The 72,089-nt window shown below is 43.6% G+C and overlaps 2 protein-coding genes across 2 annotated transcripts; both read right to left on the bottom strand.

The window, feature by feature from the left end:
* Positions 1-34,620: 34,620 nt before the first annotated feature.
* LOC311149185 (tripartite motif-containing protein 16-like) lies at positions 34,621-45,899 on the bottom strand. The gene is made up of 6 exons (XM_084186268.1): positions 45,262-45,899; positions 44,742-44,837; positions 36,849-37,082; positions 36,609-36,768; positions 36,424-36,483; positions 34,621-36,187 (listed from the first exon to the last, which is right to left on the bottom strand). Exons 1-6 carry the CDS (start codon positions 45,856-45,858, stop codon positions 35,676-35,678), a joined length of 1,659 nt encoding a protein of 552 aa, XP_084042394.1. The 5' UTR covers positions 45,859-45,899; the 3' UTR covers positions 34,621-35,675.
* A 12,967-nt stretch (positions 45,900-58,866) lies between these two features.
* LOC311148714 (E3 ubiquitin/ISG15 ligase TRIM25-like) lies at positions 58,867-60,874 on the bottom strand (the record flags this gene model as incomplete). The annotated part of the gene is made up of 2 exons (XM_084185693.1): positions 60,256-60,874; positions 58,867-58,875 (listed from the first exon to the last, which is right to left on the bottom strand). The coding sequence occupies exons 1-2, from the start codon at positions 60,835-60,837 to the stop codon at positions 58,867-58,869; spliced, it is 591 nt and encodes a 196-aa protein (XP_084041819.1). The 5' UTR covers positions 60,838-60,874.
* Positions 60,875-72,089: the final 11,215 nt, after the last annotated feature.

Here is a 72,089-nt window from a genome sequence, read left to right as displayed (position 1 = left end):
TCTTCTAGATGGTGTTCTATACTGTATGTAATGATATGTCTGTGTCTTCTATATGGTGTTCTATACTGTATGTAATGATATGTCTATGTCTTCTAGATGGTGTTCTATACTGTATGTAATGATATGTCTATGTCTTCTAGATGGTGTTCTATACTGTATGTAATGATATGTCTATGTCTTCTAGATGGTGTTCTATACTGTATGTAATGATATGTCTATGTCTTCTAGATGGTGTTCTATACTGTATGTAATGATATGTCTATGTCTTCTAGATGGTGTTCTATACTGTATGTAATGATATGTCTATGTCTTCTATATGGTGTTCTATACTGTATGTAATGATATGTCTGTCTTCTATATGGTGTTCTATACTGTATGTAATGATATGTCTATGTCTTCTATATGGTGTTCTATACTGTATGTAATGATATGTCTATGTCTTGTAGATGGTGTTCTATACTGTATGTAATGATATGTCTATGTCTTCTATATGGTGTTCTATACTGTATGTAATGATATGTCTGTCTTCTAGATGGTGTTCTATACTGTATGTAATGATATGTCTATGTCTTCTAGATGGTGTTCTATACTGTATGTAATGATATGTCTATGTCTTCTAGATGGTGTTCTATACTGTATGTAATGATATGTCTATGTCTTCTAGATGGTGTTCTATACTGTATGTAATGATATGTCTATGTCTTCTAGATGGTGTTCTATACTGTATGTAATGATATGTCTATGTCTTCTAGATGGTGTTCTATACTGTATGTAATGATATGTCTATGTCTTCTAGATGGTGTTCTATACTGTATGTAATGATATGTCTGTGTCTTCTATATGGTGTTCTATACTGTATGTAATGATATGTCTATGTCTTCTAGATGGTGTTCTATACTGTATGTAATGATATGTCTATGTCTTCTAGATGGTGTTCTATACTGTATGTAATGATATGTCTATGTCTTCTAGATGGTGTTCTATACTGTATGTAATGATATGTCTATGTCTTCTAGATGGTGTTCTATACTGTATGTAATGATATGTCTATGTCTTCTAGATGGTGTTCTATACTGTATGTAATGATATGTCTATGTCTTCTAGATGGTGTTCTATACTGTATGTAATGATATGTCTATGTCTTCTATATGGTGTTCTATACTGTATGTAATGATATGTCTATGACTTCTAGATGGTGTTCTATACTGTATGTAATGATATGTCTATGTCTTCTAGATGGTGTTCTATACTGTATGTAATGATATGTCTGTGTCTTCTATATGGTGTTCTATACTGTATGTAATGATATGTCTATGTCTTCTAGATGGTGTTCTATACTGTATGTAATGATATGTCTATGTCTTCTAGATGGTGTTCTATACTGTGTGTAATGATATGTCTATGTCTTCTAGATGGTGTTCTATACTGTATGTAATGATATGTCTATGTCTTCTAGATGGTGTTCTATACTGTATGTAATGATATGTCTATGTCTTCTAGATGGTGTTCTATACTGTATGTAATGATATGTCTATGTCTTCTATATGGTGTTCTATACTGTATGTAATGATATGTCTGTCTTCTATATGGTGTTCTATACTGTATGTAATGATATGTCTATGTCTTCTATATGGTGTTCTATACTGTATGTAATGATATGTCTATGTCTTGTAGATGGTGTTCTATACTGTATGTAATGATATGTCTATGTCTTCTATATGGTGTTCTATACTGTATGTAATGATATGTCTGTCTTCTAGATGGTGTTCTATACTGTATGTAATGATATGTCTATGTCTTCTAGATGGTGTTCAATACTGTATGTAATGATATGTCTATGTCTTCTAGATGGTGTTCTATACTGTATGTAATGATATGTCTATGTCTTCTAGATGGTGTTCTATACTGTATGTAATGATATGTCTGTGTCTTCTATATGGTGTTCTATACTGTATGTAATGATATGTCTATGTCTTCTATATGGTGTTCTATACTGTATGTAATGATATGTCTATGTCTTCTAGATGGTGTTCTATACTGTATGTAATGATATGTCTATGTCTTCTATATGGTGTTCTATACTGTATGTAATGATATGTCTATGTCTTCTAGATAGTGTTCTATACTGTATGTAATGATATGTCTATGTCTTCTATATGGTGTTCTATACTGTATGTAATGATATGTCTGTCTTCTATATGGTGTTCTATACTGTATGTAATGATATGTCTATGTCTTCTATATGGTGTTCTATACTGTATGTAATGATATGTCTATGTCTTCTAGATAGTGTTCTATACTGTATGTAATGATATGTCTATGTCTTCTAGATGGTGTTCTATACTGTATTTAATGATATGTCTATGTCTTCTAGATGGTGTTCTATACTGTATGTAATGATATGTCTATGTCTTCTAGATGGTGTTCTATACTGTATGTAATGATATGTCTATGTCTTCTATATGGTGTTCTATACTGTATGTAATGATATGTCTATGTCTTCTATATGGTGTTCTATACTGTATGTAATGATATGTCTATGTCTTCTAGATGGTGTTCTATACTGTATGTAATGATATGTCTATGTCATCTAGATGGTGTTCTATATTGTATGAATTCTGAGGATTTAAATATGAATCTATAATCATGCTTCCCTTTTCATGTCAATGTGTGTTTGTAACATTCTAATACAGTGTTATAATAGTACTTTGACGAAGAAGCTTTCTTCGGAATGTGTCAGCAAGTAATATCATTGAAGCGAATTAATCTGCCCTCCTGCACCTTATTTTACAATTTCACTATTTGAAACCATTTCAAAAGCTTGATTAAACTTGGCTGGTCAAATGGAGCCAATAGAAAAGTGAGAAAAGTCCAAAACCCCGCCCACCCGACACTCCAGGCTGGGAAAAGCAAACACTCAATGTATTTAAAAGATTTCAAATAGTATTTGAACCCAGCAGTGCTTAATTTGTCAATCGGGAGGTGCCGGAACAAACAGTGAGCTCGAGAGGTTGGTGACCTGGGGAGTTCTGAGGTACCTGAATGCATGAAGAAATAAATCTCCTTTATAATAAAGCATTGCATTCATATCATCACATTTGCATAGTGGCATAGAGCAGTAGAGTAGAGGCACTTACAGAAGTTGTACACATGGGGTACATTTTTAGTAGCTGTTATGATGAGTTCCTCTGGTATCAAGTAATTCATGATGCAAGAAGATATTTAACACTTAGATGGAGAGTTGATGCAAAGTATTTAATTGATTATGGTACCGGGTTCGTATAACAAACGGCACGTGCTTTGCCTCTTGTCATCCGAACTCTGGACAAAGGAAATGTTATATACTTAATGTTACACGTTTCTTCAACAACATCTGGTAACCATCAGTGGGCACTCCCCACTCTGATGTTATTACATTGTACCCCAAGTCAGTATATTCCATCTATCAATCATTCTAAGATAAACTGTCATGATCGTCATAATGAGTGGACCAAGGCGCAGCGTGATATGCGTACATCTCTCTTTAATAGTGTACTTAGCAACACGATACAAATAACAAAACGAAACGTGAAGTCCTCGGTCATACAATACAAACCAACACGGAACAAGATCCCACAAATAACATGTGCACAAAAGGCTGCCTAAGTATGGTACCCAATCAGAGACAACAAGCAACAGCTGATTCTCGTTGCCTCTGATTGTGAACCACCCCGGCCAACATAGAAACACAAATGAACTAGAACAAGAACATAGAACATACAACATAGACACAACACACCCTGTCTCAACTTTTAAGAGTCCCCAGAGCCAGGGCGTGACAGTACCCCCCCCCCCCCCCCCAAAGGCGCGGACTGCGACCGCGCCAACTAAACCCAACAGGGGAGGGGCCGGGTGGGCATTCCGCCTCGGAGGCGGATCCGGCTCCGGGCGTGACCACCACTCACTAGCTACCCCCCCATAGCGCCCCTGGTCTGGCCCCGCTGGCTGGAGCTGGACTGGACATCGGTGGAGCGGATTGCTTAGGCTCCGGTGTGGAGCAGCTGACCGGTACCTGACCAGGCACCGGTGGAACAGGCACGGGCTGTGCCGGACTGACGACGCGCACCACTGGCTTGGTGCGGGGAGCAGGAAAAGGCCGGGCCGGGCTGGCGACGTGCACCACAGGCTTGGTGCGAGGGGCAGGAACAGGCCGGGCCGGGCTGGCGACGCGCACCACAGGCTTGGTGCGAGGGGCAGGAACAGGCCGGGCCGGGCTGGCGACGCGCACCACAGTCTTGGTGCGAGGGGCAGGAACAGGCCGGGCCGGGCTGGCGACGCGCACCACAGGCTTGGTGCGAGGGGCAGGAACAGGCCGGGCCGGGCTGGCGACGCGCACCACAGGCTTGGTGCGAGGGGCAGGAACAGGCAGGGCCGGGCTGGCGACGCGCACCACTGGCTTGGTGCGAGGGGCAGGAACAGGCCAGGCCGGGCCGGGCTGGCGACGCGCACCACTGGCTTGGTGCGAGGGGCAGGAACAGGCCGGGCCGGGCTGGCGACGCGCACCACAGGCTTAGTGCGAGGGGCAGGAACAGGCCGGGCCAGACTGGGAACAAGCACCACTAATTTAGTGCGAGGGGCAGGAACAGGCCGGGCCGGACTGTGAACACGCACCACTAACTTAGTGCGGTGAGCAGGAACGGGTCGGGCCGTACTGGGAACACGCACCACTAACTTAGTGCGGGGAGCGGGAACGGGTTGGGCCGGACTGGGAACACGCACCACTAACTTAGTGCGGGAACGGGTTGGGCCGTACTGGGAACACGCACCACTAACTTAGTACGGGGAGCAGGAACGGGTCGGGCCGGACCGGGAACACGCACCACTAACTTAGTGCGGGGAGCAGGAACGGGTTGGGCCGTACTGGGAACACGCACCACTAACTTAGTGCGGGGAGCAGGAACGGGTTGGGCCGGACTGGGAACACACACCACTTGCTTGGTGCAAGGAGCGGGACTGGGTTTCCTCATAAACCTCCGCTCCCTCTGCTGCCTACTCAGTTCCTCTCGCCGTGCCTCTACACACTCCTTCTCCCTTATACTGCAGATACGCCCTGTCGCTGCCTCCAGCATCCCCGTCGTCCATGCCGTGTGCCCCCCCAAAAAAATGTATTGGGGTTGCCTCTCGCCTGTCCGACGACGACACTGTTGGCGCCGTACCTCCTCTCTCGCCAGGGCTTTAACTTTAGCCCATGGCCCTTTGCCCGCGAACATGTCCTCCCAGGACCACCATTGGCCCACCTGGGCCATTGCCAACTTCTCCGGCGTTAGCTCCTGAACACGCTGCTTGGTCCTGTTTTGGTGGGATCTTCTGTCACGATCGTCATAATGAGTGGACCAAGGCGCAGCGTGATATGCGTACATCTCTCTTTAATAGTGTACTTAGCAACACGATACAAATAACAAAACAACAAAACGAAACGTGAAGTCCTCGGTCATACAATACAAACCAACACGGAACAAGATCCCACAAATAACAAGTGCACAAAAGGCTGCCTAAGTATGGTTCCCAATCAGAGACAACAAGCAACAGCTGATTCTCGTTGCCTCTGATTGAGAACCACCCCGGCCAACATAGAAACACAAATGAACTAGAACAAGAACATAGAACATACAACATAGACACAACACACCCTGGCTCAACTTTTAAGAGTCCCCAGAGCCAGGGCGTGACATATACCCTAGTAAGCTCCCTAGACATACTGGAATCCTTAGCATTCAGACTCTGTGGCACCAAGAGTTACCTATCTAACAGATTTAAACTTGTTCATACAACACTATGACAAGACGTTATATCAATCCCCCATTTCTTTTTATTTTGTTGTAAGTAAAATTCCCCTTGTATAACATTACTTAAACCCAACAATTCACACAAAACTTCACATTAACTAAAATGTTCCCAAATCAGTAGTATAGATATATGATTAGACCATAAACTATGCTAGATACCGGAGAAGTCATCCCCTTCTACTTTCTATACCTGAATCCAACCAGATTCTCCATATATTTCATTAACCAAGGTATAGATTCTCAGTCACCTGGCTCCTGCACGATCAAACATCTCAAACCTCTATGGAGTCAGTCCGAGTAAAAGATCGATACATGATCAACTACTATATTCACGCTTAATATCTATGTAGGCAAAACCTCACTTATACATAAGGAAAAATCCCACATAGACCATACAAGAAAAACATACATAAAATGAATGTTGAACATCATGACATCATCACACCAGATACATTGATTCATGACCATTTCTAAGTTATATGTAAACTACAATATAGGTATATGAATATATCCCAATAAAAACTGAATTCTTCATTTTCTTGATTCAGAGGAACCCCAAGCTTTTCTCTGGTTACTTGGGGCGCTATCTGATCTACTAAAATAGTCACGTTCCCCGTTACGCATCCTGTAAACCTTATATTCAACGTCATTGTCAGGAGTGCTGTATGTGGAATGTGGTGCAGGAATCAGGCGCAGGACACAGAAGCTAGTCCAACAGACTTTAGTAAATCAAAACAAGAAACGAGCCTCAACGAGCCCGGAGACGAGCGATTACGCAACACGCGTAAAACTAACACAGAGCAAACTAACGCTCACACACGTGCGACAAACTCTCCTAAACAAAGGAGCACAAACACGCACAGTCAACAGTCGACAGATGGAGCAATCACACACAACACATGACTAACAAAACGGGAACTTATAGGACACATAATAAACGCTAAACGATAACAGGTGTACACAATCAGACAAAACCAAACGAACATCGAAAACATACAACAGTGGTAGCTAGTACTCCGGGGACGAGGACCGCCGAAGCCTGCCCGAGCAAGGAGGAGGAGCAGCCTCGGCCGAAACCGTGACAGTCATACAATTCCCACATCACATTCTCAAATCCTCAATCAACAATATCAATGGACTCTACACTTGAATAAGATGATATAGATGAAGAATTTGTACTTTTCCTCCCTGCATTAATATTGAATGATAAATTTATTTTTATTTTATTTTTTATTTATTTAACCTTTATTTAACCAGGTAAGCCAGTTGAGAACAAGTTCTCATTTACAACTGCAACCTGGCCAAGATAAAGCAAAGCAGTGCGATAAAAACAACAACAACACAGAGTTACATATGGGGTAAACAAAACGTACAGTCAATAACACAATATAAAATCTATAAACAGTGTGGGCAAATGTAGTAAGTTATGGAGTTAAGGCAATAAATAGGCCATAGTGCAAAAATAATTACAATTTAGTATTAAACCTGGAGAGATAGATGTGCAAAAGATGATGTGCAAATAGAGATACTGGGGTGCAAATGAGTAAAATAAATAACAAAATGGGGATGAGGTAGTTGGGTGGGCTAATTACAGATGGGCTGTGTACAGGTGCAGTGATCGGTAAGCTGCTCTGACAACTGATGCTTAAAGTTAGTGAGGGAGATAAGAGTCTCCAGCTTCAGAGATTTTTGCAGTTCGTTCCAGTCATTGGCAGCAGAGCACTGGAAGGAATGGCGGCCAAAGGAGGTGTTGGCTTTGGGGATGACCAGTGAGATATACCTGCTGGAGCGCATACTATGGGTGGGTGTTGCTATAGTGACCAATGAGCTAAGATAAGGCGGGGATTTGCCTTATACATGTCTAGCTGTAATCACTGGCATGTTCGTAATCGTTAGTACAGATCTCAAAATCAATCCCGGAAATATGGGAAAACAACACCCTATAACTATGGCTACAATAATTACTATGGCAACACCCCATCACTATGGCTACAATAATGACTATGGCCACTAGGGGATCTAGAATTCTTGCCATCCATGTTCCTATTGAATTACCACTAACAAACTTTGAAAAGACTTCAACAGCGTTAAAATTGCTATATCCCCTTAATAGTTTTGCATATCTATTCGAATTCTTAATTCCATCCTGTATTTCTCTAATATTTCCCTTAGCTTCCCAAGACCTTCCTGATTCTGATGGCAAGTATGCCCAACATGTATCTCCTCCGTCAATCGCACACACGCCCCCTTGAGCTGCTGTAATAGCATCCAATGCTATGCGAGTATCAATTACATATTGTCTAATGAGTGCCCTTTCAGACCCAATTGCTTGAAAACCCAATACTCTTAGTAGGTACTCTAATCCCCGAGCCGACTAGGTGAAAAATCTGTCGATGTGCCCTTGAGCAAGGCACTTAACCCTAATTGCTCCTGTAAGTCGCTCTGGATAAGAGCGTCTGCTAAATGACCAAAAAAAAAAAAAAAAAAAAAAAAAAAAAAAAAATACCATGTTTAGTCTGAAATCTGTTCAACCCCGACTCCGTTCCGGTAATATTCCTTAGATAGAGACAAAGGATAACACTCTGGTTCCAGTCCCTGATAAATCAGGACTGCCTTGGATTAGTTAGGAGCGAGGAATTCAACCCGAGGTCAGATCAGATAAAGATAGAAAACAAACATTCCTCTTTCACACACCAACCCCAGTGATATGAACCCATTAAATTCTAACAACACATATGTACCAATGTTTAAACCTTTCAATGTAAAAATACACCTCAATCCCCCCTCTCTGGGACTTCATAGGTCCCATATCAATACATCCCAATATAATAAGGTATATAGTGACCAAACCCAGTGAATCAACATGTTCCTGATATCAGGCACAATCCTTGCATCAACCTTACATGTTCCAAACAGTAATATTCCAAATTGTCTACTCGCGATATATCATTAGTGTATCCTAACACATTATAACTAATGTAGCGTTGTTTTAACCATAATATCTATTTAAGAAATGTATCTTGCGATTGTACCAGCACTGCCAGGGCATGCTGAGAATAGTTTCAACATCTTTAGCACACATACCTTCTTTACCCATATCACAATTAGTATAACAATCAAAGGAATCAATATCTAATACATGAATTGCAGTGTCAACTTACTTAAATCACTCAGTCATCTTATAAATCATAACCAAAATCAAATTAATTATCCAACACAAATTTAGAATGACAATTCTTGGTGATTCACATTGTTCCTATCACTCAAAGTTAAAACGCTCAACTTAGCACCCATTGACACTGGCAGAATGTACATTTATATTAACATACAAAATAACTATCCAGAATTACCTTCCTCATCATGATAATAACTACAGATCATAATGCATTCTTAGTCCAAATTACTATACATTTACCTTCTACATCAACCTCATACCCAAATTATCAAATTTAGAGAAGTCCAAATTAATTATGGACACAGCTGACCAATCCCTGTCACGGTCGTTGAAGAACGGGTCAGACGAAGGTGCAGCGTGAAATGCATACATGTTTATTAAACTGAATAAACATACAAAAACAACAAAAGGCAATGAAACGTGACGTCGGAAGGCTATACATTAACAAGACAAACTCACATAGCACAAACAAGATCCCACAACCCAGGCAGGAAAACTGACTGACTAAGTATGATCCCCAATCAGAGACAACGAGCAACAGCTGCCTCTGATTGGGAATCACACCCGGCCAAACATAGAAATACACAACATAGAAAGTACACATAGAAAAACACACACATGATATTCACACCCTGACCAAACTAACTAGAGTTCTATAGGTCAGGGCGTGACAACCCCGTCCTTCCCCGGCACTCAATCTTCTGGCGTTTCTTCATTATGTTCTTCAGATAGCTTTATATTTCAACTTGAATTGCCCATAACAATGTCCCAATTTCAATGTCTCATCCGAGCAGCTATCATCTCTACCCCCCATTCTGTCTCGTCCATTTGCCTCCTCAACCCTCCTCTCCTCCCTTTCTGCATCCTTTGACTCCCTGTGTCCCCTATCCTCCCGGCCGGCTCGGTCCTCCCCTCCAGCTCCGTGGCTTGATGACTCATTGCGAGCTCACAGAACAGAGCTCCGGGCAGCTGAGCGGAAATGGAAGAAAACTAAACTCCCTGCCGACCTGGCATCTTTTCACTCCCTCCTCTCTACATTTTCTTCATCTGTTTCTGCTGCTAAGGCCACTTTCTACTACTCTAAATTCCAAGCATCTGCCTCTAACCCTAGGAAGCTCTTTGCCACATTTTCCTCACTGCTGAATCCTCCCCCCCCCCCCCCCCCCCACTCCCTCTCTGTGGATGACTTTGTCAACCACTTTGAAAAGAAGGTTGACGACATCCGATCCTCGCTTGTTAAGTCTAATGACACTGCTGGTCCTGCTCACACTGCCCTACCCTATGCTTTGACTTCTTTCTCCCCTCTCTCTCCAGATAAAATCTTGCGACTTGTGACTGCAGGCCGCCCAACAACCTGCCCGCTTGACCCCATCCCCTCCTCTCTTCTCCAGACCATCTCCGGTGACCTTCTCCCCTACCTCACCTCGCTGATCAACTCATCCTTGACCGCTGGCTATGTCCCTTCCGTCTTCAAGAGAGCGAGAGTTGCACCCCTTCTCAAAAAACCAACACTCGATCCCACTGATGTCAACAACTACAGACCAGTATCCCTTCTTTCTTTTCTTTCCAAAACTATTGAGCATGCCGACTTTAGCCAACTCTCTTGCTATCTCTCTCAGAATGACCTTCTTGATCCAAACCAGTCAGGTTTCAGGACTGGTCATTCAACTGAGACTGCTCTTCTCTGTGTCACGGAGGCTCTCTGCACTACTAAAGCTAACTCTCTCTCCTCTGCTCTTGTCCTTCTAGACCTGTCTGCTGCCTTTGATACTGTGAACCATCAGATCCTCCTCTCCACCCTCTCCGAGCTGGGCATCTCCGGCGCGGCTCACTCCTGGATTGCGTCCTACCTGACCGGTCGCTCCTACCAAGTGGCGTGGCGAGAAGCTGTCTCCGCACCACGTGCTCTCACCACTGGTGTCCCCCAGGGCTCAGTTCTAGGCCCTCTCCTATTCTCCCTATACACCAAGTCACTTGGCTCTGTCATATCCTCACATGGCCTCTCCTATCATTGCTACGCTGACGATACATAACTAATCTTCTCCTTTCCCCCTTCTGATAACCAGGTGGCGAATCGCATCTCTGCATGTCTGGCAGACATATCAGTATGGATGACGGATCACCACCTCAAGCTGAACCCTGGCAAGACGGAGCTGCTCTTCCTCCCGGGGAAGGACTGCCCGTTCCATGATCTCGCTATCACGGTTGACAACTCCGTTGTGTCCTCCTCCCAGAGTGCGAAGAGCCTTGGCGTGACCCTGGACAGCACCCTGTCGTTCTCCGCTAACATCAAGGCGGTGACCCGATCCTGCAGGTTCATGCTCTACAACATTCGGAGAGTACGACCCTGCCTTACACAGGAAGCGGCACAGGTCCTAATCCAGGCACTTGTCATCTTCCGTCTGGATTACTGCAACTCGCTGTTGGCTGGGCTCCCTGCCTGTGCCATTAAACCCCTACAACTCATCCAGAATGCCGCAGCCCGTCTGGTGTTCAACCTTCCCAAGTTCTCTCACGTCACCCCGCTCCTCCGCACACTCCACTGGCTTCCAGTTGAAGCTCGCATCTGTTACAAGACCATGGTGCTTGCCTATGGAGCTGTGAGGGGAACGGCACCTCCGTACCTTCAGGCTCGGATCAGTCCCTACACCCAAACGAGGGCATTGCGTTCATCCACCTCTGGCCTGCTGGCTCCCCTTCCTCTGCGGAAGCATAGTTCCCGCACAGCCCAGTCAAAACTGTTCGCTGCTCTGGCACCCCAATGGTGGAACAAGCTCCCTCACGACGCCAGGACAGCGGAGTCACTCACCACCTTCCGGAGACATTTGAAACCCCACCTCTTTAAGGAATACCTGGGATTGGATAAAGTAATCTTTCTACCACCCCCCCCCCCCCCCCCCAAAAAAAAAAAAAAATAATAATTGTAAAGTGGTTGTCCCACTGGCTATAGGGTGAATGCACCAATTTGTAAGTCGCTCTGGATAAGAGCGTCTGCTAAATGACGTAAATGTAAATGTAAATGTATACCAACAACATGAGACATGTTGTATTTGAACAGATCTCTCTCCATGCCCACTCCACATGGACTCCAGTCACACTCCACATGGACTCCTGTCACACTCCACATGGACTCCTGTCACACTCCACATGGACTCCTGTCACACTCCACATGGACTCCTGTCTCCTGTCACACTCCACATGGACTCCTGTCACACTCCACATGGACTCCTGTCACACTCCACATGGACTCCTGTCACACTCCACATGGACTCCTGTCACACTCCACATGGACTCCTGTCTCCCGTGAGAAAAGCATGAGATAAAAGACAGTTGATAGCTTCTATTGGATGCTGTACATCGGCTGCAGGTAGAAGTGGTGCTGTACAGGAACGTCTTCAACGCCTCTGATGCTCATCTTCAGCCGGTTTAGAGGGGTTTTGAGGTTCCCACTGTTCTTGACCTAATTATCTCTGCTATGCATTCCAGACTCCATCTGTAGTTACCTTGAGAGAGAGGACAGATCATAACAGTTCAGCTGAGTTCATTTCTAATCCAAGAAATCCATATAAGCATTGAATATATGACAAATTATTATGTTTTACCAATTATTCTTAATACCAATGTCTAATATACTCTCCTTATCACCCTGTGGAATCAGCCAGAGCACGTAGCTCATCATTAGCTTTCCCATTGCCATCGTCTCCCATCTCCCGATTCTGATCATCCCCAGCATCCTCATCTTCCTCCTCTCCAGGTCGTCGGTTTCCTCGTGGTACTCTGGTGCAGTGGTTTAGATGATACCAGGTCGATCTCCCCTCTATCCGTACAGCCGTTGGTGTAGCCTGGATGACGATGTACGGTCCCTTTAGCTCTGAACCTTCTTCCGTCACTAGGGTCTCGGATCAGTCAGAGTCCCTCTCAATCCACCGACATCGGTCTGTGGATAGTGTCCTTCTGGCAGCATACCAATAGGGAAGCTGAGAGTCACTACTGCAAAGACACACAGACACATACAGACACAAAAGAAAATAACGCTACCCAATGGCGAGGCCATCTTCCTCTTCCGGGGTTGGACCTCTCCTACAGTGAGAGACATGGATCTAGGTATCCTTCTCTGCTACTTTCCCCTCCATCGAGGTAGCCAGTAACACCTAGTACTGACCTCTCCACCTAGGGTTCGTCCATCTCTTACTTCTGTAATCCTTTATCGCCACAAAGCCTCCAGGGTGGCAGAAAATGCCCAGATTCTCCTGTTAGGTTGGGCAAAGTTGCCTTCACCCATGGGAAGAAAGTCTTAAGAACATTGTTAGGTGAGACACAGTATGCTACTGTACCATGTCTTCTCCTCAGTCAGGAGAAACCTTGAGATTAGGAAGTGCACATCCTTACAGCCCGTTGTAGTCCACTAGTTTCAGACACAGGCCTCCTCTACACCCTGCCTCCTACCACAAATACACTTGCACATAAACATTTTATCTAACCCATAACACATTAATAACTACTGCTCACATTCTTAATACAATTTGCATATTTACCAAAAAGGCCCCAGGAGACCAGTAATTCCTCCTCACATCGTGATTCATGCGTTCAAAAAACAAAACAACAACATTGCCTGTTAAACCAAAATAATAAATGAAATTAAAATGACAACCTTTGATAATATCTTAACTTAATTGTATCCCATAAAGTAATTCAAGAATAGTAAAATTGACTAGCGACAGGTATCCCTCATTCAGGGCTAGCACTCCCTCTCTGTCCTTGTCATAGTCCGAATCATATATACGATTATGAACCATAACCTTCGTCATAATTATCAGTATTACAAATTACCCTCAACTCGTTATAATAAATGACCTTAAATTCACCATCCTATGTCTCTCGGGTTTCCAGTGTGGGTGATCAAATCACACTAGAAAGTCAGGACAGAGGTCAGAGGTCAATCAAATCCTTCAAAGAAGTGCTTCATTCTATAGTAGACTAATCCTCAACAACAGTCAAAACATTTCATACATATCGTATCCCCAGTGTACAGTAAGACTTCATTACAGTTCTTATCAAAATAAATCACATATGATTAAGTAAAACTCACTCAGAAAATAAAACTTCAAAAAATTCCATGTGTGTGTCCCTTTAAGACATATCATTTCTAACCCTTGAAAACCCCCTCAACGAAATTAAATAGTCCACTCAGTGAGACCACATACTCGGGAACATCTGAAAAAGATAATGAAACCCCCTTCTCCTGGAACAGAAAGTTGACTTGTTGTTAACATTCAGTTATAATCAGCAATCCCCCAAATAGTAATTACACAAAAAACATGATGCAGATAATTCCACTGTACTACCTCATATCACTAATCGCTTCTTTCAATCAAATTCCTCGTTTCTACTCAAGAATAAGATGACCTAAAATCTCTCACAAATCTCTCAACTGAGTACCCTTTAGAATCCACTTTCTGTAATTCTCGCAAGGATTATTCCACCCCAAAATCGGCTACATTTGCTCCCATGTCAAATTATCCTAGTATCATTACTTGATCAACAACATAGGAAATATCTGTTTCCCCTTATATTGTTCCTGTCACCCCTCTAAATGTCATATTTTATTCATTCGCCAATATAATCAATTACTCTGCGTAAGGAAGCCGTGATATTTTATCACAGGCATCTATTAAAAAAGTAGTTTGAGACGTTGTCACCTACTTTTCCCTTAATATATTCTGTAGGGGCCTTCCATAAATCCTGTGGAAAAAACTCCCACTCAAGACACATCAGATAACAGCACGTTTCATTAATTGGAATAAACCTACAGTATAACCCCTTTCCGTTAATTTAATCATCGCTATCTGTTGCAATGATTTAGTAAAAAGGTAAACCTGTTGACCAACAAATCTAGAACCTTCAAAAAGTTAGCGCTGCCTGATCAGCGTAATAGTGGAAACTACCTGCCATCCCCTAATTTCAACGTAACAGAAACAGATGATCGTTTTTAGAATTAATTAATTGTCTACATAACTCACTGGTGTTACGCAAACTATAGAATTGAATAATAATAATTACAAATTGTCAAAGAACGTTTCCTATTCACCTATTCAGATCTCTGCTTCACATTACCGTCTGAGTCCTATACATCCTGATATAGCCCAACGAGCACGACTCTCTTTCACCCGCAGACTAAATCATGGCATTAGTAAATTCTATCCACAAACCACTACTACCTAATAACATATTTGCATTCACATTACTAGAAGGCATTATTTTAATACTAGTATACTCAAACAATCCAATTCGACATGTCTCATTTCCCAATTAACCTACTTACTTTTTAACCCAGAAAACCCTCTACAATTTATATTATTCTCTACCGCTGTCTTTCCATCCAATGTTACTTTAGCAGGTGACAAATTATTGTTAAATTATAGTCAAAACAAACAAAACATCTATTCACAGTGAATCCACTTTAATTACTACGTTATCCTAGGCCGCCATGGATTGGTAGGACAATCCCTTTCCTATAATCTAACCACAGCAACCAGTGCTCCGGGTCAATAGCATCAATGTAACAGTTTTGCTTCCATCCCTACAAGGGCTTGAACCAGGGACCCTCTGCACACATCGACAACAGTAACCCTTGAAGCACTGTTACCCATCGCTCCACAAAAGCCGCGGCCCTTGCAGAGCAAGGTAAACAACTACTTCAAGGTCTCAGAGCGAGTTACGTCACCAATGGAAATGCTAGTAGTTCTCACCGCTAAGTAGCTAGCCATTTCACACTGGTTACACTCACCCCCCCTTGACTTCCTCCTTTTCCGCAGCAACCAGTGATCCCAATACACCAAACTGAACCCATTATGTCCCTTATAGCCCCCTGGAGTTCAGCGAGCCCCAGTCGCTAACACCCGCAGACAAAACCATGGAAACTCTTCCATTCTTACTAGTAGACAAAAAATAAAGCCCATTCTCAAACAGCGTTCTGCGTTTACCTCTATCGTACGGTTAAAAACTAACTTGACAACTTTCACAATCCTAGATTGCTGTTGTAGCTTTATGTTTTGGTTCAGTGTCTCTGTTAGGATGCAAGGTAAATTATTTCTGTTAGCTTTCTCAGCAAAAATTGTTTCTAGCCCTCAGTTAATGGTATCTCTCTCCCTGATATATCTTCATACTCTGCTTCTTTTCAACAATGAGTTTTTATCCCTTGTGTTTTTAATACTCTGTTTATTCTCTTTGTCCCCTTGCTTCACTTCCCATTAAGAAAACACACTCACTTTCCTGTGCTTTGGTATTATATTCTTTATTTTTCTTATCTCAAACCTATAAAACCACTTTCCTCTCCTGTGCTTAGGTATTTCCCCAATGATTTATTCAGCTTCGGGTCACTAGACCCCACCCTATTTTATCAAATATTCCTACGTTCTATTTTCTATCTGTGCCTACTTGCCTCCCCAGTACTGTAGCTCGTTTCAGAATAACCCACCTCAACACTCTCAACACAACAGCCACTGCTTTATATTGTGCCCCTTTCCTAGAATGTTACCATGGCTACAGCTCTATCGTAATTACCAGTCCCCTATTATTAGCAGTCAGTAGATTTAGGTAACTGTCCCATCTAATTAGGCTACAGGTAGTAAAACAAACATCTACTCTTTTTGGACGATCATACATTCAATTTATATCTACAGTGAGGGGAAAAAGTATTTGATCCCCTGCTGATTTTGTACGTTTGCCCACTGACAAAGACATGATCAGTCTATAATTTTAATGGTAGGTTTATTTGAACAGTGAGAGACAGAATAACAACAAAATAATCCTGAAAAACGGATGTCAAAAAGTTATGAATTGATTTGCATACTCCCGAGTGGCGCAGATCGAATCCAGGCTCTGTCACAGCCGGCCGCGACCGGGAGATTCATGGGGCAGCGCACAATTGGCCCAGCGTCGTCCAGGCTAGGGGAGGGAATGGCCGGCAGGGATGTAGCTCAGTTGATAGAGCATGGCGTTTGCAACGCCAGAATTGTGGGTTCGATTCCCACGGGGGGCCAGTATTAAAAAAAATATGTATTCACTAACTGTAAGTCGCTCTGGATAAGAGCGTCTGCTAAATGACTTAAATGTAAATGAGGGAAATAAGTATTTGACCCCTCTGCAAAACATGACTTAGTACTTGGTGGCAAAACCTTTGTTGGCAATCACAGAGGTCAGACGTTTCTTGTAGTTGGCCACCAGGTTTGCACACATCTCAGGAGGGATTTTTTCCCACTCCTCTTTGCAGATCTTCTCCAAGTCATTAAGGTTTCGAGCCTGACGTTTGGCAACTCGAACCTTCAGCTCCCTCCACAGATTTTCTATGGGATTAAGGTCTGGAGACCACTCCAGGACCTTAATGTGCTTCTTCTTGAGCCACTCCTTTGTTTCCTTGGCCGTGTGTTTTGGGTCATTGTCATGCTGGAATACCCATCCACGACCCATTTTCAATGCCCTGGCTGAGGGAAGGAGGTTCTCACCCAAGATTTGACGGTACATGGCCCCGTCCATCGTCCCTTTGATGCGGTGAAGTTGTCCTGTCCCCTTAGCAGAAAAACACCCCCAAAGCATAATGTTTCCACCTCCATGTTTGACGGAGGGGATGGTGTTCTTGGGGTCATAGGCAGACTTCCTCCTCCTCCAAACACGGCGAGTTGAGTTGATGCCAAAGAGCTCAATTTTGGTCTCATCTGACCACAACACTTTCACACAGTTCTCCTCTGAATCATTCAGATGTTCATTGGCAAACTTCAGACGGCCCTGTATATGTGCTTTCTTGAGCAGGAGGACCTTTGTGGGCGCTGCAGGATTTCAGTCCTTCACGGCGTAGTGTGTTACCAATTGTTTTCTTGGTGACTATGGTCCCAGCTGCCTTGAGATCATTGACAAGATCCTTCCGTGTAGTTCTGGGCTGATTCCTCACCGTTCTCATGATCATTGCAACTCCACGAGGTGAGATCTTGCATGGAGCCCCAGGCCGAGGGAGATTGACAGTTCTTTTGTGTTTCTTCCATTTGCGAATAATCGCTCCAACTGTTGTTACCTTCTCACCAAGCTGCTTGGCGATGGTCTTGTAGCCCATTCCAGCCTTGTGTAGGTCTACAATCTTGTCCCTGACATCCTTGGAGAGCTCTTTGGTCTTGGCCATGGTGGAGAGTTTGGAATCTGGTTGATTGATTGCTTCTGTGGACATATGTCTTTTATACAGGTAACAAACTGAGATTAGGAGCACTCCCTTTAAGAGTGTGCTCCTAATCTCAGCTCGTTACCTGTATAAAAGACACCTGGGAGCCAGAAATCTTTCTGATTGAGAGGGGGTCAAATACTTATTTCCCTCATAAAAATGCAAATCAATTTATAACATTTCATGCGTTTTTCTGGATTTTTTTGTTGTTATTCTGTCTCTCACTGTTCAAATAAACCTACCAATAAAATTATAGACTGATCATTTCTTTGTCAGTGGGCAAACGTACAAAATCAGCAGGGGATTAAATACGTTTTTCCCTCACTGTATATTATTAATATTCAATCTATTGATTGACATTACGACACCATTCTCAGTCGTTTAAGCTAGCAAACCAGTAGGCAACTCAAAAAAATGACTACCTCGAAATCGTAGCCAACAGTTGAATTACACTCAGAAACCCAGATTTTACTCTATGCCATTGACCCAATGCTATTGAAATGACAAAGAAATCCCGCAAATAGCCCAATTACAATGGTTTGTCGTCTTAACATCTGATCCATAATGAAATTCCTTCACATAGCTCCTCAATGATAATATACACTGCTCAAAAAAATAAAGGGAACACTAAAATAACACATCCTAGATCTGATTGAATGAAATAATCTTATTAAATACTTTTTTCTTTACATAGTTGAATGTGCTGACAACAAAATCACACAAAAATTATCAATGAAATCAAATGTATCAACCCATGGAGGTCTGGATTTGGAGTCACCCTCAAAATTAAAGTGGAAAACCACACTACAGGCTGATCCAACTTTGATGCAATGTCCTTAAAACAAGTCAAAATTAGGCTCAGTAGTGTGTGTGGCCTCCACGTGCCTGTATGACCTCCCTACAACGCCTGGGCATGCTCCTGATGAGGTGGCGGATGGTCTCCTGAGGGATCTCCTCCCAGACCTGGACTAAAGCATCCGCCAACTCCTGGACAGTCTGTGGTGCAACGTGGCGTTGGTGGATGGAGCGAGACATGATGTCCCAGATTTGCTCAATTGGATTCAGGTCTGGGGAACGGGCAGGCCAGTCCATAGCATCAATGCCTTCCTCTTGCAGGAACTGCTGACACACTCCAGCCACATGAGGTCTAGCATTGTCTTGCATTAGGAGGAACCCAGGGCCAACCGCACGAGCATATGGTCTCACAAGGGGTCTGAGGATCTCAGGCTACCTCTGGCGAGCACATGGAGGGTTGTGCGGCCCCCCAAAGAAATTCCACCCCACAACATGACTGACCCACCGCCAAACCGGTCATGCTGGAGGATGTTGCAGGCAGCAGAATGTTCTCCACGGCGTCTCCAGACTCTGTCACGTCTGTCACGTGCTCAGTGTGAACCTGCTTTCATCTGTGAAGAGCACAGGGCGCCAGTGGCGAATTTGCCAATCTTGGTGTTCTCTGGCAAATGCCATACGTCCTGCACAGTGTTGGGCTGTAAGCACAACCCCCACCTGTGGACGTCGGGCCCTCATACCACCCTCATGGAGTCTGTTTCTGACCGTTTGAGCAGACACATGCACATTTGTGGCCTGCTGAAGGTCATTTTGCAGGGCTCTGGCAGTGCTCCTCCTGCTCCTCCTTGCACAAAGGCGGAGGTAGCGGTCCTGCTGCTGGGTTGTTGCCCTCCTACGGCCTCCTCCACGTCTCCTGATGTACTGGCCTGTCTCCTGGTAGCGCCTCCATGCTCTAGACACTACGCTGACAGACACAGCAAACCTTCTTCCCACTGCTCGCATTGATGTGCCATCCTGGATGAGCTGCACTACCTGAGCCACTTGTGTGGGTTGTAGACTCCGTCTCATGCTATCACTAGAGTGAAAGCACCGCCAGCATTCAAAAGTGACCAAAACATCAGCCAGGAAGCATAGGAACTGAGAAGTGGTCTGTGGTCACCACCTGCATAACCATTCCTTTATTGAGGGTGTCTTGCTAATTGCCTATAATTTCCACCTGTTGTCTATTCTATTTGCACAACAGCATGTGAAATGTATTGTCAATCAGTGTTGCTTCCTAAGTGGACAGTTTGATTTCACAGAAGTGTGATTGACTTGGAGTTACATTGTGTTGTTTAAGTGTTCCCTTTATTTTTTTGAGCAGTGTATTTAATGGAAACCCTGAATTGGCTTTGTACTATGTTATAAGTTACGTCTTTAAATTCCAGTCCTTATGGGCAGTTTATTCCTTAAACCTTATCTCTATCACATGATCCATCAACGGCACCAACTTCTAAAACTTGTATTTATTGTTTCTCACACCCAACGTACGTCTACGTTTTGGGGTTAACATATTGTATACTAATAATATTCCAATTATTACTTGATCAAATCTCTAGTAATCGCTTAAACACACATAAAATTCATCACATTTTCATATATTCACATAATCCATATAGAACGTTAGAAATCCTTAGGTACTCACATCAAACAATCCCTTCTTTTTTTTTTACGATTCTCAATCGACACAAATCAACTTCTCCAAACATACTCCCAGCGGAACCAAAAAACAGACTGTAGTTTCCAGGACCCTGCCCTGCCTGTCATGGGATCCTCCCAGAAAATACAGACTTTTCCACAACTCTCTTAAATAACCTCACGCTCTCCATAACACTCCTTGATATTCTATGACCTAACTCTGTGATATATCGAAACTTCTTATCCAAACTTATATCAAATTATCATACACATTTATATAATTTATTATGCACCCTTCAGATTAAAAGTACTTTCTGCTGTTTGTTCATAAAATAGCCTATGTTGTTCCATTCCATTACTTAACTTCGTTTGCCGACTTTTTCTCCTAATTAATTATATTTCCAGGTCATCGTGCGCTCATTAAATCGCATGCTTTATACGCCTCTTTCATATAATCTAAATCCCATTTCGTGTTGCGTACGGCGATATTGTCAATTATATAATTTCACGCTATCTGTAATTGATCCCTTTTAAAAATCTCTTCTTGAGGATACTCATTATCTGTCCATGCTGCTACATCACTGAGATGTGGTTCCCCATAGACAAATCCTAATTTACTTAACATCCATTCGCCCATTCTCTGATTTTCGATACTTTTAGTACAGACTTGTTTAAAATACTGATTTGTCTGTAATAATTTCGTCATTTCCTTTTTCTCTCTCTTCGAGTTAAATGAAGCTCTGATTTATTCTTGTGATTGTCTTGCCAGATTCCAGTCTACTGAGTTGACGCTATAGTTTTTATTATTAGTTCATGCAATATTAGTAATAAAATACTTGAATCAAATCCTCCAACTTGATCTTTATTAAAATGTTGTTTGCCTGTTTTGTCATTGGTGCCATGATTCAACATGCTCGTTTTGAGTAATTCACAAAGGACTAATTCTGTACTTCTTTTTATGATGATTTACCACACCAAAGGCCCGTAACCTATCTCTTTATAATGTCTCTATACACAAAGGGATACCTGCACCCAATCTTTTTATAATGTACTTTAAACATAATGGAATAACACCCACTCTGTTTATAATGCCATTACATATTAAGGGAAGTCCTGCGCCCACTCGTTTATCCTCTGTTGCTTTTTTACTCATTACTCTGAACACACCCTATTTTGAATCATAGCACCATGTCATTGTCTAATTTCATATTTCTCCTTACATGTTTACATACTTGTCACACCCTGGCTCTGGGGACTCTTAAAAGTTGAGCCAGGGTGTGTAGTGTCTATGTTGTATGTTCTATGTTCATGTTCTAGTTCATGTGTTTCTATGTTGGCCGGGGTGGTTCCCAATCAGAGGCAGCTGTTGCTTGTTGTCTCGGATTGGGACCCATACTTTGGCAGCCTGTTGGCACCAGTTATGTTCTGTATAGGTTTGTGTTGGTGAACCTTTTGACTTCATGTATCGTTTTGTTGTTTTGTTGTTCGTGTGTAAAGTACTCATTAAAAGATGTACGCATATCACGCTGCGCCTTGGTCCGGTTCTTACGACGATCGTGACAGAAGATCCCACCAAAACAGGACCAAGCAGCGTGTTCAGGAGCAAACACCGGGAAAGGAACTGGAGAAGTTGGCGATGTCCCAGGTGTGCGAATGGTGGTCTTGGGAAGACATGTTCGCGGGCAAAGGGCCATGGGCAAAAGTTAAAGCCCTGGCGAGAGAGGAGGTACGGCGCCAACCTTGCCGTCGTCGGACAGGCGAGAGGCAACCCCAAGACATTTTTTTGGGGGGGCACACGGCATGGACGACGGGGATGCTGGAGGCAGCTACAGGACGTATCGGTAGAATAGGAGAGGAGGCCACCAGGTTACGGGGGCTATTGGTCATGAGGGAGCAGGAGCTAGTGGGTCAGAGGGAGGAGCTACTGGAGGCGATAAGGGAGAAGGAGAGTGTAGAGGCACGGCGAGAGGAACTGGTTAGGCAGCAGAGGGAGCGGAGGTTTATGAGGAAACCCAGTCCCGCTCCTCGCACGAAGCAAGTGGTGTGTGTCACCAGTCCGGTCCGGCCCGTTCCTGATCCCCGCACTAAGTTAGTGGTGCGTGTTCCCAATACGGCCCGACCCGTTCCTGCTTCCCGCACAAGGCCAGTGGTGTGTGTTCCTAGTACGGTCCGGCCCGTTCCTGCTCCCCGCACTAAGTTAGTGGTGCGTGTTCCCAGTCCGGCCCGACCCGTTCCTGCTCCCCGCACTAAGTTAGTGGTGCGTGTTCCCAGTCCGGCCCGACCCGTTCCTGCTCCCCGCACTAAGTTAGTGGTGCGTGTTCCCAGTCTGGCCCGGCCCGTTCCTGCTCCCCGCACTAAGTTAGTGGTGCATGTTCCCAGTACGGCCCAACCCGTTCCTGCTCCCCGCACTAAGTTAGTGGTGCGTGTTCCCAGTACGGCCCAACCCGTTCCTGCGACCCGCACTAAGTTAGTGGTGCGTGTTCCCAATACGGCCCGACCCGTTCCTGCTCCCCACACCAAGCCAATGGTGCGCGTCGCCAGCCCGGTCCAGACTGTTCCTGCTCCCCGCACTGGAGCCAAAGCAATCCGCTCCACCGATGTCCAGTCCAGCTCCAGCCAGCGGAACCAAACCAGGGGCGCTACGGGGGGTGTAGCGAGAGAGTGGTGGTCACGCCCGGAGCCGAATCCGCCTCCGAGGCGGAATGCCCACCCGGCCCCTCCCCTGTTGTGTTTCGTTGGCGCGATCGCAGTCTGCGCCTTTGGGGGGGGGGGGGGGTACTGTCAAGCCCTGGCTCTGTGGACTCTTAAAAGTTGAGCCAAGGTGTGTAGTGTCTATGTTGTAGGTTCTATGTTCATGTTCTAGTTCATGTGTTTCTATGTTGGCCGGGGTGGTTCCCAATCAGAGGCAGCTGTTGCTTGTTGTCTCTGATTGGGGACCATACTTAGGCAGCCTGTTTGCACCTGTTGTGGTGGGATCTTGTTCTGTATATGTTTGTGTTGGTGAACCTTTTGACTTCACGTATTGTTTTGTTGTTTTGTTGTTCGTGTGTAAAGTACTCATTAAAAGATGTACGCATATCACGCTGCGCCTTGGTCCGGTTCTCATGACGATCGTGACAATACTTGAAAACCACAAATCTATTCCCCTAAAAAAAAAATATTGAATTTTAAACGTTCGTTACAGCTCAGCTTTACCACAGATAAGCACAATTTGACAATCAATATAATGAAAGTCTGCTTCCCTGTTATTTCAGCTGTAAACTGCATCCTGTTCATTTAGACGCCAATCTGTTATGACGAGTTCCTCTGGTATCAAGTAATTAATGATGCAAGAAGATATTTCACACTTAGATGGAGAGTTGATGCAAAGTATTTAATTGATTACGGTACCGGGTTCGTATAACAAATGGCACGTGCTTTGCCTCTTGTCATCCGAACTCTGGACAAAGGAAATCTCTGTTTATATATTTCATGTTACACGTTTCTTCAACAACATCTGGTAACCATCAGTGGGCACTCCCCACTCTGATGTTATTACCTTGTACCCCAAGTCAGTATATTCCATCTATCAATCATTCTAAGATAAACCCTAGTAAGCTCCCTCGAGATAATGGAATCCTTGGCATTCAGACTCTGTGGCACCATATGGCACCAAGAGTTACCTATCTAACAGATTTAAACTTAGTTCCCACAACACTATGACAAGACGTTATATCACTTTACATTACAGTGTGGTTATTACTGTTAAGCCTAGGGTCAGGGTTAGAGTTACTACATTCAGCAGTAACCCTAACCCTAGCCATATCTAGGTCTAAAAAGAGAAGACCTTTTACAATCAGAGTTCTTTGTAATACTTCTTAGTCATACAGAAACCCCCCACATCTTATAGGTGGACGGGGTTATGAACATATCCAATGAATTGTTTTCTGCAACCAGATGAAATGAAACTGCCTTTCAGCAGGAAAAGCTTCTCTAATAATCCTAACCATTGCTGGGTGTCTTCAGAGACTGAGGTATAGAGACACACTGTCAAGTCAAATCATCTGGCTGTGCTTTCATATCAAAACATTTATTATTTTCTATTCAAAAAATTATATTGTATTATATTCTTTGATAACATATTCTATCCATAGACTCTACTCTGTATAGTGTTAATGATGACTGTTTATTCTGTACATTGATTGAATGGTTAGGACTATCTCACTGTACATCTGCCTCTAACCCTAGGAAGCTCTTTGCCACATTTTCCTCCCTCCTGAATCCCCCCCCCCCCCCCCCCCTCTCTCTCTGTAGATGACTTCGTCAACCACTTTGAAAAGAAGGTTGACGACATCCGATCCTCGTTTGTTAAGTCTAATGACACTGCTGGTCCTGCTCACACTGCCCTACCCTATGCTTTGACTTCTTTCTCCCCTCTCTCTCCAGATAAAATCCTGCGACTTGTGACTGCAGGCCGCCCAACAACCTGCCCGCTTGACCCCATCCCCTCCTCCCTTCTCCAGACCATCTCCGGTGACCTTCTCCCCTACCTCACCTCGCTGATCAACTCATCCTTGACCACTGGCCATGTCCCTTCCGTCTTCAAGAGAGCGAGAGTTGCTCCCCTTCTCAAAAAACCAACACTCGACCCCACTGATGTCAACAACTACAGACCAGTATCCCTTCTTTCTTTTCTTTCCAAAACTATTGAGCGTGCCGTCTTTAGCCAACTCTCTTGCTATCTCTCTCAGAATGACCTTCTTGATCCAAACCAATCAGGTTTCAGGACTGGTCATTCAACTGAGACTGCTCTTCTCTGTGTCACTGAGACTCTCCGCACTGCTAAAGCTAACTCTCTCTCCTCTGCTCTTGTCCTTCTAGACCTGTCTGCTGCCTTTGATACTGTGAACCATCAGATCCTCCTCTCCACCCTCTCCGAGCTGGGCATCTCCGGCGCGGCTCACTCCTGGATTGCGTCCTACCTGACCGGTCGCTCCTACCAAGTGGCGTGGCGAGAAGCTGTCTCCGCACCACGTGCTCTCACCACTGGTGTCCCCCAGGGCTCAGTTCTAGGCCCTCTCCTTTTCTCCCTATACACCAAGTCACTTGGCTCTGTCATATCCTCACATGGCCTTTCCTATCATTGCTACGCTGACGATACACAACTAATCTTCTCCTTTCCCCCTTCTGATAACCAGGTGGCGAATCGCATCTCTGCATGTCTGGCAGACATATCAGTATGGATGACGGATCACCACCTCAAGCTGAACCCTGGCAAGACGGAGCTGCTCTTCCTCCCGGGGAAGGACTGCCCGTTCCATGATCTCGCCATCACGGTTGACAACTCCGCTGTGTCCTCCTCCCAGAGTGCGAAGAGCCTAGGCGTGACCCTGGACAACACCCTGTCGTTCTCCGCCAACATCAAGGCGGTGACCCGCTCCTGCAGGTTCATGCTCTACAACATTCGGAGAGTACAACCCTGCCTTACACAGGAAGCGGCACAGGTCCTAATCCAGGCACTTGTCATCTCCCGTCTGGACTACTGCAACTCGCTGTTGGCTGGCCTCCCTGCCTGTGCCATTAAACCACTACAACTCATCCAGAATGCCGCAGCCCGTCTGGTGTTCAACCTTCCCAAGTTCTCTCACGTCACCCCCCTCCTCCGCACACTCCACTGGCTTCCAGTTGAAGCTCGCATCCGCTACAAGACCATGGTGCTTGCCTATGGAGCAGTGAGGGGAACGGCACCTCTGTACCTTCAGGCTCTGATCAGTCCCTACACCCAAACGAGGGCATTGCGTTCATCCACCTCTGGCCTGCTGGCTCCCCTTCCTCTGCGGAAGCATAGCTCCCGCTCAGCCCAGTCAAAACTGTTCGCTGCTCTGGCACCCCAATGGTGGAACAAGCTCCCTCACGACGCCAGGACAGCGGAGTCACTCACCACCTTCCGGAGACATTTGAAACCCCACCTCTTTAAGGAATACCTGGGATAGGATAAAGTGTTCCTTCTAACCCCCCCCCCCCCCCCCCCCAAATTGTAAAGTGGTTATCCCACTGGCTATAGGGTGAACGCACCAATTTGCGAGTCGCTCTGGCTAAGAGCGTCTGCTAAATGACGTTAATGTGCCCTTGAGCAAGGCACTTAACCCTAATTGCTCCTGTAAGTCGCTCTGGATAAGAGCGTCTGCTAAATGACTAAAATGTAAATGTAAATGTATTCACTGTTTAAATCCCAAGAGACCAGGAGACCTAAAGGTAGCCTTCAACACTGTATCCCTTCATCCAGTCATAGTAAACAACCTCTGTCTGTCTGTCTGTATTTCTGTCTGTCTGTAAACACAGCCAACTTTTCTGCGGTGGTTGTTGTTGCTATCAGTGCTGCACAGCTATTTTCAGGTCTCTCCATAGATGGTTGATCGGGTTCAACTCCAGGATCTGGCTGGACCACTCAAGGACATTCAGAGACTTGTCCTGAAGCCACTCCTGCGTCTTGGCTGTGTGCTTAGGGTTGTTGTCTTGTTGGAAGTTGAACCTTCGCCCCAGTCTGAGATCCTGAGTGCTCTGAAGCAGGTTTTCATCAAGGATCTCTCTGTACTTTGCTCTGTTCATTTTTCCCTCGATCCTGGCTATTCTCCCAGTCTTTGCCTCTGAAAAACATCCCCACAGCCTGATGCTGCCACCACCATGCTTCACCATAAGGATGGTGCCATGTTTTCTACAGACGTGACGCTTGGCATTCAGGCCAAAGAGTTCAATCTTGGTTTCATCAGACCAGAGAATCTTCTTTCTCATGGTCTGAGAGTACTTTAGGATACTTTTGGCAAACTCCAAGGGGACTGTCATGTGTCTTTTACTGAGGAGTGGCTTCCGTCTGGCCACTCTACCATAAAGGCCTAATTGGTGGAGTGCTGCAGAGGTGGTTTTCCTTCTGGAAGTTTCTCCCATCTCCACAGAGGAACTCTGTAGCTCTGTCAGAGTGACCATCGGGTTCTTGGTCACTTCCCTGACCAAGGTCCTTCTCCCCCGATGCTCAGTTTGGCCAGGTGGCCAGCTCTAGGAAGAGTCTTGGTGGTTACAAACTTCTTCCATTTAAGAATGATGGAGGCCATTGTGATCTTTGGGACCTTCAATGTTGCATAAATGTTTTGGGACCCTTCCACAGATCTGTGCCTCAACACAATCCTGTCTCAGAGCTCTACGGACAATTCCTTCACCCTCATGGCTTGGTTTTTGCTCTGACATGCACTGTCAACTGTGGGCCCTTATATAGACAGCTGTGTGCCTTTACAAATCATGTCCAATCAATTGAATTTACCACAGGTGGACTCCAATCAAGTTGTAGAAACATCTCAAGGATGATCAATGGAAACAGGATGCACCTGAGCTCAATTTTGAGTCTCATAGCAAAGGGTCTGAATACTTATGTTAATAAGGTATTTCTGTCTTGTATTTTCAATAAGTGTGTAAAAATAAAAACCTGTTTTCGCTTTGTCATTAAGTGGTATTGTGGGTAGAGTGATGAGGAAAATGTTTTATTTAATACATTTTAGAATAAGGCTGTAAAGTAATAAAATGTTGAAAAAGTTAAAGGGTCTGAATACTTTCCGAATGCACTGTATGGCAGCTAGAAATCAAAACTGGATGGTCTTCAGAGATAGATGGGAGGGGCTGAGGGTAGCTGAAGGCGGGGACTAAAAACAAACAAAAGATAACTAATGTAAAATGTAGTGTCTGTGAAAAGTATGTAGTATGTACATTTATAAGCTGGAAGTGGAAGCCTAAGTATTGTTGTCCATTAGTTTAGGAGGGGTGGTAGGGTTAGGGGAAAATAATAAAGAAGGAAAATATATTTAAAATAATATTTACAAAACATATATATGGGGGATTGGAAATGATGCAGACAATTACACAGATAGAAGCCCCAATATATCTGCAATGTTAAAGCTGATCCTTTAGCTGTACGGTGGCTTTGACCAGCTGGTGCTTCTTCAAAGCAGGAGATTCATAGTGAGGTTGGAGGTGAGTCTCACAGTAAGAGGCCAGACACACCAGACAGGACATGAGGGCTTTCTGCTTTCTGGTCCCAGTGCAGAAATCACACGCCACATCTCCAGGTCCAGCATAGCACAGAGCAGGAGGGGGAGCAGCCTGGAGTCCTGTCTTCTTCAGTTTCTCCACCACTTCAGCCAACATGTTATTTATCCTCAGAGTAGGCCTTGGAGTGAAGGTCTGTCTTCACTGAGGATGTCACACCCCACATCTAAAGGTCCAGCATGACAGTGAGCAGGAGAAGCAGCCTGGAGTCCTGTCTTCTTCAATTTCTCCACCACTTAGGCGAGCACAGCACTCCTGTTCAGAATAGGCCTTGGGGTGAAGGGATGTCTGCACTGCACTCAATCTGGTTTATTTAGTACCCCAGCACAGGTTAAGTAGTGGAAAGAACATGTTGGGTTATTTTGACCCAGACAGTTTGGTTGCGTGAATAACCCAATATGTTGGATTGTTAGTATTAACAGAACACGGGTTAATTTAACCATCAGTTGGGTATTTTTTACTCTCATGCTTGGTTGACCTAGCAACTGGGTCTGTTTTAATATCATGCTTGGTTGACCTAGCAACTGGGTCTGTTTTAATGTCATGCTTGGTTGACCTAGTAACTGGGTCTGTTTTAATGTCATGCTTGGTTGACCTAGCAACTGGGTCTGTTTTAATGTCATGCTTGGTTGACCTAGCAACTGGGTCTGTTTTAATGTCATACTTGGTTGACCTAGCAACTGGGTCTGTTTTAATGTCATGCTTGGTTGACCTAGCAACTGGGTCTGTTTTAATGTCATGCTTGGTTGACCTAGCAACTGGGTCTGTTTTAATGTCATGCTTGGTTGACCTAGCAACTGGGTCTGTTTTAATGTCATGCTTGGTTGACCTAGCAACTGGGTCTGTTTTAATGTCATGCTTGGTTGACCTAGCAACTGGTCTGTTTTAACGTCATGCTTGGTTGACCTAGCAATTGGGTCTGTTTTAATGTCATGCTTGGTTGACCTAGCAACTGGGTCTGTTTTAATGTCATGCTTGGTTGACCTAGCAACTGGGTCTGTTCTAATGTCATGCTTGGTTGACCTAGCAACTGGGTCTGTTTTAATGTCATGCTTGGTTGACCTAGCAACTGGGTCTGTTTTAATGTCATCCTTACTGTAGGCTATTTTAAGGCGTTTACATACTGTAAACTCAATTTTTCCTTATTAAATTATTCTATAATATGTAGAGTATTTATTACATATTATATTAAGGTATACCACTGTATTATAGCCCAACAATGAGACATACGTTGACTTTTAGGAAACTCTATAAGCATAATTGAAGCTACAAAAATGTCAATGTTCAACCTTAACATGTGCTAACTACGCAACAGACCAGATGAACAGGAATTATATTTACTCTCATGGGTGGCTAAAAATAACTATCTGAAAGCCACACCCCTACTAAACTATGCCTACAGTCTTCTGATCTGACCTGCTGGGTCATATCTCAATAACCAAGCAACAATAACCCAACACCCAGCATCCATAACCCAGCAGTTTTTAAAGAAAACAACCCAACTAAGTGACCCAACGCCTGCAACCCAACATTTGGGTCAACCAAACAACCCAGTATTGTTTAGAGTGTGGGGACAGGTGTAGACACCTTTCAGATCATCCTGATCCCAGCTTTCTTTAATACAGCCCATACAGTAGCTGTGTCCACAGGCAGTAGTCACCGGATCCTTCAGTGGATCCAGACAGACGGAGCAACAGAACAGTTCTAGATTGTCAGCCATTTTAGTGCTTTCACCTGAAGGTTGAGCAACAGGGTGTCAAAAATGACTTTCTGTTTCATGGAACTCTACACCAGAGGACAGGGAGTGGCTTCCTCTTGACTGTGTACTCTGTATCTACAGGTTTTTTGGGGGATGGAAGTCAAGTTAAGAAGATGACGTTGCATACAGCTGTGTCCACAGGGAATAGTAACTGGATCCTTTGGTAGATCCAGACAGCAGAGTGAATATTTTAAAAGGGCCTCTGCAATGTCCATACAACAAACTGCACAGCAGAGTATCAGAGATAACTTTAATTTCTTTGAAAGTCTGAGTGGTGGGGGAGGCCTTTTAGATCTGTTTGGAGACGTTAGTCCTGGATGGATGCACTGAGGTATATAGGGATGGAAGCCATAGTGACGTGTAACCAAATATAAGGTTGTGGTAAAACATTACAACGTTTTAAAGGTTCCATAAATGTACAGTGACCTATTCAGAAGCCACAGTGGTGAATGATGAATATGTAAAATCAAAAGTTTTATTTCATTTTCAGTCATGTAAAATGATCATAAATTGTAAAGAAACATGTGGATGCAGTGGGGTGCAAATACCTCTGTAGAATTAATTAAGCGAGATATGGCGGTGGAAACGGCTTTATGCACAAATATTGATATAATAACCATCATATTGAAGTAAACTTGGAGTCACACGATGATATGATGCGTGAACCTCCCACTACGACTCGGGAAACCATGCAGTTTATTAAGCTACAGATGAAATAAGTTATGCTGAACTTCACAGGGTGGTGAAAGTGCATGGTGATGAGCTTGATGCTCCTTTCCAATAAATATCGAGGGTCTTTTTGTCCATAATAATGTCATCATTTAGGTAGCCTGTCCAGAGTGGGCACGTTCGCATTGTAAAGTCTGCTTCCTATAAAGCTATGTGGAGTATAATGTAGCTGGACATTGTAAAGTCTGCTTCCTATAAAGCTATGTGGAGTATAATGTAGCTGGACATTGTAAAGTCTGCTTCCTATAAAGCTATGTGGAGTATAATGTAGCTGGACATTGTAAAGTCATACAAACAATTATATTACTTTTTATTGACATTCAACCTGGGAAAGAAAATTTAAGAAATTAATGTACACACGTACAAAACAAATCCTGCAACAAAGGACCAGGTGTGAATGTTCTACCCCTAACCAGTTTGAATACAATGTTTGATTTCACCCCCAGACCCCAAAACACACCCCATTCAAAACAGTTTCAACAGCCCTCCACCCGATGCAACTCAATATTAAGAAGGCATACAGTCAGTGTACAGCCCAATGCACCAACCCCAGGATCACAACAAGCCCCTCACACCTGGGACCACACACACACAATGTGAATGGAAAAATATTATCATATTTATATATATATATTACAACACATCACAAGAAAGGGTGTTGGTTATTTTAGTTTTACAAGTAACCTTTCTTGGACATGTCCTTACTTTAAAAATAAGCATGTTTGTCTTGTTTGAATCAGCCCAATTCTCTAGTTATAAATAAAATAACCATGATTTGCAGATTTTTTTATTCACATCTCTTGCTATTAATAGATTGTGGAACTATGAAAAATAGGGAATAATGTTCCCAACACACCCACCTCACAGTTCCTACACAGACTCTGAGGCACCATGCAGGTCTGACACCAGAGGAGGCTGGTGGGAGGAGCTATAGGAGGACGGGCTCATTGTAATGGCTGGAATGGAATCAATGGAAGGTATCAAACACAAACATATGAAACCACATGTTTGACTGAGTTCCATTTATTCCATTCCAGACATCACAATGAGCCTGTCCTGCTATAGCTCCTCCCACCAGACTCCACTGCCTGACAACCATTCTATTGTCTTGAGGACTTTACAACCATTTGGTCTGATCAAAGAGCAGGACACCCTTTCAAATAGATACATCCTCTCAGCCTTGATGACTAAACTAATCAAAGACTAACACACACACACCACAGTAATCAGATCATGGTGACTCCACAGTAATAACATTTATAACTCATAAGTCACCAGGTGTGATCTACCTTTTGACAGATGAAACCCTACATCAACTACTAATGACTTATGGGAGGAAGTGAGCATTTCACATATTAAGATATAATACAAGGATACTTCCTTTGTGTGTTGTACTTAGTCAATTGAAAATGTGCTTATAGTTCTGAAAAAACAGCCTTTTTGATGATCTGTTTTGAGTTTTGTATTGAGAGTTGTGAAATTTTACCACATACTTGTGAAAATAGTACAAAAGTGATTATAAAATCTATAATACATGGATACTTCCTTAAATGTACTTATTTTGTGTTATGCAATTATGTTATTTAAACAGAATAAGTCTAATGAGAGAATAAATAAGTCAAGTCCAACCATTACCTCTCTCCTCTTTCACATCCCTCTATTATCACTCCATGGGTGTGTCCCAATAATCTCTCCTTCCTCCTGAAGTGTATCATTCCTTCACTACTCCTCTCAAATGTAAAAGCATTGGATTGGTGTTGGCATGGGGTAGAGGGAGTTTACATATACCAGTCATTTCCTTTTAAATCCATGAAGGGAAGTGGACAAGTTCAAACTTAGAAAGGAGATAATAGTTCCACACCCCATGTGTCCTGAAAACTACAGGAATGAAACCATATTGAGGTTGTCTGCTTTCTATACGGTTTGATGAGAGAGAGAGAGAGAGAGAGAGAGAGAGAGAGAGAGAGAGAGAGAGAGAGACAGAGAGAGAGAGAGCGAGAGAGAGACAGAGAGCGAGAGCGAGAGAGAGAGAGAGAGAGAGAGACACCCCATGTGTCCTGATAACTACAGGAATGGAACCATAATGAGGTTGTCTGCTTTCTATACGGTTTGATGGGAGAGAGAGAGAGAGAGAGAGAGAGAGAGAGAGAGAGAGAGAGAGAGAGCGAGGCAGAGAGAGAGAGAGAGAGAGAGAGAGAGAGAGAGAGACCCCATGTGTCCTGATAACTACAGGAATGGAACCATATTGAGGTTGTCTGCTTTCTATATGGTTTGATGGGAGAGAGAGAGAGAGAGAGAGAGAGAGAGAGAGAGAGGGAGAGAGAGAGAGAGAGAGAGAGAGACCCCATGTGACCTGATAACTACAGGAATGGAACCATATTGAGGTTGTCTGCTTTCTATACGGTTTGATGAGAGAGAGAGAGAGAGAGAGAGAGAGAGAGAGAGAGAGAGAGAGAGAGAGAGAGAGAGAGAGAGAGAGAGAGAGAGAGAGAGGCAGAGAGAGAGAGAGAGAGAGAGAGAGAGAGACAGAGAGACAGAGACAGAGAGAGAGAGAGAGACAGAGAGAGAGAGAGACAGAGAGAGAGAGAGACAGAGAGAGAGAGACAGAGAGAGAGAGAGAGACAGAGAGACAGAGAGAGAGACAGAGAGAGAGACAGAGAGACAGAGAGAGAGACAGAGAGAGAGACACAGAGAGAGAGACACAGAGAGAGAGACACACAGAGAGAGACACACAGAGAGAGACAGAGAGAGAGAGAGAGAGAGAGAGACAGAGAGAGAGACAGAGAGAGACAGAGACAGAGACAGAGACAGAGAGACAGAGACAGAGAGGACATCAGGTAAAGTTCTGGAGATGAGGGAATATGTGTGCAGAAAGAAACCCTCCAGTATGGTTAACCACAGTTAGGCCCAGTATGGACTATCAATACAAGTGACCATTTAGAATGTGACCCAGTTATATAATAATATAATATAATATATATATAATATAATATAATATAATATGCCATTTAGCAGACGCTTTTATCCAAAGCGACTTACAGTCCTGCGTGCATACATTTTTTTTTGTGTATGGGTGGTCCCGGGGATCGAACCCACTACCTTAGCGTTACAAGCGTCGTCCTCTACCAGCTGAGCTACAGAGGACCAGCTCAAAGGGTCTTAACAGAACTAGGGGATGCCAGCCATGAAGTTGTCTAAACACAACTGGAATATAATTTGTTTCTGATTCATTGTTAATGGATTTTCCATTAGGAACACAGGGGGAAAACCTAACACAACAACACACATAACACACAACCAATAAAAACAAAGGGGGAGGAAACCACTAAAGGCATTACCATATTGTCATTTTCTAACGACAGGGAGAAAACATGTAAAATCTAGAAGACTACTTTAGATCTGGTCAGAAGAAGCCTAGTGCACTATGCAGGGAACAGGGAGAGATTTGGGACAGAGACAGTAACTCCTGGATGGAAATCTTCATTCTAATGACAGTGAGCAAATCTCCAATCTCCACCCTATTCCCTATGTAGTGCACTACTTTAGATCTGGTCAGAAGTAGCCTAGTGCACTACGTAGGGAACAGGGTGTCATTTGGGCCAGAGTCAGTAACTCCCCTGGGTATGAATTCTCTCTCTATCTTATCTGTCTTCTATATTATGTTCTCCTCTCCTCCTCTCTTCTCTCCTCTATTCACTCTATTCTATCATCCACACCACATGCCAGCTTCAACACAATCCATTTACAAGTTAAAGACACACCTTGGAATAAATAGCAAAGGAACACTACTACTAGATGTATTTTTTATTTCCCATCACCATTAATCATATTTAATAACTGAACAGTAGCAGACCTAACTTCATCTGTTCCTGACTCTGGGTAGTGGATTAAAAAGACCATCAATCTCCAATGATATTGAAGTACAATTCTGAACATTACTGATATACTGAGTGGCAAGTCAAGATATGTGCTGGGTTTTTATTGTTTGGTTAATACCACCACCTGCTGGACAGGTTTAATGTTGCTTGACTGAGCAGTATGGGAGAAAAAAACTTAAAATGACATTGAGACAGAGAACCAATTGAGAAAACATTTCAATGGTTCTGAATGACAACCAACATATATTAACAGCAAACATCATGATTAATGTAAATGTAGCCAATTAAAACATTGCAATTGATAAAAATACATTGTTAAGTTTTAATTAAACTCTGAAGATTAAATCAGTCAGACAACAATAATTGTACAGAAAAACAGAGCATTATATCTGGGTACCATCACCACCAGCATGACTAGTATCTATGTGGACCCTACTACAGTTTAACCAGCTCAGCTATAGACTACACCAGCATGACTAGTATCTATGTGGACCCTACTACAGTTTAACCAGCTCAGCTATAGACTACACCAGCATGACTAGTATCTATGTGGACCCTACTACAGTTTAACCAGCTCAGCAGTCCCAGAGAGCCAAAACCCAGGATAGAGGGGCTGAGTGAATGTGGTCTGGACTCTGTGGAGGAGGGTCATTGTATCAGAGACACTGTAGAAGGACAGAGTACCTGCCTTGTGATCCAGGTCCACTCCTACTCTGGAGGACTGAGGGCCTGATACTTTAGTCATAACATTATTGTGTCTGAAACAATAACCACCACTATAACACTCTAAACTCCAGGACTTGTTATTCTCTCCAAATCCACCATCTGTCTCTGTTCTGCTGATGTCTTTATATGAGACTGCTGTAACAACCCACTCCCCACTCCACTCCACCTCCCAGTAACAGCGCCCAGACAGACCCTCTCTACACAGAACCTGGCAATAGTTTGTGAATCTGTCTGGATGAACAGGATATGGTTGGTCTTGGCCTGTATAGGTCACCTTTCTGTTCCCTATAGACAGAGAGAGGCGTGTGCCTGCTGTGTTTGGGTCCAGTGTGAGCTGACAGGAATCTGGGAGAAGAGCAGAGCAGAGACCAATGAGGGGAGTTAGAACAATAAGTTAAGTCAGATACTGTATCTACCCTGTCTTTGATTAGAGCACAGCAGAGATCAAATCAGAGAAATATGAGGAGTCAGATAGATACCCAGTCTTTGATTAGATCTACTATTGTTATATATTTCTATAGGGATTGTTAGGAGTGTCAGTAAAAATAGACTGTTAGTTACTTAAGAATAAAGAGACTCACATTGTAAGAACTGTTCTCTGGTCTTGGGCTCTGGAGGCAGTACAACATCCACTATATTCACTACAGACACACAAACACATTCACAAAGAGAGGGAATGTTATCATCATACCATATTCCACATGTATATGACTAGTAGGGAACTTTCAATGGTCTAAAGTTGATGTTCTTAATATTTTCAACACACCTGTAGTGGAGATCTTGGTCCATTCTCCTTTAAGGACGTCTTCTAGTTTCTCTCTCAGTTCAGACACAGTCTTACTCACATCTCCAAAGTACTGAAGAGGACGGACAACGATGCTGGGTAAGTCTGAAGATACACTGGTACCGGAGAGAGACTGATAACTCTAGAGAGAGTGAGAGAGAGCAGAACCAAATGATTGAGAGTTTTAATTTCATATCACATGTATCAAGGCAGTTGAGTTACCTGGAGGAAATGGATGTGATCCTCTGTGTGTGAGAGCTGCTCCAGCTCAGTGCTTCTCTTCCTCAGCTCAGCTATCTCCTGCTCCAGTTGCTCCAGGAGTCCTTCAGCTTGACTCACTTGAGCCTTCTCTTGGGCTCTGATCAGCTCCTTCACCTCAGAGCGCCTTCTCTCAATGGAGCGGATCAGCTCGGTAAAGATCTTATCACTGTCCTCCACTGCTGCCTGTGCAGAGCGCTGTTAAGAGAGAGAGAGAGAGAGAGACTGACTTGTCTTACTTTAATGAGCCATCCTCATTACACTAACACCCCCACTCCTAAAAACACATTGCGTGCCACCACAACCTCCACACAATCACATTATCCAGTACCCAACACCACAGTACAATACACCATCCAGCACCACATTCCAACCGTCCATCCAACCCCTCCTCTCCAGCCGTACAGACAGCCCCCCTGAGCCCCCATACCTCCTGAAACATCTCCACACTGTTGATCATTTTGTACAACTCAAACTCAACCCTAAGGCGTCAACAGTAATGGCATTACCCTGGCAACACAGAAAAAACATGATGAACAGTCTGTCATTGCAGAAAACGGACACCCCTCCCCAACTCCCAGGTCAACCCGAGCCAACCAGCTATTGGTGTCCAGGGCTCCATGTAATACCCTCCACTGGAGGACCCCTGACCTTTCCAGCACTGGGAGCTTATAGAGCACCCTCCACCTATACCCTGCCATGCTCTCAGCCCCCACAACCCCCTGCCACTGATGCCCCTTCACTCCTGCTAAGCTCCTGATGTGTCTAACCTTGACACTGAGGGAGTCGGAACGCTGCCACCCTGACCATAAAATGTTTACTAACTTGCGCTGCAGGTCCACAAGCAGACCAAATGGGGGCGTTGAGAATGGCCAATTTAAGCCATAGAGAGGATGCCACCAAGTTGTTGATGATCAGCACCGTCCCTCTGTATGCCACTTGGGAGATGAGCCACCTCCACTTCGTCAGCCTCGACACCACCGCTTGTGACACTCCTTCCCAGTTCTTCCTATCCCAACCCTCCGAGCCCAGATACACCCCAAGCATCTTGAGCCACTCACAGCCCCACTGCAACCCCCTGGAAGCTGCGGAGGTGCCCTGTCCCTCCATGCCCCACATAAGAGAGCCTCACTCTTGCCCCAGTTTACCTAAGCAGAAGACGCCCTCTCGTACACCCTCAAACTATTCTCCAGGGCCTGTAGGTTCTGCTCATCCCTAACCAACACAGACATCATCAGCGTATGCTGACACTACTATGCCTGTCCCCAACCCTATGCCTGGCTCCCACACTCCCTGTAGCCTCCTGCGTAGCAGGCCCAGAAAGGGCTCAATAACAAGAGTGTATAGCTGCCCTGACAGAGGGCATCCCTGGTGAATGCCCCTCCCTACCCAGACTGGCCTACTGAGCCCTCCCCCCACCTTGACCATACATGAAGCCCCAGCGTACAACATTTGAACATAGGCCACAAAATTCTCCCCACAACCAAAAAAACACATAGAACAGATATTGATGGTCCACCCTATCAAAGGATTTCTCCTGATTATGAACAGATTGCCTGTGATTGAGCCTGTTAACGAGGACCTTGGTAAAGACCTTATAGTCCACGCAGAGCAATGCCACAGGCCTCCAGTTCTTTAAGTCGCTCAAATCTACTTGTTTGGGCAGGAGAGTCAAAGCCTCCCGTCTACAGCTTAGCGACAGCTCCCCCACCCCGATACACTCACACAACACAAGTCCTGTCCAATAATTCCCCAGAACTTTTTATAAAAATTCACATGCAGACCATCTGAGAGATGGCAGCTGAGTTTGTGAAAGGCCTGGGAAATGTCAATTTAATTTCTCTGTGACAGAGAGAGTTTGGAAAGGTCTGTGAGCAGAACCTCAGAACGCCCAGGATCACAGAGTTCTGCCCGCTATAAATCAGAGTACAACTCCACAGCCGCGGCCTCATCTCCCCACAACAGAAGTTACCCACCCATCAGGCTCCCTCATCTCCCCACACCAGAAGTTACCCACCCATCAGGCTCCCTCATCTCCCCACAACAGAAGTTACCCACCCATCAGGTTCCCTCATCTCCCCCACAACAGAAGTTACCCACCCATCAGGCTCCCTCATCTCCCCCTCAACAGAAGTTACCCACCCATCAGGCTCCCTCATCTCCCCCACAACAGAAGTTACCCACCCATCAGGCTCCCTCATCTCCGCACAACAGAAGTTACCCACCCATCAGGCTCCCTCATCTCCCCCACAACAGAAGTTACTCCCCCTTCTGCTGTCCCCACCTCTCCCAAAAGCCTTGGAAGCTTGAGCAATAAGTGACATCTTGTAAGAGCTTTACTTGGAATTTCCAATAGGACACCTGCCTGGGCCCTGGTGAAACAGAGAACTGAGCCCTGTACTAGGTGCAGACACATTTTGGAAAGCAAAGACAAGGTCATTGATTTTGGCTCTAACCACTAACAACCTACCCTTACACACCTCTTTTGCTACCCCTGCACTAAGATTTGTGCCATGGCTCAGCACCTGCGCCCCTTTCCACCAGACCCCCAATACACTTCATTAATCACGTCACTGTGTGTCTCTTGCTAAAATAATCACGTTTAAATGTTTTTTTTGACATATTCCCCCAGTCTCTGCCGCCGTTCATGTTAAGGAAATCTAACCGTGAAATCTCCATAAGAGGTGGGAGGGAAATCACCACAATCAGAAACCAGTAGAGAAGCCCATAAAGCCGCCATGCCAGAAAAAAACATCAATTTAAGCAGATTCTGAAGACATGCCCTTAAGAACCCATGACCCATTTTCTCAGCCTATACCACTTCCTGGGTGAGAGGACACTAAACCCCTCATTCTTCATCACGTGTTGTACTGACCTTACAAACCTTCCAGGATCAATCAAATAAGACTCCAGCAGAACCTTCTTTTTCCCCTTTAGTCTCCATCAGGAACCTAGAAAGTTCTCTCACCGTATATACTGGGCCCTCAGCCTGACTGGCTGTCAGCTCTGGATCCAATGAGCCGTCTGAAAACGAGACGCCTTGTCCTCCGCTCCCGCAGACTCATCTCCCCCCTCTTCCTCCTCCTCCATTGGCACGGTACAGTCCTCCTCCTCCCCAGTCTCTGCCCCCCTGCACTTCCCCCCTGATCAGAGCCTCTTCCCCAATGACAGGCAATATTTCCTGGGATGAGCCCACCAAGCCTTCGCCCATCGGAGTCTCTGTTACTACAGAAACCTGCCTCAGCTCATGTAGCCCAGCTGCAACCCTCCCCACCACCGCTTTCTCCGCGGCCTGCGCACCACCCCTTGACCCTGCTCTACTCTCCTCCCTCCTGGTACCCCTGCCATTTATTTTTCAATTCTGAGTAATCACTACTTTAGTAAGGATTAGTAAGGAAAAACACTTTATTCAGTACTACTGCAGTTGCTTAATAATTCCAATAGATGGCAGCATAAGACCATGAATGACATTTCAGAATATTAGTTTAGATCTCTCCCTGGATACACCACCACTCCACCTCACAGGAAAACTCCTGCCAGCGCTTTTTACTGTCCCTTTCCACACTGCTAACGCAAGAGGAAGGACTGAAAAAGCATTTAACACATTACTGTGAAGTAATATAATGATGATTCATGTTTATTATTACCTGTTTTTATGGTCATGTTTTGAAATTATACTTCATTACTATAATGATTATCAATAAGCCTGAACATTAATTCAGTCACCTCTGGTCGACAAAAACGTATTTTCCTAGTACATTAATTGTCAAATTCATCGAGCACTCTGCCTTCTCACGCAAGCGAGGGGCATGTTGAGGTAAATATGCTAACCGCGATGGTTGCATTATGTAATTTATTGGTGGGCTGGAAGATGCAGTGTTTTTTCTATTCTATTCAGAGGATATTTACTCCCAATATGAGATAATTTTATATAGAAGGTTTTTATAATGCATGTTTACTAGGGTTGAGGTTAGCGCATCTGAGTAGGGATTATTTGGCCGGGGTTCAATACCTGTCCTATCTATCAATCACATTGCTGCTTGTAGCCTATAACTGATGATCCCCACACTAGAAACACCGAAAACTATCTGTGCTAGCAATCCCTGTGTTCCACCCCTCCCCTGTGTAACCTTGAAGTTTGTTAAGAAACAAAACACTTGTCTACGAAAAGAGACATGTTTAACGGATTCCGCTTGGCACACAGCCGAGAGCACACGAAAACCACTTGCGAATTAACCAAAACGAACCAACAACCAATCACACTCGCAACAAGACAAAACTTTTTCATTAACACAACCACGGATTCGGTTCATTCTGGATGCAGAGTGCAGATGTTCCGCTCCAACCTGTTCGCCGACCATGAGCAAAACTTCCTCCACACCTTTTCCGGAACACACCCGAAGCAACAGCGTTTTTTCTCCACTCGGTTGAGGCCATCACGCCGCCCTAACAAACTACCCCTACTCCCCTCTAAACGATAAACAGTGGAAACTAATAAACAAACCCTCCACCATGAGAAAATAAATTCAGAAAATACGCAAGAACCAAAAGAAAAAAGAATAGTAGCCAACCTCACGAACCACAAAACTCTCACACAAGCAACTTCTTCTTGTATTACATAATGGCGGTCCACAAACCAACGTTAAAGGTGCATGCCGCCACCTACTGTGCTGGAGTGTGTGGTCAATCACGGTTTCCAACATTTCTAAATCCTCCTACCTAACTCAGTACTTCTGAGAAAATAAAGAAGAGCCCTACTAACTTCTAATAGACCCTCCCCCATCCCCAAAATCCCTTCCAAACCCCCCTAACCCTGTCTAACCTCAATGACCCTACATTTAAATCTTTCCCTCTCTTCAACATACTTACAACAATATAACAACACATGCTCCACCGTTTAATCGACCGTACCCCCCAGACACAAACCATTCACATGCTTGCCAACCAGATGTAATGACGAGATCAATGTACAATGTCCTAAGCGCAATTGAGTAAACACCACCTCTTCCTTCCTAATCTGACCTTTGAATCTTGGTCCATCGACCTTTCTGTAAAACTGTAAACTATTCATATAAATGCCGGCCCTTGTGCTCAGAGTACCATCTCTTCTGCCACACATCTATCAAAATGGCTCTGATCTTACATTTGGCCTCACCTCTACCCAGCGGAACATTAATATCAATTATATCTCGTTTCAAAGCTCTTTTAGCTATCTGGTCTACAATTTCATTCCCTTCCACACCTTCCATACTAGATGATAAACTATTCAATACAGACAGAGAATCTGAGCATACTATAATTCTACCAGGTTGTAAGTCCTCCACCCACTGGAGCGCAACTATTATCACCAACAGTTCAACTGAGTATACTGACAGTTCATCTGTTAGTCTTCTACATATCTGCACATCAAATTCAGGAACGTAAACGCCTGCTCCTGTGAGCCCACTATCTGGGTCCTTGGATCCATCTGTGCATGGAGGAACATCCCCTATCACCACATAAGGGCCAACCTCCAACTCCCTCAAACCACTATCATCAGCAAGCTTTCCAACTGTCCAACCAAAACCACTGCCTTGTCTACTAGTATATTCCCAACAGTCATCTAGAACAGTAGCAGTGGGATGCTCAACCTCACAGCCTTTCAACCCAATAAGATAATGACCATTTTTAACGCTGTATATCCAAAGGCATCTCTCCTGCCTCCACCAGTAAGGCACATACAGATGTTGATTTAAATGCACCAATACATATCCTTAAAGCTATATACTGGATTCTGTCCAGCTTCTGAAGCCTAGTCTTTACCTCTGTTCCATAAACTGTACACCAGTAATCAATTGTCGTCCTGATCAGAGCTCTATAAATATCCATCAACAATTGTCTGTCAGCACCCTATTCATAACCAGAGACCCACACAACCAACTACCATGAAAGTTAATGAATGAGAGAGACATGAACATCGTTACAATACTGTACATAGAGATAATGTAACGGTTCTTCTTCTTTGGTGTTTAACGGCGGTTGGCATCCAATATGTTGCATTACCGCCCCCAACTGGACTATAATATAAATCCATTATACTTTGTGACACAAAATGGGAAAAGGAATAATGGGGAAATTATAATAATAATAAAAAAACACCCTTCCAACTAACCCTACACTCATTAAACCTGTAGCTCAGCTGGTAGAGCACGGCGCTTGTAACGCCAAGGTAGTGGGTTCGATCCCCGGGACCACCCATACACAAAAAATGTATGCACGCATGACTGTAAGTCGCTTTGGATAAAAGCGTCTGCTAAATGGCATATTATTATTATTATTAAACACCCACTACCCAATTCCACTACTTTGACCCTATCTGCTCCTGCACCATGCCAACGGCCTGGGAGGACAGGAAACCACCACTCAACACACCCTGTAACTCTTCTGAAGTCTCTAATCTTGTATGCCCAAATAGTTCTCTGCAGCTGCCACCACAACATCTATTTTCTGTGATTTACATTCAATTTCATTCAATTTCTGCTGTACAGTTGATAACCATTGCTATGAATGCTAAGAAGCTATCTTTACTGAAGCATATATCACTCGTTGGCCTATCCCTCTGTGCTGGCACAGATCTACTACTCACAGGGATCCTCTCAGGATCTCTCACCCTTGACCCATCCTCCTCTACTTTCTTCACTGTCTCAGCATACGACACCTTCTGCACGACTCTGACTCTAGCCACCTCAACCTGCCTCTCTCGCACCGGACACTTCAGATCCCCAGCAACATGGGCATCCCAACAGTTGACACACACAACTTTATCGACCGAAACTACACAATCCTCTATCCCATGCCCTCCTGCACACTTCCCACATCTTGGATCTCCCTCCTACAAACTGCTGCAACATGACCATAAACGTTGCACCTGAATCAGCACAGTGGATTCGGCACAAAAGCTCTAACAGGATAACTGATATATCCTACCATGACTTTGTCGGGTAAAGACTCAAAACTCAAAAGGACTGACAGTGACTCCTCTGTTTCACCACGATCACCACAGGTCTGTGTTGCACCAAACGAAACACAAACAAATATCACAAGTCCACTACAGGTTACCTTCACTGATTCAACTGCACCCAACTCCTTTCCCACCCACCCTGAAACTACAAATGGATCTGCCAAAAGGTAGCCCCGCCACGTTCTCCTACAATGTATCTCTTACTGCACCAGATTCTTCTTTATCATGTCTATTGATGCCAGGCTCTGGTTCTGAGCTCATTACCTCACTTAACTCTCCCTCATTCATTTCCATTTCACCTCCAGAACTCAGTCTGGCGAATGGCTCACTCTGTTTGCACTTGAGTTATAACATTTGAAAGTTTTTATTCCTTTGAAACTTTTGTGAGTGTAATGTTTACTGTTCATTTCTGATTGTTTATTTCACTTTTGTTTATTATCTATTTCACTTGCTTTGGCAATGTAAACATTTGTTTCCCATGCCAATAAATCCCTATGAATTGATTTGAATTGAGAGAGAGAGAGAGAGCTCCATGTTAATGTATAGGGGACATGAGTCAGTCAGGATTTCTCAAGGTTTTGTGATGAGGTAGCCCCGCCTTCGACTTCAAAATCAGTGTCGGCCCTCAGCCCAATAGGGAATGTCCTCTTGGTGTAACGGTCAAGATGTTGTTTTCTCCCTCAGTAGACCCGGGTTCATATCCCGCCGGTTACATTAAGCAGTATATTCTCTGAAAGGGGTCCAGACAGCCTGTTCCCAACAGTGGGGTCAGTGGGATTGGATAAGGGCCCCTCTCTCTCTCTCTGACTGGAGGAGAGATGTGAAATTGTGTGTCTCCTCTGGTCAACAATACTCACCTTGAGAGACTCCACGGCCTGTTGGAGCTCCTTCAGCTCCTTCTCTCTCTCCTGGAATCTCTGCTGGACCTTCTGCTGACTCATCCCCAGCTGCCTCTGTGGAGAATCACTCTTCAATGAGCTATCAAGCTTTATTTGTCCAGTAGATCAATAGTATAGTAATGGGACATAGGGAACATAGAGAGGAAGGTCTAAAATCTTGAGGAAGTCCATTTACCATATGACATTTTCTATGTTGCTATGTTAATTATTATAGTTTTTATGGTAGGCGTACATGTATCAAGGGGTTGAGGCTGAACTTTGAACTCCTAAAAGGGCATTCGGAATGATAATAGTGTTTGACATCAGAAAATGGTGATACATTTCGATCAAACTCAATATACTCAAGGTTTGTGTTCATATTTGTTCTGCTGAGGATCAATTTCATTTGATTTCTCTCATATTCAAACAGACTTATTTCCTACTGTATCTTTAATTCTTTGTTTATCAGATAGTCACCAACAGGTAGTTCTGGTTTTACCTGTTTCTCAGTCCTCTCTGCTGCAGCTGACACTGTATCATGGCCTTTATGTTTATCCATTGTACACAGCATACAGATACACTGTTGATCGGTACGACAGTAAACCTCCAGCAGTTTGTCATGATCAGAGCAGATCTTCTCCTGTAGTTGTGTGGTGGCTTTGACCAGCTTGTGCTTCTTCAAAGCAGGATATTCATAGTGAGGTTGGAGGTGAGCCTCACAGTAAGAGGCCAGACACACCAGACAGGACATGAGGGCTTTCTGCTTTCTGGTCCCAGTGCAGAAATCACACGCCACATCTCCAGGTCCAGCATAGCACAGAGCAGTAGGGGGAGCAGCCTGGAGTCCTGTCTTCTTCAGTTTCTCCACCATCTCAGCCAACATGGTATTTTTCCTCAGATTAGGCCTTGGAGTGAAGGTCTCTCTGCACTGAGGACAGCTATAGACCCCTTTCAGAACATCCTGATCCCAGCAGCCCTCAATACAGCTCCTACAGTAACTGTGTCCACAGGCAGTAGTGACCGGCTCCTTCAGTAGATCCAGACAGACAGAACAACAGAACTGGTCCTGGTCCAGCAGAACTCCCTGCTGAGCCATTTGGACGGTTGTTCACTCTCACACAGACAGACGACAAAGAGACTCAGATCAGTTTCGTTTCCATAGAAGTGAGTTTTTGGGAGGGCGAGGACTTTCTGGATCTGCCAGATAGGTGAGGTTAGAGGGAGGGAGGGAGGGAGGGAGGGAGGGAGGGACAGAGAGAGAACTGCGTTCAACGTGGAGAGGGAGACAAATATTTTAGTTTCTAGGTTAGGGCCCTTCATTTGGAATAAATCCAACAAACATCAGTTGTTAGAATATATAAAGGGTAACAGTTCCTATGAACTACATATTATAATTATTATAATAAGCTTCATAATGTCTTATAATACACATATGTGTTATAACACTGATTATAAGTGTCTATAATAATTCATAAGTGGTTGTAATGGGGGGGGGGGGGGGGGGGGGGGGGGGGGGGTTGATATTGATACAATATACTGCAGTTTAAATGAAAACTGTATGTATTGACTGATCATTGAGAATGAGGTAATACTTTACATTAGAGTGTGGTTATTACTGTTAGGCCTAGGGTCAGGGTTAGAGTTACTACATTCAGCAGTAACCCTAACCCTAGCCATATCTAGGACTAAAAAGAGAAGACGTTTTACAATCAAAGTTCTTTGTATCTCTTCTTAGTCAGACAGAAACCCCCCACATCTTATCGGTGGACGGGGTTATGAACATATCCAATGAATTTTTTTCTGCAACCAGATGAAATGAAACTGCCTTTCAGCAGGAAAAGCTTCTCTAATAATCCTAACCATTGCTGGGTGTCTTCAGAGACTGAGGTATAGAGACACACTGTCAAGTCAAATCATCTGGCTGTGCTTTCATGTCAAAACATTTATTATTTTCTATTCATAAAATTCTATGGTATTATATTATTTGATAACATATTCTATCCATAGGCTCCACTCTGTATAGTGTTAATGATGACTGTTTGTTCTGTACATTGATTGAATGGTTAGGACTATCTCACTGTATTCACTATTTAAATCCCAAGAGAGGAGACCTAAAGGAAGCCTTCAACACTGTATCCCTTCATCCAGTCATAGTAAACAACCTCTGTCTGTCTGTCTGTCTGTATGTCTGTCTGTCTGTAAACACAGCCAACTTTTCTGCGGTGGTTGTTGTTGCTATCAGTGCTGCACAGCTATTTTCAGGTCTCTCCAGAGATGGTCGATCGGGTTCAACTCCAGGATCTGGCTGGACCACTCAAGGACATTCAGAGACTTGTCCCGAAGCCACTCCTGCGTCTTGGCTGTGTGCTTAGGGTTGTTGTCTTGTTGGAAGTTGAACCTTCGCCCCAGTCTGAGATCCTGAGCGCTCTGAAGCAGGTTTTCATCAAGGATCTCTGTACTTTGCTCTGTTCATTTTTCCCTCGATCCTGGCTATTCTCCCAGTCCGTGCCTCTGAAAAACATCCCCACAGCCTGATGCTGCCACCACCATGCTTCACCATAGGGATGGTGCCATGTTTTCTACAGACGTGACGCTTGGCATTCAGGCCAAAGAGTTCAATCTTGGTTTCATCAGACCAGAGAATCTTCTTTCTCATGGTCTGAGAGTACTTTAGGATCCTTTTGGCAAACTCCAAGCGGGCTGTCATGTGTCTTTTACTGAGGAGTGGTTTCCGTCTGGCCACTCTACCATAAAGGCCTAATCGGTGGAGTGCTGCAGAGGTGGTTGTCCTTCTGGAAGTTTCTCCCATCTCCACAGAGGAACTCTGGAGCTCTGTCAGAGTTACCATCGGGTTCTTGGTCACTTCCCTGACCAAGGCCCTTCTCCCCCGATGCTCAGTTTGGCCAGGCGGCCAGCTCTAGGAAGAGTCTTGGTGGTTACAAACTTCTTCCATTTAAGAATGATGGAGGCCATTGTGATCTTGGGGACCTTCAATGTTGCAGAAATGGTTTGGGACCCTTCCCCAGATCTGTGCCTCAACACAATCCTGTCTCAGAGCTCTACGGACAATTCCTTCACCCTCATGGCTTGGTTTTTGCTCTGACATGCACTGTCAACTGTGGGACCTTATATAGACAGCTGTGTGCCTTTACAAATCATGTCCAATCAATTGAATTTACCACAGGTGGACTCCAATAAAGTTGTAGAAACATCTCAAGGATGATCAATGGAAACAGGATGCACCTGAGCTCAATTTTGAGTCTCATAGCAAAGGGTCTGGATAATTATGTAAATAAGGTATTTCTGTCTTGTATTTTTAATAAGTGTGTAAAAATAAAAACCTGTTTTTGCTTTGTCATTATGTGGTATTGTGGGTAGAGTGATGAGGAAAATGTTTTATTTAATCAATTTTAGAATAAGGCTGTAACGTAATAAAATGTTGAAAAAGTCAAAGGGTCTGAATTCTTTCCGAATGCACTGTATGGCAGCTAGAAATCAAAACTGGATGGTCTTCAGAGATAGATGGGAGGGGCTGAGGGTAGCTGAAGGCGGGGACTAAAAACAAACAAAAGATAACTAATGTAAAATGTAGTGTCTGTGAAATGTATGTAGTATGTACATTTATAAGCTGGAAGTGGAAGCCTAAGTATTGTTTGTCCATTAGTTTAGGAGGGGTGGTAGGGTTAGGGGAAAATAATAAAGAAGGAAAATATATTTAAAATAATATTTACAAAACATATATATGGGGGATTGGAAATGATGCAGACAATTACACAGATAGAAGCCCCAATATATCTGCAATGTTAAAGCTGATCCTGTAGCTGTACGGTGGCTTTGACCAGCTGGTGCTTCTTCAAAGCAGGAGATTCATAGTGAGGTTGGAGGTGAGTCTCACAGTAAGAGGCCAGACACACCAGACAGGACATGAGGGCTTTCTGCTTTCTGGTCCCAGTGCAGAAATCACACGCCACATCTCCAGGTCCAGCATAGCACAGAGCAGGAGGGGGAGCAGCCTGGAGTCCTGTCTTCTTCAGTTTCTCCACCACTTCAGCCAACATGTTATTTTTCCTCAGATTAGGCCTTGGAGTGAAGGTCTCTCTGCACTGAGGACAGCTACAGACCCCTTTTAGAACATCCTGATCCCAGCAGGAGAAGCAGCTTGGAGTCTTGTCTTCTTCAGTTTCTCCACCACTTAGGCGAGCACAGCACTCCTGTTCAGAATAGGTCTTGGGGTGAAGGTATGTCTGCACTGCACTCAATCTGGTTTATTTAGTACCCCAGCGCAGGTTAAGTAGTGGAAAGAACATGTTGGGTTATTTTGACCCAGACAGTTTGGTTGCGTGAATAACCCAATATGTTGGGTTGTTAGTATTAACAGAACACGGGTTAATTTAACCATCAGTTGGGTATTTTTTACTCTCATGCTTGGTTGACCTAGCAACTGGGTCTGTTTTAATGTCATGCTTGGTTGACCTAGCAACTGGGTCTGTTTTAATGTCATGCTTGGTTGACCTAGCAACTGGGTTTGTTTTAATGTCATGCTTGGTTGACCTATTAACTGGGTCTGTTCTAATGTCATGCTTGGTTGACCTAGCAACTGGGTCTGTTTTAATGTCATGCTTGGTTGACCTAGCAACTGGGTCTGTTCTAATGTCATGCTTGGTTGACCTAGCAACTGGGTCTGTTTTAATGTCATGCTTGGTTGACCTAGCAACTGGGTCTGTTTTAATGTCATGCTTGGTTGACCTAGCAACTGGGTCTGTTCTAATGTCATGCTTGGTTGACCTAGCAACTGGGTCTGTTTTAATGTCATGCTTGGTTGACCTAGCAACTGGGTCTGTTTTAATGTCATGATTGGTTGACCTTGCAACTGGGTTTGTTTTAATGTCATGCTTGGTTTACCTAGCAACTGGGTCTGTTTTAATGTCATGCTTGGTTGACATAGCAACTGGGTCTGTTTTAATGTCATGCTTGGTTGACCTAGCAACTGGGTCTGTTTTAATGTCATGCTTGGTTTACCTAGCAACTGGGTCTGTTTTAATGTCATGCTCGGTTGACCTAGCAACTGGGTCTGTTTTAATGTCATGCTTGGTTGACCTAGCAACTGGGTCTGTTTTAATGTCATGCTTGGTTGCCCTAGCAACTGGGTCTGTTTTAATGTCATCCTTACTGTAGGTTATTTTAAGGCGTTTACATACTGTAAACTCAATGTTTCCTTATTAAATTCTTCTATAATATGTAGAGTATTTATTACATATTATAATAAGGTATACCACTGTATTATAGCCCAACAATGAGACATACGTGGACTTTTAGGAAACTCTATAAGCATAATTGAAGCTACAAAAATGTCAATGTTCAACCTTTACATGTGCTAACTACGCAACAGACCAGATGAACAGGAATTATATTTACTCTCATGGGTGGCTAAAAATAACTATCTGAAAGCCACACCCCTACTAAACTATGCCTACAGTCTTCTGATCTGACCTGCTGGGTCATATCTCAATAACCAAGCAACAATAACCCAACACCCAGCATCCATAACCCAGCAGTTTTTAAAGAAAACAACTCAACTAAGTGACCCAACGCCTGCAACCCAACATTTGGGTCAACCAAACAACCCAGCATTGTTTAGAGTGTGGGGACAGGTGTAGACACCTTTCAGATCATCCTGATCCCAGCTTTCTTTAATACAGCCCATACAGTAGCTGTGTCCACAGGCAGTAGTCACCGGATCCTTCAGTGGATCCAGACAGATGGAGCAGCAGAACAGTTGTAGATTGTCAGCCATTTTAGTGCTTTCACCTGAAGGTTGAGCAACAGAGTGTCAAAGATGACTTTCTGTTTCATTGAACTCTACACCAGAGGACAGGGAGTGGCTTCCTCTTGACTGTGTACTCTGTATCTACAGGTTTTTGGGGGATGGAAGTCAAGCTAAGAAGATGACGTTGCATACAGCTGTGTCCACAGGGAATAGTAACTGGATCCTTTGGTAAATCCAGACAGCAGAGTGGATATTTTAAAAGGGCCTCTGCAATGTTCATACAACAAACTGCACAGCAGAGTATCAGAGATAACTTTAATTTCTTTGAAAGTCTGAGTGGTGGGGGAGGCCTTTTGGATCTGTTTGGAGACGTTAGTCCTGGATGGATGCACTGAGGTATATAGGGATGGAAGCCATAGTGACGTGTAACCAAATATAAGGTTGTGGTAAAACATTACAACGTTTTAATGGTTCCATACATGTACAGTGACCTATTCAGAAGCCACAGTGGTGAATGATGAATATGTAAAATCAAAAGTTTTATTTCATTTTCAGTCATGTAAAATGATCATAAATTGTAAAGAAACATGTGGATGCAGTGGGGTGCAAATACCTCTGTATAATTAATTAAGCGAGAAATGGCAGTGGAAACGCTTAATGCACAAATATTGATATAATAACCATCATATTGAAGTAAACTTGGAGTCACACGATGATATGTGGTGTGGTCCTCCCACTACGACTCGGGAAACCATGCAGTTTATTAAGCTACAGATGAAATAAGTTATGCTGAACTTCACAGGGTGGTGAAAGTTCACAGTGATGAGCTTGATGCTCCTTTCCAATAAATATGGTGGGTCTTTTTGTCCATAATAATGTCATCATGTAGGTAGCCTGTCCAGAGTGGGCACGTTCGCTATATAATGCACAACCAAATCTGACAAAACCATCAGTAGAGTTGAAAATGTGATGGAAACCCATTTAACAGAACGTTTTTAACCGGTACATGGGATTTTAACTGCAAAAATATATTAGTATTTTCTAAAATATATATTTGTATGTGCATTACATCATCACGCACAGCCATTTATCTTCAACACGTAAATGCACATGTTTTCATGAAGATTATACAATATTCACATGAAAATCTGACGCCAGTCAAATGGAAACAGATTTTCATGCGAATATTCAAAAATCTGCATAAAAACAATATCCCAATAGAATTGAATGGTCAATTACGTATTTAATCATTTTGGAGTCACTTGTATTGTAAATAAGAACATAAAATGTTTAAGTGGCTCCAAAATGACACAATACATTATTTACCATTCAATTCTATTGGGCACAACATCATCTGAAACACAACCGAAACACACTGCAAATGCATCCAACAAGAGTCCCAAGCTTGATGTAGTAATAGCCTGCTAGGAATATGAGACCAAATACTAAACTTTTGACAAAGTGTAATACACTATAAGTGAATTTGTCCAAATACTTATGACACCTACATATGGAGGGCCTAGATAAATACACTATATTTATTTCTAAACAGTAAAACAGACATTAATGAAAATACCCTCAAATAAAAGGTGCCATTCTGTACTGTCGCCTCATTTAAAACATTTAATATCAAATCTAAAATGCTGGAGTATAGAGCCAAATTCATAGTTGAATAAATTCAAAAACCAAGGGTGGGTCAAAATTATTCAATAAAACAACTTGGCCATGAAGAAGTTTCAGTAGATTATGAACTGCTTCCTATAAAGCTATGTGTAGTATAATGTAGCTGGACATTGTAAAGTCTTCTTCCTATAAAGCTATGTGGAGTATAATGTAGCTGGACATTGTAAAGTCTGCTTCCTATAAAGCTATGTGTAGTATAATGTAGCTGGACATTGTAAAGTCTGCTTCCTATAAAGCTATGTGGAGTATAATGTAGCTGGGATTGTAAAGTCTGCTTCCTATAAAGCTATGTGGAGTATAATGTTGCTGGACATTGTAAAGTCTGCTTCCTATAAAGCTATGTGGAGTATAATGTAGCTGGACATTGTAAAGTCATACACACAATTATATAACTTCTTATTGACATTCAACCTGGGAATGAAAATTTAAGAAATTAATGTACAAACATGTCTAAAACAAATCCTGCAACAAAGGACCAGGTGTGAATGTTCTGGGGGGTCTAAGTCTACCCCTAACCAGTTTGAATACAATGTTTGATTTCACCCCCAGACCCCAAAACACACCCCATTCAAAACAGTTTCAACAGCCCTCCACCCGATGCAACTCAATATTAAGAAGGCATACAGTCAGTGTACAGCCCAATGCACTACCCCCAGGATCACAACAAGCCCCTCACACCTGGGACCACACACACACAATGTGAATGGAAAAATATTATCATATTTATATATATATATTACAACACATCACAAGAAAGGGTGTTGGTTATTTTAGTTTTACAAGTAACCTTTCTTGGACATGTCCTTACTTTAAAAATAAGCATGTTTGGTCTTCTTTGAATCAGCCCAATTCTCTGGTTATAAATAAAATAACCATGATTGCCAGAATGTTTAATTCACATCTCTGGCTATTAATAGATTGTGGAACTATGAAAAATAGGGAATAATGTTCCCAACACACCCACCTCACAGTTCCTACACAGACTCTGAGGCACCATGCAGGTCTGACACCAGAGGAGGCTGGTGGGAGGAGCTATAGGAGGACGGGCTCATTGTAATGGCTGGAATGGAATCAATGCAAGGTATCAAACACAAACATATGAAACCACATGTTTGACTGAGTTCCATTTATTCCATTCCAGACATCACAATGAGCCTGTCCTGCTATAGCTCCTCCCACCAGACTCCACTGCCTGACAACCATTCTATTGTCTTGAGGACTTTACAACCATTTGGTCTGATCAAAGAGCAGGACACCCTTTCAAATAGATACATCCTGACTAAACTAATCAAAGACTAACACACACACACACACCACAGTAACCTGATCATGGTGACTCCACAGTAATAACATGTATAACTCATAAGTCACCAGGTGTGATTTACCCTTTGACAGATGAAACCCTACATCAACTACTGATTACTCTTATGGGAGGAAGTGAGCATTTCACATATTAAGATATAATACAAGGATACTTCCTTTGTGTGTTGCACTTAGTCAATTGAAAATATGCTTAAAGTTTTGAAAAAAACTGCCTTTTTGATTATCTGTTTTGAGTTTTGTATTAAGAGTTGTGAGATTTTACCACATTCTTGTGAAAATAGTACAAAAGTGATTATAAAATCTATAATACATGGATACTTCCTTAAATGTACTTATTTTGTGTTATGCAATTATGTTATTGAAACAGAATAAGTCTAATGAGAGAATAAATAAGTCAAGTCCAACCATTACCTCTCTCCTCTTTCACATCCCTCTATCTTCACTCCATGGGTGTGTCCCAATAATCTCTCCTTCCTCCTGAAGTGTATCATTCCCTCACTACTCCTCTCAAATGTAAAAGCATTGGATTGGTGTTGGCATGGGGTAGAGGGAGTTTACATATACCAGTCATTTCCTTTTAAATCCATGAAGGGAAGTGGACAAGTTCAAACTTAGAAAGGAGATAATAGTTCCATACCCCATGTGTCCTGATAACTACAGGAATGAAACCATATTGAGGTTGTCTGCTTTCTATACGGTTTGAGGGGAGAGAGAGAGAGAGAGAGACACAGAGAGAGAGAGGCAGAGAGAGAGAGAGAGAGAGAGAGAGAGAGAGAGAGAGAGAGAGAGAGAGAGAGAGAGAGAGAGAGAGAGAGAGAGAGAGAGAGAGAGAGAGAGAGAGAGAGAGAGAGAGAGAGAGAGAGAGAGAGAGGACATCAGGTAAAGTTCTGGAGATGAGGGAATATGTGTGCAGAAAGAAACCCTCCAGTATGGTTAACCACAGTTAGGCCCAGTATGGACTATCAATACAAGTGACCATTTAGAATGTGACCCAGTTCAATGGGTCTTAACAGAACTGGGGGATGTCAGACATGAAGTTGTCTAAACATAACTGGAATATAATTTGTTTCTGATTCATTGTTAATGGATTTTCAATTAGGAACATTGGGGAAAAACCTAACACAACAACACACATAACACACAACCAATAAAAACAAAGGAGGAGGAAACCACTAAAGTCATTACCATATTGTCATTTTCTAATGACAGGGAGAAAACATGTAAAATCTAGAAGACTACTTTAGATCTGGTCAGAAGAAGCCTAGTGCACTATGCAGGGAACAGGGAGAGATTTGGGACAGAGACAGTAACTCCTGGATGGAAATCTTCATTCTAATGACAGTGAGCAAATCTCCAATCTCCACCCTATTCCATATGTAGTGCACTACTTTAGATCTGGTCAGAAGAAGCCTAGTGCACTATGTAGGGAACAGGGAGAGATTTGGGACAGAGACAGTAACTCCCCTGGGTATGAATTCTCTCTCTATCTTATCTGTCTTCTATATTATGTTCTCCTCTCCTCCTCTCTTCTCTCCTCTATTCACTCTATTCTATCATCCACACCACATGCCAGCTTCAACACAATCCATTTACAAGTTAAAGACACACCTTGGAATAAATAGCAAAGGAAAACTACTACTAGATGTATTTTTTATTTCCCATCACCATAAATCATATTTAATAACTGAACAGTAGCAGACCTAACTTCATCTGTTCCTGACTCTGGGTAGTGGATTAAAAAGAACATCAATCTCCAATGATATTAAAGTACAATTCTGAACATTACTGATATAGTGAGTGGCAAGTCAAGATATGTGCTGTTTTTATTGTTGGGTTAGTAGCACCACCTGCTGGACAGGTTTAATGTTGCTTGACTGAGCAGTATGGGAGAATAAAAGATGCCAAATTTAGGGTCGGTTTCCCGGACATCTCCATTGAACATGCTTTTTAGTCTAGGACTAGGCTTCATCTGTGTCTGGGAAACCGGCCCATATAGTTCAGTTAGCAAGTAAGTAACACTACCTGTTCCATGATACTGAGGAAAATGACATTGAGACAGAGAACCAATTGAGAAAACATTTCAATGGTTCTGAATGACAACCAACATACATTAACAGCATACATCATGATTAATGTGAATATATAAGATTAAAACATTGCACTTAAAAAAATATGAATGCATTGAATTGTAATTCATAACATCTTCTGAAGATCAAATCAATCAAATCATTGTACATAAAAACAGAGCAGAATGAATCATCACATCTGGGGACCATCACCACCAGCATGACTAGTATCTATGTGGACCCAACTACAGTTTAACCAGCTCAGCAGTACCAGAGAGACAAAACCCAGGATAGAGGGGCTGAGTGAATGTGGTCTGGACTCTGTGGAGGAGGGCCATTGTGTCAGAGACACTGTAGAAGGACAGAGTACCTGCCTTGTTTTCCAGGTACACTCCTACTCTGGAGGACTGAGGGCCTGATACTTTAGTCCCAACATCATTGTGTATGAACCTATAACAACCACTAGAACACACTAAACACCAGGACTTGTCATTGTATCCAAATGCACCATCTGTCTCTGTTCTGCTGATGTCTTTATATGAGACTGCTGTAACAAAACCCTCCCCACTCCACTCCACCTCCCAGTAACAGCGTCCAGACAGACCCTCTCTACACAGAACCTGACAATGGTTTGTGAATCTGTCTGGATGAACAGGATATGGTTGGACTTGGCATATATAGGTCACCTTTCTGTTCCCTTCAGATAGAGAGAGGCGTTTGTGTGCTGTGTTTGGGTCCAGTGTGACCTGACAGGAATCTGGGAGAAGAGCAGAGCAGAGACCAATGAGGGGAGTTAAAACAATAAGTTAAGTCAGATACTGTATCTACCCTGTCTTTGATTAGAGCAAAGCAGAGATCAAATCAGAGAAATATGAGGAGTCAGATAGATACCCAGTCTTTGATTAGATCTACTATTGCTATATATTTCTAGAGGGATTGTTAGGAGTGTCAGTAAAAAGAGACTGTTAGTTACTTCAGAATAAAGAGACTCACATTGTAAGAACTGTTCTCTGGTCTTGGGCTCTGGAGGCAGTACAACATCCACTATATTCACTACAGACACACAAACACATTCACAGAGAGAGGGAATGTTATCATCATACCATATTCCACATGTATATGAGTAGTAGGGAACTTTCAATGGTCTGAAGTTGATGTTCTTATTATTTTCAACACACCTGTAGTGGAGATCTTGGTCCATTCTCCTTTAAGGACGTCTTCTAGTTTATCTCTCAGTTCAGACACAGTCTTACTCACATCTCCAAAGTACTGAAGAGGACGGACAACAATGCTGGGTAAGTCTGAAGATACACTGGTACTGGAGAGAGACTGATAACGAGAGAGAGAGAGACTGATAACGAGAGAGAGAGAGACTGATAACGAGAGAGAGAGAGAGAGAGAGAGAGAGAGAGAGAGAGAGAGAGAGAGAGAGAGAGAGAGAGAGAGAGAGAGAGAGAGAGAGAGAGAGAGAGAGGAGATACAGAACCAAATGATTGAGAGTTTCAATTTTCATATCACATGTAAGAAGGCAGTTTAGTTACCTGTAAGAAATGGATGTGATCCTCTGTGTTTGAAGCTCAGTGCTTCTCTTCCTCAGCTCAGCTATCTCCTGCTCCAGTTGCTCCAGGAGTCCTTCAGCTTGACTCACTTGACCCTGCTCTACTCTCCTCCCTCCTGGTACCACCACCACTTGACCCTGCTCTACTCTCCTCCCTCCTGGTACCACCACCACTTGACCATGCTCTACTCTCCTCCTTCCTGGTACCACCACCACTTGACCCTACTCTACTCTCCTCCTTCCTGGTACCACCACCACTTGACCCTGCTCCACTCTCCTCCCTCCTGGTACCACCACCACTTGACCCTGCTCTACTCTCCTCCCTCCTGGTACCACCACCACTTGACCCTGCTCTACTCTCCTCCTTCCTGGTACCACCACCACTTGAACCTACTCTACTCTCCTCCTTCCTGGTACCACCACCACTTGACCCTGCTCCACTCTCCTCCCTCCTGGTACCACCACCACTTGACCCTGCTCTACTCTCCTCCCTCCTGGTACCACCACCACTTGACCCTGCTCTACTCTCCTCCTTCCTGGTACCACCACCACTTGACCCTTCTCTACTCTCCTCCTTCCTGGTACCACCACCACTTGACCCTGCTCTACTCTCCTCCCTCCTGGTACCACCACCACTTGACCCTGCTCTACTCTCCTCCCTCCTGGTACCACCACCACTTGACCCTGCTCTACTCTCCTCCTTCCTGGTACCACCACCACTTGACCCTGCTCTACTCTCCTCCCTCCTGGTACCACCACCACTTGACCCTGCTCTACTCTCCTCCTTCCTGGTACCACCACCACTTGACCCTGCTCTACTCTCCTCCCTCCTGGTACCACCACCACTTGACCCTGCTCTACTCTCCTCCTTCCTGGTACCACCACCACTTGACCCTGCTCTACTCTCCTCCTTCCTGGTACCACCACCACTTGACCCTGCTCTACTCTCCTCCCTCCTGGTACCACCACCACTTGACCCTGCTCTACTCTCCTCCCTCCTGGTACCACCACCACTTGACCCTGCTCTACTCTCCTCCTTCCTGGTACCACCACCACTTGACCCTGCTCTACTCTCCTCCTTCCTGGTACCACCACCACTTGACCCTGCTCTACTCTCCTCCCTCCTGGTACCACCACCACTTGACCCTGCTCTACTCTCCTCCCAGCCTCTGCCCCCTGAGTCCTAGTAGGCTGGACAACAGAACAAGTCAAAATTCACTGAAGGCTGTAAAACGGCCAAAGAACATTGGCTGAGCTGAAACACTATCCTGAGGCCAAAGCAAATGAATTGAAGCGAACCATCACTGAGCCTCTTCTGACTGGAATGATCCTTAGAATTCAATTTTCCCTAAATGGCCCCAAAAAATGTCTACATTTTTATTTCACCACTATAATCTGTTCTTAGGACGAAACAGAAAAAAAATAAGTAATAAATAACAACTGGTGTAGAAAGTAAACATCCACACCTCGATGGTGCCAAGTGTGCTTATGTCTGCATTACCAGGAAGTAGGATTTTTTTTTAAACTTCTGACTATTTCTGGTCTAGCAATCGATGACAGCAGAGTACACTGCCCAACCTGATGTCATTAGAAAGAGGAGATTATCCTGATTAAAATGGAGTCTGACTTGAAATATACCATTGTGAGTTATTTTGTGAAATAAAGAGACATACCTATAATTCCCCGAAAGGAAACAATGGGACGACCTCAGAGTTCCTGGAGTACATGTTGTTTTTGGGACGTTTTAACCACCAGCAATACGCTGCCCAAACTTACATCATTAGAAATAATAGGTTATCTTGATTAAAATGATGTAGAACTTCAAACCATTAAAATGAATACATATATTTGACATAATTGGTGAAATAGACAGACATGTCCCTATTTCCCAAAACAATGGCAGTCTGAAAGTTCTAAGAGCAGTCTTTTATTTAACCAGCTGACCATTTATCTACGACCATTTGCCTTTTTGTGGATTGTTTACATTTAGTTTACATTTACATGTGAGTCATTTAGCAGACGCTGTTAATCTAGCGAATTAAGGTGGCTGGTTCGAATCCCCGAGCCGACTAGGTGAGAAATCTGTACCCTTGTACATCGACAGATTTAGGCACTTAACCCTAATCGTTCTGGATAAGAGCGTCTGCTAAATGACTCACATGTAAATGTAAACTAGGCCTCTGTGAAAGCGTGGCAATAACTTATTAACTTTACATTATTCACAGACAGACTCCTCTGAAGGCAGCCAGGCAGCACACTCCTGAAAACGAACTGCTCAGCAAAGCAAAGGCTCTTTTGAGAGCTACCAGATTTATATAAAAAAAGCTCATTTTCAGTGTGTGTCCAGTGTCTGTTTATATGTTAAGGGGGTGTTACTTTTGCAGATAATGTCACCCATCTAAATATATATATTATTTTTTATATAATTAACTAAATGTATGGTGTTTTTGGTTTATGTCAGTTTCATTGTTTGTTATGCTATGAATTGTTATTTTATGGTTGTAAGTGATCAAATGAACTAGAACATTTTATATTTAGCAATTTTGAGTAATTACTACTTTAGTAAGGATACACTTAGTAAGGATATACACTTTATTCAGTACTACTGCAGTTGCTAAATAATTCCAATAGATGGCAGCATAAAACCACAAATGACATTTCAGAAGATTAGTTTAGTTCTCTCCCTTGATACACCACCACAAACTCCAGCCTGAGCTTTTTACTGTCCCTTTCCACACTGCTAACACAAGAGGAAGGACTGAAAAAACATTACTGTGAAGTAATATAATGATGATTCATGTTTATTATTACCTGTTTTTATGCTCATGTTTTAAAACTATACCTCATTACTATAACGATTATCAATAAGCGCGAACATTAATTCAGTCACCTCTGGTCGAAGAAAATGTATTTTTCTAGTACATTCATTGTCAAATTCATCAACCAGCACAGAGCCACTCTGCCTTCTCGAACAAGTAGTAGATCGTAGTGGATCGATTTCATTTGAATGATCTCATATTCAAACAGCCTTAGTTCCTACTGTATCTTTAATGATTTGTTTATCAGACAGTCACCAACAAGTAGTTCTGGTCTTACCTGTTTCTCAGTCCTCTCTGCTGCAGCTGACACTGTATCATGGCCTTTATGTTCATCCATTGTACACAGATAACAGATACACTGATGATCGGTACGACAGTAAACCTCCAGCAGTTTGTCATGATGAGAGCAGATCTTCTCCTGTAGTTGTGCGGTGGCTTTGACCAGCTTGTGCTTCTTGAAAGCAGGAGATTCATAGTGAGGTTGGAGGTGAGTCTCACAGTAAGATGCCAGACACACCAGACAGGACATGAGGGCTTTCTGCTTTCTGGTCCCAGTGCAGAAGTCACACGCCACATCTCCAGGTCCAGCATAGCACAGAGCAGGAGGGGGAACAGCCTGGAGTCCTGTCTTCTTCAGTTTCTCCACCACTTCAGCCAACACAGTGCTCCTGTTCAGAACAGGCCTTGGGTTAAAGGTCTGTCTGCACTGTGGACAGCTGTAGACACCTTTCAGATCATCCTGATCCCAGCTTTCTTTAATACAGCCCATACAGTAGCTGTGTCCACAGGCAGTAGTCACCGGATCCTTCAGTAGATCCAGACAGATAGAGCAACAGAACAGTTCCTGATTCTCTGCCATTTTGATGCTCTCTCCCGTAGGTTAAGCAATGGCAGTGTCAAAGATAACTTTCTGTTCAGTGTCAAAGATGACTTTCTGTTTCATGGAACTCTACACCAGAGGACAGGGAGGGGCTTCCTACTTGACTGTGTACTCTGTATGTAGAGGGGGTGTGGTTTCTTTGATAAGGAAGTGTGACAGAGTGTTGGATAGTAGCCAGAGATGTTCAGTATTTCTCTTACATCTATTTGAAATACGTATTTTAATGACTTCTGAGTATTTTGTCATTTGATTCACACTGGGCTGAACTAAACTTTTCAAAATACTAAATACTTTTCTATACCATTTTTTTAATTGTGATTCACATTTTGCATTAATTGAAAGTCGCTCTGGATAATAGTGTCTGCTAAATGATTACAATGTAAATGTAAATGCAAAAATTAATAATTGCAATCACTGAAAAACTCAATTTAAAGGGATTCTTCCGGATTTAGGCAATTAAGCCCTTTATCTATTTCCCCAGAGTCAGATGAACTCATGGACACCATTTTAATGTCTCTGCATCCTGTATGAAGGAAGTTTGTAGTAGTTTTGGGAGCCAATGCCAACTAGCGTTAGCGCAATGACTGGAAGTCTATGGCATGCTAGCAGTTACTATAGACTTCATAGCGCTAATGCTAGTTAGAAACTTCCTTCAAACTGTAGAGACAAATAAATGGTTCCATTCATTCATTGATTTTTAGAACATTTTCAGGTCATTGTTTGTTTTCAGTGGAAAGTCCAAATACATTATTTTTCAGATGTTGGGGGTAAAACTGGCAAATCTATAATGTTTATTTATGCTCCATAAAGTTGTCCTATAATCTGTTGTTACCCTGACCTCTCCCACAGATTCCATCAGGTTACTACATTCAGACCATGAACTCTAACCTGCACCTGAACAGCTTCCTCCTGCCCATCGGTGCCATGAACGTCATCAGCATCCTACCTCTGCTGCTGCTGGCCCCTCTCATGGAGTGTGTCACCTCCTGCTACCTGTCCATGGAGAAAACACCCTTCTCCCACGCCAGAGTCATCAGTAAGCACACACACACACACAAACACACACAGAGAAAGACACACACACACACACACACACACACACACACACACACACACACACACACACACACACACACACACACACCTACTGGTGTACCTGCCCCCTACTGGTGTATTAGAGACAGACAAGAGACGTTTGAACCAAATGAATGCTTCTTTCTCTTCCCAGCCTTCCTCTCTTCTCTGTTCCAGGCTCTGTGATCTCCTTCCACCTGACACCCAGTCATATCAGAGGCATCTCCCTGCACTTCCTCCCCCTGTGGATATACTGCTACATAGATGACTGGAAATAGCTGATTCATTGTGTCAATCAATTCAATAACAGAGCAATTCCAATGTCATGATTTTGACTTTTATATTGAAAGATCACATTGATTCAGTAATTGATTCAGAATACAGAATTGTTTGGATTCATACATGTACATGGGTGATTTAAATATTCTCATCTGATCATAAATGGATCAACAATGATCCCAGTTTCTGATTTGACTGGTTTGCCAGTACTACAGTTTACATCAAGAGAAAAAGAGACACATTTACAGAGGATTGCAACAGCCAAGAGGTGATCAGGTAGACAGTAAAAGTCTGAAGCCTGAGTGTCAGTCTGTATGTGCTATCATGCCATCTGTTTAGCAAGACCACTAACAGATCTGGGACCAGGCTTTTATTTTTATTTTTACAATAACGTTAAAAAAGGGGAATTGAACCAGATCATAGGCCTACTGGAAGACTGTTAATAACCCAGAAGCTCTCCATCAACATGTCTGAAATGGTTGAAATCATCTGTACCTACTGGTAATTATTGAGATATGATTTTGTACCAATCCCAAACCCAGGATAGAGAGGCTGAGTGAATGTGGTCTGGACTCTGTGGAGGAGGGTCATTGTGTCAGAGACGCTGTAGAAGGACAGAGTTCCTGCCCTGTGGTCCTGGTTCACTCCTACTCTGGAGGAGCAGGGGACAGATATTTCTGTTTTATTACCATTGGGCCAAACCCTACAATGGGGGGCGATAGCACTCCAAAGTCCAGGACTGACTGTTACCTAGAAATGTAGACTCTGGGACCTTTCCTTTCCTGATGATCCCTCTATATGACACTACTATTTCAACCCATCCACCGCTCCACTCTACCTCCCAGTAGCAGACTCCAGACAGGCCCTCTCTACACAGCAGCTGTCTCCAGTAGTCAGGATAGGGCTGAGCTTTATCAGTGGCTGTCACCTTCCTGTTTACCTCAGACAGGCTGAGTTCTGGATGAGCTGTATTCAGATCCAATGTCAGCTGGAGGACGTCTGACTGATGAACAACAAAACCCAATAAGTAAAAGAAAGAACATGTATGTTGTCTTTGAGAGGGTGTTTGAATATCACTTACAGAGGGACAACTCTTCTTTGGTCTTCAGCTAAGGAGACATTTCGAATTCTGTCACTATTAAAAAATGCAACTTCATATCACATGAATCAAGGCAGTTGAGTTACCTGGAGGAAATGGATGTGATCCTCTGTGTGCGAGAGCTGCTCCAGCTCAGTGCTTCTCTTCCTCAGCTCAGCTATCTCCTGCTCCAGTTGCTCCAGGAGTCCTTTAACCCGTCTCACTGCAGTCTTCTCCTGGCCTCTAATCAACCTTTTCACCTCAGTGAGTATTCTCTCAATGGACCCGATCAGTTCAGTAAAGATTGTCTCATACTTACTAACTTCTGCCTGTACAGAGCACTGATAACTCACAGAGAGAGAGGAGGGGGTCAATTTCCACTGTTACTGGATTCCAGACAACCTGTTCCCCAGTGTTGTCTTGGTACTATTTTCACAAGTGTGTGGTAAAATTTCACAACTCTTAGAAAAAAAAACTCATCACAGATCGTCAAAAAGGCTGTTACTTTTTTCTTCAAAACTTGAAGCACATTTTCAATTGACTAAGTACAAAACACAAAACCACACAGTAACATTTTCACCAAACCTAATCAGTGTTTCATCTAGAAATACCTTTCATATAACGTAAATGCCTTTCACAATGCAATGCTCACAATACTTTTCATATGATTCTCTTCTCATTTGTTTAAATACATTTAACCATCACTTAATCTAACTGCGCTTAATGGTTAATCACTTAACCGTTTGGTAAAACTATAGATTTTAAACTGGTTTGTCTACTATATAAGGATTTTGAGAACTACAGAAATAAAATGTGTTTGTAAAGTATAAACATCTAGATAACATGTATGATACATGATAACCATACATAATGATTGTGTCACACCCTGGTTCTGGGACTCATTATGTTGAGCCAGGGTGTGTGCAGTCTATGTGTTTATGTTCCTTGTTCTGTCAGTATAGCAGAGGACTTCACGTATCGTTCTTGTTTTGTTGTTTTGTTCTAGACTTTGAATTATTAAAGTCATGTTCGCTCAACGCGCTGCGCTTTGGTCTACTCATTTGGAAGACGATCGTGACAGAAAAACCCACCACCAAAGGACCAAGCGGCGTGTCAAGCGGCAACAGGACCAACTTACACAGGATTCATGGACATGGGAGGAGATACTGGATGGAAAGGGTCCTTGGGCACAACCGGGAGAATATCGCCGCCCTCGTGAAGAGCTGGAGGCAGCTCAAGCCGAGAGGAGGCAATATGAGGAGGCAGCACGGAGGCAAGGCTGGAAGCCCGTGAGCACTAGCCAAAAATTTCTTGGGGGGGGCCTTAAAGGGAGTGTGGCGAAGTCAGGTAGGAGACCTGCGCCTACTCCCTGTACTTACCGTGGAGAGCGAGAGTACGGGCAGACACCGTGTTACGCAGTAGAGCGCATGGTGTCTCCTGTACGCGTGCATAGCCCGGTTCGGTACATTCCAGCTCCACGTATCGGCCGGGCTAGATTGAGCGTTGAGCCGGATGTCATGAAGCCGGCCCAACGCATCAGGCCACCAGTGCGTCTCCTCGGGCCGGCTTACATGGCACCAGCCTTACGCATGGTGTCCCCGGTTCGCCTACATAGCCCGGTGCGGGTTATTCCTCCTTCCCGTACTGGTCGGGCGACGGGGAGTATACAACCAGGTAAGGTTGGGCAGGCTCAGTGCTCAAGGGAGCCAGCACGCCTGCACGGTCCGGTATTTCCGGCGCCACCTCCCCGCTCCAGCCCAGTACCACCAGTGCCTACACCACGCACCAAGCCTCCTGTGTGTCCCCAGAGTCCTGTGCGTCCTGTTGCTACTCCCCGCACTAGCCCTGAGATGCGTGTCCTCAGCCCGGGACCACCAGTTCCGGCACCACGCACCAGGCCTATAGTGCGTCTCGGCCGGCCAGAGTCTGCCGTCTGCCCAACGGTGCATGAACTGCCCGTCTGGACTGAGCCTGCTACGCCGCCCGTCTGCCATGAGCCTTCAGAGCCGTCCGCCAGACCGGAGCCGCTAAAGCCTTCCGCCAGACAGGAGCCGCTAGAGCCTTCCGCCAGACAGGATCAGCCAGAGCCTTCCGCCAGACAGGATCAGCTAGAGCCTTCCGCCGGACAGGATCAGCCAGAGCCTTCCGCCAGACAGGATCAGCCAGAGCCTTCCGCCAGCCATGAGCAGCCAGATCCGTCAGCCAGCCATGAGCAGCCAGATCCGTCAGCCAGCCATGAGCAGCCAGATCCTTCAGCCAGCCATGAGCAGCCAGATCCGTCAGCCAGCCAGGAGCAGCCAGATCCGTCAGCCAGCCATGAGCAGCCAGATCCGTCAGCCAGCCATGAGCCGTCCATCCAGGATCCGCCAGAGCCGTCCAGCCAGGATCCGCCAGAGCCGTCCAGCCAGGATCCGCTAGAGCCGTCCAGCCAGGATCCGCAAGCCAGCCAGGATCCGCCAGAGCCAGCCAGCCAGGATCCGCCATTCAGTCCGGTGCTGCCCCTTAGTCCGGTGCTGCCCCTTAGCCTGGTGCTGCCCCTTAGTCCGGTGCTGCCCCTTAGCCCGGTGCTGCCCCTTAGTCCGGTGCTGCCCTTTATCCTGGTGCTGCCCCTTAGTCCGGTGCTGGCCCTTAATCTAGTGGGGTTAAGGTGGAGGGTGGTCATTTGGAGGAGGCTACGTAAGCGGGTAGTGACTATGGTGGGGTGGTGGTCTAGGCCGGAGCCAGAACCGCCACCGAGGAGGTATGCCCGCCCAGCCCTCCCCTGTCTGGGGGTTTTGAGGCGCGGTCGCAGTCCGCGCCTTTAGGGGGGGGTACTGTCACACCCTGGTTCTGGGACTCATTATGTTGAGCCAGGGTGTGTGCAGTCTATGTGTTTATGTTCCTTGTTCTGTCAGTATAGCAGAGGACTTCACGTATCGTTCTTGTTTTGTTGTTTTGTTCTAGACTTTGAATTATTAAAGTCATGTTCGCTCAACGCGCTGCGCTTTGGTCTACTCATTTGGAAGACGATCGTGACAGATTGCTCATTATTGCTAATTGATTCCACATAGTGGGAACCACAATTGGTCACCATATAAAAGGATGTTTATGAACATTTCTTTCAACATGGAGCAGGATAGACAGCAAGAGAGAGGAAGAAATCAAAGAGCTCGTGGACAAGGGGCCAATCAGAGAGGAGGGCATGGGCCCCATTAAAGAGGTCAGAGAGGTCAGAGAGGTGGACATCAGAGAGGGAGACAGACGGCAGGGAACTCTTTTGTCTAATGAAGTCAGGGCCATCGTCGTTGACCATGTGGTAAACAGAGACCTTACCATGGCAGAGGCTGACAGATTAGTTCACCCCAATCTGAAAAGATCAACTGTCAATAAGATCATGAGAACATTTTCTCCAAGAAAACCGGTAAGTCTGAAGGATATGCACTATGCTTTCCCATTACATTTACAATAAATTACATGTTGTAATGCATGTAAATTCACATAACTTGTTCCAGTATTCTTCCAGTATGATCTATTTACAGTATACTATGTTCTACCCTCAGAATTGACCCCATGGTGGTGGTCGTGTGCTGACCGACCAGCAGGAGTGGGCAGTGGTGGAAATGGTGAGGGCCAGGAATGACATACGTCTGTCTGAAATAAAGCAGGCCATTGAGGAGAATGATGACACCTTTGCCAATGTGGCATCCATCAGCCTACCAACAATCACCCGCCTTTTGAAGAGGCACCAGGTATCTATGAAACACATTTACCTGGAGCCTTCTGAGAGAAACAACTGTGGGCCGAGTATGTTCAGGTACAGCACTATATACTGTATTACTGTTACTATTAATGAACATGCTACTTCACAATATCATAATGGAACTATACTGTAAAAATAACTAACCAAAATATATTTTTAGAGGGTGATGGTGCTTGATGCTGCTGTGAACCATCACTAGTATATCTTTGTTGATGAAGCGGGCTTCAACCTGGCCAAAACTTGGCGCCGTGGGCGGAACCTCATCTGCCAACGGGCGTCCGTCCAAGTGCCTGGACAACGTGGGGGAAACATTTCCAAGTGCAGCAGCTATCTCTAAAGATGGTGTGGTAGGACGTAGACCATTACTTGGATCCTACCACGCTGCACACCTCATTGTGTTTCTCAATGATATTGAGCAGGCCTGTCAAGGTGAAGGGGTCACCTATGTCATTGTGTGGGACAATGTCAGGTTCCACCATTCAGAGGTGGTTCAGGCACGGTTTCAGGTCCCTCCCTGATTCGTGACCCTATACCAGCCCCGGTACTCTCCTTCCTCAACCTTATTAAATTATTTTTTTCATCATGGAGGTGGAAGGTGTACGATCGCCATCCCCATGAGCGTGCCACCCTCCTTCTGGCCATGGATGAGGCATGTGATGACATCAATGCAGACCAATATCAAGCTTTGATTCAACATGCCGAAAGGTTTCTCCAGCGGTGCATGAACAATGAGGACATTTACTGATGTAGATGAGAATTTATGGCCAAATGCTCTAGACAGGCTTGATGCTAATTAATGCGTGCTAAACATTATTTTATTTTCATTCATGTAATGTTTCATTTAATGTCTTACATCTAATTACAGACAGTACTATATGTCGCAATTATATCAGAAAAATAACATTTTTTCCCCATGAATGACTGTAGAGGATGTCATCATTGATCACACCTTTGATTACACATTGGATAGATATCATGGAAATGATACATTGTCAATTTTGTTGGATAATGTAAGTGTATTGCCTAATGTAATCTGTAACTTACAGTACTGTAGAATATTACTTTCAGCACTTCTAAGGGTTATTTGAAACAATTATCTTGCAGTGATTGCTATTGGATTAACTGGTAGTTAATGATATATTTTCAATTGAGTAGTTTTAAGTTGTTTTGGTGATTAAACCAATGCTCTCATTACATTTATATTTTGAATCAATGGTTGTGTGGTGAGAGATGTTTCCAATCCAAATGAATGCACAATGACAGGTTTTGAATGAAAGACTGGCTGCCTTACAAGCGTGACCAGCTTGGGGTTTTATACTAAGAGTTGTGAAAATGTACCACCTGCTTGTGAAAATAGTACCAAAGTGATTAAAACAAAACCGTAATAGGATTTTTTGGGGCGGGGATGAATTGTTAATTGATTTTCAATAAGGAACACTGAGGGAAAACAACAGAAGAAAAAGGGGGGACGCAACCACTACAGTGAGGGAAAAAAGTATTTGATCCCCTCTCAAATCAGAAGGATTTCTGGCTCCCAGGTGTCTTTTATACAGGTAACGAGCTGAGATTAGGAGCACACTCTTAAAGGGAGTGCTCCTAATCTCAGCTTGTTACCTGTATAAAAGACACCTGTCCACAGAAGCAAACAATCAATCAGATTCCAAACTCTCCACCATGGCCAAGACCAAAGAGCTCTCCAAGGATGTCAGGGACAAGATTGTAGACCTACACAAGGCTGGAATGGGCTACAAGACCATCGCCAAGCAGCTTGGTGAGAAGGTGACAACAGTTGGTGCGAATTTTCGCAAATGGAAGAAACACAAAAGAACTGTCAATCTCCCTCGGCCTGGGGCTCCATGCAAGATCTCACCTCGTGGAGTTGCAATGATCATGAGAACGGTGAGGAATCAGCCCAGAACTACACGGGAGGATCTTGTCAATGATCTCAAGGCAGCTGGGACCATAGTCACCAAGAAAACTATTGGTAACACACTACGCTGTGAAGGATTGAAATCCTGCAGCGCCCGCAAGGTCCCCCTGCTCAAGAAAGCACATATACATGCCCGTCTGAAGTTTGCCAATGAACATCTGAATGATTCAGAGGAGAACTGGGTGAAAGTGTTGTGGTCATATGAGACCAAAATGGAGCTCTTTGGCATCAACTCAACTCGCCGTGTTTGGAGGAGGAATGCTGCCTATGACCCCAAGAACACCATCCCCACCTTCAAACATGGAGGTGGAAACATTATGCTTTGGGGGTGTTTTTCTGCTAAGGGGACAGGACAACTTCACCGCATCAAAGGGACGATGGACGGGGCCATGTACCGTCAAATCTTGGGTGAGAACCTCCTTCCCTCAACCAGGGCATTGAAAATGGGTCGTGGATGGGTATTCCAGCATGACAATGACCCAAAACACACGGCCAAGGCAACAAAGGAGTGGCTCAAGAAGAACCACATTAAGGTCCTGGAGTGGCCTAGCCAGTCTCCAGACCTTAATCCCATAGAAAATCTGTGGAGGGAGCTGAAGGTTTGAGTTGCCAAACGTCAGCCTCGAAACCTTAATGACTTGGAGAAGATCTGTAAAGAGGAGTGGGACAAAATCCCTCCTGAGATGTGTGCAAACCTGGAGGCCAACTACAAGAAACGTCTGACCTCTGTGATTGCCAACAAGGGTTTTGCCACCAAGTACTAAGTCATGTTTTGCAGAGGGGTCAAATACTTATTTCCCTCATTAAAATGCAAATCAATGTATAACATTTTTGAAATGCAGTTTTCTGGATTTTTTTTTGTGGTTATTCTGTCTCTCACTGTTCAAATAAACCTACCATTAAAATTATAGACTGATTATTTCTTTGTCAGTTTGCAAACGTACAAAATCAGCAGGGGATCAAATACTTTTTTCCCTCACTGTAACATTACAGAATGATATTCTAATGAGGCAACCACTAACATTACAGTATGATATTCTAATGAGGCAACCACTAACATTACAGTATGATATTCTAATGAGGCAACCACTAACATTACAGTATGATATTCTAATGATGTAACCACTAACATTACAGTATGATATTCTAATGAGGCAACCACTAACATTACAGTATGATGTGGTAATGAGGCAACCACTAACATTACAGTATGATGTGGTAATGAGGCAACCACTAACATTACAGTATGATATTCTAACGAGGCAACCACTAACAATACGATATTCTGATGAGTCAACCACTAACATTACAGTATGATATTCTAATGAGGCAACCACTAACATTACAGTATGATATTCTAATGAGGCAACCACTAACATTACAGTATGATATTCTAATGAGGCAACCACTAACATTACAGTATAATATTCTAACGAGGCAACCACTAACATTACATTATGATATTCTAATGAGGCAACCACTAACATTACAGTATGATATTCTAATGAGGCAACCACTAACATTACAGTATGATATTCTAATGAGGCAACCACTAACATTACAGTATAATATTCTAATGAGGCAACCCCTAACATTACAGTATGATATTCTAATGAGGCAACCACTAACATTACAGTATGATATTCTAATATACTAATGAGGCAACCACTAACATTACAGTATGATTTTCTAATATTCTAACGAGGCAACCACTAACATTACATTATGATATTCTAATGAGGCAACCAATAACATTACAGTATGATATTCTAATATTCTAATGAGGCAACCACTAACATTACAGTATGATTTTCTAATGCGGCAACCACTAACATTACAGTATGATTTTCTAATATTCTAACGAGGCAACCACTAACATTACATTATGATATTCTAATGAGGCAACCACTAACATTACAGTATGATATTCTAATATTCTAATGAGGCAACCACTAACATTACAGTATGATATTCTAATGAGGCAACCACTAACATTACAGTATGATATTCTAATGAGGCAACCACTAACATTACAGTATGATTTTCTAATATTCTAACGAGGCAACCACTAACATTACATTATGATATTCTAATGAGGCAACCAATAACATTACAGTATGATATTCTAATATTCTAATGAGGCAACCACTAACATTACAGTAAGATTTTCTAATATTCTAATGAGGCAACCATTAACATTACATTATGATATTCTAATGCGGCAACCACTAACATTACAGTATGATTTTCTAATATTCTAACGAAGCAACACTAACATTACATTATGATAGTCTAATGAGGCAACCACTAACATTACAGTATGATATTCTAATATTCTAATGAGGCAACCACTAACATTACAGTATGATATTCTAATGAGGCAACCACTAACATTACAGTATGATATTCTAATGAGGCAACCACTAACATTACAGTATGGTTTTCTAATATTCTAACGAGGCAACCACTAACATTACAATATGATATTCTAATGAGGCAACCAATAACATTACAGTATGATATTCTAATATTCTAATGAGGCAACTTCTAACATTACATTATGATATTCTAATATTCTAATGAGGCAACCACTAACATTACATTATGATATTCTGATGCGGCAACCACTAACATTACAGTATGATTTTCTAATATTCTAACGAGGCAACCACTAACATTACATTATGATATTCTAATGAGGCAACCACTAACATTGCAGTATGATATTCTAATATTGGAATGAGGCAACATCTAACATTACAGTATGATAGTCTAATATTCTAATGCCAGTGAGCAAATCTCCAATAATGGAGGATGTCCTGGGTAAACCCCAGGATGTAGACCACAGTTATCTGGCTGCTGTGGTGATGGTAGTAATACTGGAGGATGTCCTGGGTAAACCCCAGGATGTAGACCACAGTTATCTAGCTGCTGTGGTGATGGTAGTAATACTGGAATATGTCCTGGGTAAACCCAAGGATGTAGACCACAGTTATCTAGCTGCTGTGGTGATGGTAGTAATACTGGAGGATGTCCTGGGTAAACCCCAGGATGTAGACCACAGCATATAGAGTTAGTATTTTGTCAGGCCTTATCTATTCAGATGCATTCACTGAGTATATAAGCTGTAA

The sequence above is a fragment of the Coregonus lavaretus genome (assembly GCF_964263955.1).
Source record: "Coregonus lavaretus genome assembly, chromosome: 21".
Taxonomy (NCBI): Eukaryota; Metazoa; Chordata; class Actinopteri; order Salmoniformes; family Salmonidae; genus Coregonus; species Coregonus lavaretus.
Note: the sequence above shows the minus strand (reverse complement) of the source record. Positions and strands in the feature narration are given on the sequence as shown.

Bases quoted from the DNA above. Each gene is read 5' to 3' on its own strand.
- LOC311149185 (XM_084186268.1), bottom strand. From the start codon at position 45,858: ATGGCTCAGCAGGGAGTTCTGCTGGACCAGGACCAGTTCTGTTGTTCT. The intron at 36,484-36,608 runs GTGTGTTGAAAA...GTGTGTCTGTAG, and splicing joins GACCAAGATCTCCACTACAG to TGAATATAGTGGATGTTGTA. The intron at 36,188-36,423 runs GTGAGTCTCTTT...CTCTTCTCCCAG, and splicing joins CAGAGAACAGTTCTTACAAT to ATTCCTGTCAGCTCACACTG.